Source organism: Maylandia zebra, linkage group LG11 (assembly GCF_041146795.1).
Source record: "Maylandia zebra isolate NMK-2024a linkage group LG11, Mzebra_GT3a, whole genome shotgun sequence".
In the NCBI taxonomy this organism is placed as follows: Eukaryota; Metazoa; Chordata; class Actinopteri; order Cichliformes; family Cichlidae; genus Maylandia; species Maylandia zebra.
Window position 1 is genome coordinate 14,668,755 of NC_135177.1, and position 72,089 is coordinate 14,740,843.

The 72,089-nt window shown below is 43.6% G+C and overlaps 2 protein-coding genes across 4 annotated transcripts; one reads left to right on the forward strand and one right to left on the reverse strand.

Moving 5' to 3' along the window:
- Positions 1-13,363: 13,363 nt before the first annotated feature.
- On the reverse strand, positions 13,364-20,329 carry LOC101465132 (prostaglandin reductase-3). 2 transcript variants are annotated; one of them, XM_004566807.3, is made up of 3 exons: positions 19,710-20,329; positions 16,514-17,232; positions 13,364-15,152 (listed from the first exon to the last, which is right to left on the reverse strand). In XM_004566807.3, exons 1-3 carry the CDS (start codon positions 19,991-19,993, stop codon positions 15,064-15,066), a joined length of 1,092 nt encoding a protein of 363 aa, XP_004566864.1. In that variant the 5' UTR covers positions 19,994-20,329; the 3' UTR covers positions 13,364-15,063. The 2 variants fall into 2 exon arrangements, with proteins under 2 accessions (XP_004566864.1, XP_004566863.1); XM_004566806.3 differs by lacking the exon at positions 13,364-15,152 and having other exon boundaries at positions 16,107-17,232; positions 19,710-20,326.
- LOC101465705 (teashirt homolog 1) lies at positions 19,382-55,107 on the forward strand. 2 transcript variants are annotated; one of them, XM_004566809.6, is made up of 3 exons: positions 19,382-19,544; positions 21,717-22,295; positions 50,195-55,107. In XM_004566809.6, exons 2-3 carry the CDS (start codon positions 22,256-22,258, stop codon positions 53,731-53,733), a joined length of 3,579 nt encoding a protein of 1,192 aa, XP_004566866.1. In that variant the 5' UTR covers positions 19,382-19,544; positions 21,717-22,255; the 3' UTR covers positions 53,734-55,107. The 2 variants fall into 2 exon arrangements, with proteins under 2 accessions (XP_004566866.1, XP_004566865.1); XM_004566808.4 differs by lacking the exon at positions 19,382-19,544 and adding an exon at positions 20,956-21,496.
- The last annotated feature ends 16,982 nt before the right edge of the window (positions 55,108-72,089 follow it).

A 72,089-nucleotide genomic window follows, 5' to 3' on the forward strand; every position in this document is an offset into this window, starting at 1 on the left:
TGCCCAAACAGCATTGGGGAGGAACAATCTGGCTCTAAACCATCCCTGGTCCTCAAAGGTCAACCATATTTTTATAATAGCAGCCCTATGGCCAACTCTAAATCTGTCCCTGGGAAAATGGAAGCCATCCAATGAGAAGGTGCAGGAGATAAAATCCGGTACGTGTGCGAGGCATTGTTACGACGCGCTCTTTACAGGTGGGCAGGGTAGAAATATGGGACTTGCGATTCCCTCTGTGTTTTATAGGCTACCTTTAAGTAAATTTCTGCTGTAAGTGTGAAAGCAATAGCAAACGTTAATCCCTTACCTGCACATATATGTATATGTACAGTGGGGCAAAAAAGTATTTAGTCAGCCACCGATTGTGCAAGTTCCCCCACCTAAAATGATGACAGAGGTCAGTAATTTGCACCAGAGGTACACTTCAACTGTGAGAGACAGAATGTGAAAAAAAAATCCATGAATCCACATGGTAGGATTTGTAAAGAATTTATTCGTAAATCAGGGTGGAAAATAAGTATTTGGTCAATAACAAAAATACAACTCAATACTTTGTAACATAACCTTTGTTGGCAATAACAGAGGTCAAACGTTTACTATAGGTCTTTACCAGGTTTGCACACACAGTAGCTGGTATTTTGGCCCATTCCTCCATGCAGATCTTCTCGAGAGCAGTGATGTTTTGGGGCTGTCGCCGAGCAACACAGACTTTCAACTCCCGCCACAGATTTTCTATGGGGTTGAGGTCTGGAGACTGGCTAGGCCACTCCAGGACTTTCAAATGCTTCTTACGGAGCCACTCCTTTGTTGCCCGGGCGGTGTGTTTTGGATCATTGTCATGTTGGAAGACCCAGCCTCGTTTCATCTTCAAAGTTCTCACTGATGGAAGGAGGTTTTGGCTCAAAATCTCACGATACATGGCCCCATTCATTCTGTCCTTAACACGGATCAGTCGTCCTGTCCCCTTGGCAGAAAAACAGCCCCATAGCATGATGTTTCCACCCCCATGCTTCACAGTAGGTATGGTGTTCTTGGGATGCAACTCAGTATTCTTCTTCCTCCAAACACGACGAGTTGAGTTTATACCAAAAAGTTCTACTTTGGTTTCATCTGACCACATGACATTCTCCCAATCCTCTGCTGTATCATCCATGTGCTCTCTGGCAAACTTCAGACGGGCCTGGACATGCACTGGCTTCAGCAGCGGAACACGTCTGGCACTGCGGGATTTGATTCCCTGCCGTTGTAGTGTGTTACTGATGGTGACCTTTGTTACTTTGGTCCCAGCTCTCTGCAGGTCATTCACCAGGTCCCCCCGTGTGGTTCTGGGATCTTTGCTCACCGTTCTCATGATCATTTTGACCCCACGGGATGAGATCTTGCGTGGAGCCCCAGATCGTGGGAGATTATCAGTGGTCTTGTATGTCTTCCATTTTCTGATGACTGCTCCCACAGTTGATTTTTTCACACCAAGCTGCTTGCCTATTGTAGATTCACTCTTCCCAGTCTGGTGCAGGTCTACAATACTTTTCCTGGTGTCCTTCGAAAGCTCTTTGGTCTTGGCCATGGCGGAGTTTGGAGTCTGACTGTTTGAGGCTGTGGACAGGTGTCTTTTATACAGATGATGAGTTCAAACAGGTGCCATTCATACAGGTAACGAGTGGGGGACAGAAAAGCTTCTTACAGAAGACGTTACAGGTCTGTGAGAGCCAGAGATTTTCCTAGTTTGAGGTGACCAAATACTTATTTTCCACCCTAATTTATGAATAAATTCTTTACAAATCCTACCATGTGAATTCATGGATTTTTTTTTCACATTCTGTCTCTCACAGTTGAAGTGTACCTCTGGTGCAAATTACTGACCTCTGTCATCATTTTAAGTGGGGGAACTTGCACAATCGGTGGCTGACTAAATACTTTTTTGCCCCACTGTACATATGGGCGACTTATTAATACCTGTTTTGATGATACGATGCTAAACGAACTACTACTGCAACCAAGTTTTTGGATTTAGCTAAAACTCTAAGATGGGAAAAAACAAAACATCTTTGCAAGCATCTGCACAGACAGCATGCTAACGCTAAGCTAGCCAACCCAGAGTAATGATAAAGCCGTGTGTATGCTGATCCCAGCTGAGCAGTAAGACCCTGAGCTTCACCAGGTATTCTCTTTGTGATGGTTTCAACTTTGTGTTGTCGACCTTAAACACTAAAAGATCGTCATTAGATAGGGATTCGTATTGGTGTGTGGGACTGTAGCATAAGATTTATTTTGTTTAGTGCATTTCATGTCATTTTACGGAAGACTAAGAAAGTAATGAAACAAATTACTTTCTCCAGAGACTAATAAAGTAATGTACCGCATTACTTTTAAGTAAAGTAACAAGTAATGTGTAATACGTTACTTTTCGCGAGTAACGACCCCAACACTGCTAACACAATATAAGACTTGTGGTTCCCTCTGTGTTTTTTAGGCTGGCTTTAAATTAAATTTCTGTTGTGAGTGTGAAAGCAGTAGCAAACGTTAGTCTCTTAACCGCACGTGAACGGCTAAGGACACAAATCTCTGTGTGCACATCGTGCAGTGAAACGTAAAAACTGCTTTCCATTTTTGCCCTCAAATGAAAAAAAGAAAAAAAAACATAAATAAAGGGACGGCTCAAATAACGAGAATAATAGGTTTTATTTAAAGTTGGCAACAAGCCTCGACAATATTCCCTGCGACACACACATGCATGAGGTGGGGGTGGGTGAGAAAGAGAGAGAATTACACAGAATACCATTCCATGAAAAAGCCAAACAAATAATTTTTGCAGTGCTGGAAGCATAGAGGATCCTGTTACAGTGAAAATATAGTTGAAAAACAAACAACAACACCAAAGCTGCAGGTTGGTGGTAGTGTTGGTAACTCCTATATCCTCTCAGCAGAATTAATAGATGTTATGCTATGCCAAAGTTAGGCTGAGGGACTGGAAGTATTCCTGTATTTAAGAAATAATAATTTGTTTTTAATATATTGAAATTTTAATGTAATTAATTTTATTGGGATACCATCCTCTCATGAGCCCACTTTACCCTTGATAATACCACCCAAAACTGCCCATTTGTCATATGAAGCTGCACTACTGAAATCAGTCTTACAGTTTTAAAGCTTGATGTGAAATGACTAAAAGTCATATCTCTTTGATTTTCTCTTATCTCTCCTCTGCCATGGAAGTGTAAAACGAAACCCCGGAGCTTCGTTTTGTCCTGTTTCTCTGTGTTTGTCATTTATAACAAGGTTGTGATCATAACTAACGGCGCGTGTAATATTTTTCTTTCAACCTTGTGATGCCAGACAATGTAAATCTGCTGTACATGTAAGGATCAGTAGCAGAGCTGCACTTCCTGGTGCCTATCAAAGGAACTTGATTTCCCCGTGGGATGCGGCAACGATGATGAGGGATAGTCGTCAAAAAAACGAGTCACCTGTCAGTCTTTATGTCTGCTTTTCTTCTTCTTACTGTTGATTTCAAAAGCTGATGTGAACACCAACCGGAAATACCAGGCAATGAATGATCAAGTTTGAAAGGAAAGCTCGCTACCAACAGTGTGCAAATTTGGGAAAGCAACACATCCACAAAACTCTTTCATCACATTTTCTTAAATTGCACAAAACAAGTGTAATCACTCACTAATCAGTAAATAGGTCATCACAGCGCATAATAAACATCAAAACAGAGATACATAATAGTTCCTCAGTTGTTGATACTTGACTTTTAAGATCACCTGACTTATCTGTTTTTATTCCCCAGGTTGAAAATATGTTGGGTGTTGATGTCCAGGCTATCGGGATCTCTGAAGAGTTTTCTGTGCGCCCATATGTGTGTGTGTGTGTGTGTGGGCTGTGATGAGACCCTGTCTCTGACACAATGTTGCTCTGTTAAGGTCAAGCCCTACAGAATGTCAGGGATGATGACACGCACTGAAAGGTTTCATCTAATCCCTCCATTTCCCCTCTTCTCCTGCGTCCCTCCAATCTGTCTACCCAGCTTCCATCTCCGGCCCCGCTCACTCACAAGACAAGACAGACATACACTGGCCTTCACCTACAGTCTGCATCAAAACTCTTCGTGGGTGTGTTTGTCTGCACGCGTGTGTGCGTGCATGTTTGTATGTGTGTGTGTTTAAATAGCGTCAAGCCATGCCATCCCACTAGTAAGGCCAAATCAGAAATGCCTGAGGCCACTGTCTCTGTGTCTGCATGGCTTGCCTGGTCTTTACAACCCGCTGTCAAACATCTTTGCTTCATTCCTCACCAGCAACACATTTACTTATCTTTTTTAGGTCTTCAGCTTATGCTTTAATATAGTGGGGGCCTGCAGTGGAATAACCGGCGGTGGCAAACAAATAAATGCACGAGAACTAAACTTACTTTCCACGTGAAACACTGAAGATTAAAATAATTACAGAAAATGTTTTGAAGTGAGAGTAGAAATTGAATTTATTCCACATTTAGAAGTCAGCAGAGGGTCGAGATCCTTTTTAATGCCAAATGTTTTGCATTTGGGGGCATTTATGTGATGCTCTCGCACAGATAACAGGTCAGTTCTGACCTCTGACGTGCTGCAAACATTACCGTAGTCCACACTGGTTTCTTTTGCAAAAGGCAGGCAGCACGAGTAATCCTCCGTTATTTCAATTATTCTCATATCTGATCCCTCCAGATGTGTTTGAAATACTAAACTTTAATTCCAATTCTATTCAACTTTACAAAGAGCTCCCTGTGACAGTCTTTAGTTTCATGTGAAAGCAAATCTAATTCTGTTATTTCTAAACAGTGTCAAATGAATTCAATTAAGCTGCCATGGAAAAGAATGTTATTTACACCTTATGAGATTACCTGGACTTAATTTCCTGGGGTTTTAAATAATTGACAAACAGCATGCGCGTACTTAACTAAGCCTCATATTATGCGCACAGTTGAACATGTCATCATTTAATCTTAATGCTTTTTACTTCAACATTTTCCCTCCCTTTTTTCTCTCTTTTTTTCCCTCCCGCTCGCTTGGCCGCACCATAGTTAACACTTATTAAATTAGCAGTCATCCAGTGATCAAACAACAACCCTTTTCCATCTAGGCGGCTGAATGACGGCTGAGGTCTCCTCGGCATCTGGTGAGACGCCTAGTTTAGTGGAGATAAGCACAGAAGCCGTGCTAATTATGATATTACAATTCCAGCAAACCGTTTTTCTGAAAGCGGCGCAGTTTGGATTTAACACTGGTAAGCAAAGAAACATTGTTGGATTCAAGATGCCTGGCTTCCCCTGCACCTTCTCAAACTGTCATTTATCCTCACATCTCTGCGGATTGGGTCTGGGAAAACGGAGGAATGGCGGAGATGGAGAGAGCCGAGGGAAGGGGGGGAATGAAGGATTATATAAAGAAGAAGCAGCACTTGACGGTAACTGGCTGAGATTAGCGCCTTAGGGGTACAGCAGTGGCTGTGATTTTGATACTGCGCCCCCAGCTAAACGCTGAAGGCCGCTTTGCCTAGAGGAGTCTGCCTTCACCCACAGGCAGTCAAAGATTGTTTTCTTACCAGCATCTCCTCCTCCTCCTCCTCCTCCTCCACTCCACAGACACCTGTCATCTCCGATGTCAAAACTCCACACAGAAAGAAAAAGACAACGCAAAGAATAAACAAAAGAAACATGTTTTTTTTAAAGGCACACTCTGCATACAGATCTGCGAGGGTGAGGCCCAGGCTTCACCTGCAGCAGCCCGAGCCGAACGTCATGAGGATCCTACCGGCTCCACGCGGTGAAGCCTAAATGACGGCATCATTCTTTGTCATCTGTAGGCGCGAGCTGGAAATTAATTTAGCACCAGAAAAACTTTGATGCTTGCACTTGAGTCTGAACTCACTCGACTTCGTGCTTTGCACTCTGCACAATAGCTGGCAAAGAACAATTCTAGGCAAGGCTTTACTTTCAAATCATGATCTATAACAACATCCTTTCATCTTTTCACAAGACTGCCACTCAAGAGGGCTACAAAATTGTTTATGGTTTAAAACTGGCCTAACATGTACCTAGAGCACAGTTTCCTGCACTATATAGATTAAATGTGAATGAATTTAGGACTTAAAGCTCAGTTCAGAGTTATAATTTATCCATATTTCTCATCTTTCACTCTAAAAGGATTTTCAACCAAACAAACAAATCTCTCTTTATAAACTGTCCGTTTGTGGACCAGCCGAGCTAATCATGAGGTCAACGTATTGTCATTTGGTTTGTGTGATAAATGCTGTAAAAGCGAGGGTAGCCAGACATCATCAGTGTAGACAGAACATTAAGATGCTCCAATTAGCCTGATGAGATAATCAGACTGAATTGCCATTTCATGAAGAAATCAGATATTTGGCAGCGAGCTAGAGGTCTGGGTCCAGGCTTCTGCGAAGCGTTTGAGTGGACTTTTGCGGGTATACTTCCTTTGTTTTCCCCTTCATATAGAGAGAGGGCGAGGAGAAAAAAAAGGGATAAAATCTAATTTGAACTCATGCTGGCTGAGGAAAATTATTTTTATCAAATCCACTGTGAATGACCTTTGCCACCTTGAGCAAACACGGCTGCCTGAGAAATAGTAAACTGATCCTGGTGTGAAGTGGCCCTTGTTGTCCGTGTAGTTAAGCAGAAGTATGAGATGACGTGACACTGGCAGCAGTGCCAGGCGGTGTTGTTGCAACCAATGGGGGGCAGAGGACACAACAGAGAGTAATGGCTGCTACAAGCCATCAGCCCTCACACAGATAAAAAAAAAACACAAACAAAAAAAAAAAACACCGCCACATTTCATCTGCCCTGTTTTTCTCCATTTTAATTCCTTCTGTTTGTTTGTTTGTCGACCTTGCCATGTCAGCTGACCTTCCTCTGTCCAGGACCCTGAAGAGAGAGGGGAAGGGGGAAAAAAAAGAAAGAGGAAACAATAAGCAAGACGCTGACATTTCTGTACAGAGAAGGAACAAACAGCTCATACAAAATGCCCCCCACTCCCCTCAGACAAATTTACTCAAAAATATGTGTGTGTCTTGAACGTCCGAGGGCTGTCCGGCTCTCAGCCACCATTGCCAAGGAAGTGTCACGGTGTCGTGACAACTTCAGCGACTGCAGTGCGATGGGTGACCCTCGGCCGGCAGAAGGGGGGCGCTGAATCCCCCGCCCACCCTGGATCCTGACAGATGTCATATACCTCCTCCATGGGCACCTTCTGTTTCCTGTTCACCTTTCTCCATCCTGCAGCGTTAGGGCTCCTGTCTCCACCTCGTCAAAGCACACACACGCGCACACACACAAACAGGGGGGAATCAGACAAAGAAGGAGACATAAACTTGACCGGGATGGATTTTTAAACGATGTTTCTGGATTGACAGCAGATGATTATGACAAGAAGCAGTTTCCATCTCAGTTCCAAGTTACATTCCCATCATCTGTTTGCCCCATCTATTTATGCTTTTTTTTTTAACCATTTGCTTTTTACTTTACGTTAAAAAAAAGGCAAATATGGATTCCACACTCCCTGGCATTCATATCGCCTTCTCAGAGGATGTTTCCTGTTATTTACCAAAGGCTTCTCTCTGAGAACAGTTGGTATTTTAGTCTTAGCACACCCCACTCAAAACCTGTTTGCACAGATTTTCCCCATCATCCTTCAGACCATAGTTTGACAGAAACACTTCAACAAAATGAGATTCTGCCTCGTTACATTGTCTTATACTGTTACATCAAAAGTGTCACCAGCCCACTCCACGAATAACAAGTCTAACAAACCAAAAAGCCTTATGATATTAGATTTCCATAAACCTTCTGCTGGCTGCCTCCTCGCGTGGATTGTGTATCATCCGCTCAAAAATGCTCTCCTAGATGGAAATGTGTGGACTAAATCTGATCATGGCGCTAGATAATGTTCACTTCTCACTGCTGAAACACAGACTTGAGGAGGAAACGGAGGGGATCCTGTGACTAACCCATCAATCACGGTGACGTTTCGCTCAAGTGATGGATATTCTAATTTCCCTTTTATATACAGGTGCGCAGGATGGATGGATGACGATTAATGGACGGGCAAGGCTGTTTCCACAAAACAAAGAAAAAGACGTAGCATGGCCCGCGGCGTCGCTATGGAGGACAGAGAGCTGCACTTCCCTCTGTTTTGAAGACGATACTTCACATTTGGGATTTGATGTCCCTGTAAACACGCAGAGACAAAGTATACATCCCGAGGTGACAAAGGTGTTGCTAACACAACAATTGCCTTCCCTCTACAGGGACCTACAACAGGTTCTGCAGTCAGTTCTGTGACAGCCCTCGACACCTTCGCCTCACCTCATTTTCACACAACCTGTTTCTCGCTTTCTGTCATTGCTATCACCTCCATAATTATTCCTTAACTTTCACTCCGCCTCAGACTGCTTAAGACTGTAATTTCTTGAAAAACATCTTCCTCCTTCAGCATCTCTTCCAGTGGGGGGCACTTATCTATCAAACTTTTCAAAGTGAAAATTGTGCTAAACGTCCTTTTGGTGAAGTCCTTTTGCATCGCCCTGAAAGTCTCATTCTTACTTTCCAAGCACAGTTTAAAAAAAAATAAACAATTCTTTTACTGTTAGGCTTTTAAGCTTGCACATCTTTCATATTGGACTTGCCGTTTATCTGTTTTCTTAGACCGCACCCACCATGCTGAAGGTGTTTCACTGCACTAATTGGCCAAAGTCATGACTGAAATAGAGTTAAACTAACCAGGAGACTAAAAAAAGAAAAGAAAGGAAAATACAAACTCTTAAAATTAAACTTTGCATAAAAAACAGCAGAACAGCATTTCAGATGTATTACAAATGTTAAAAACTGGTGTTTTCACTGCAATGAGACAAAATAATTTGCATTCATTTCTGCAGATCAACTATTTCACTGGGCTATTTTGCACCGACTTTGCTCATTTGATGGCTTTTTGTCGGACGTCAGCTGCGAAGCATTTCCCCGGTGGGTTCTAGTTTTTCCCTTCACAGCTGACATTGAACATGGGCATTCATAAACCATCCAGCACTTGAGACTTTTCCTAAGACTTAACAATCCAGCCTGAGATCTCTCTTCCAGCTCTGTCCTTCTAACCTCTAGCTCACTTTATCTCTCGCTCTCCATCCCTCCCTCCCTGTCCAAAGCTGTCCTCCCAGCCATCTGTCATGTGATGTTTATAGGCCCTTTTGCTTTTGTGTCCTGATGACCACTGTCACAGAGAGCTACCCATTACCGATGCGCCCTGATGAACGATGTTACCCAGACGCATCGCTGACACCCTTGTGTCCTTGGCCGCAGAGATGCTGCCTCACTAGCCAACTCGGGCCAGTAAAGAATGAGGACGGGGAGGGACCTGGGGGAGCTGAGCTGAGGACCTGTCCGTCATCACACCGACAGGGTGTTCATATTTCCCCTTGTTCCCACCGCCATCTTTTCTTTTCCTCTTTATCCAGCCAATAGAAATGTGGGGTTGGTCAGCCTGGTGACGATGTTGCCATTAATCCTGCGGTGGTGAATAGCGCCCTTGCCTTTCACCTGAATGTATATCTACATCTGAACAGACCCAGCGAGGGACCCTCACTCCCCTCCTGAGGCCACAAAAGATGCCCCGAAGGGTCAATGTAGGCAGAAAGACATGATGAATGTTACCGAGTGTGATTTTATCTGTCAAATAGAAACATTAGTGCCCGTTTTGATCTTTTATGCACTATGTTTAAAGGTGGCACAGTGTGTTAGAATAATGTTTTATTACACTGTTATGATGGTTATAAATTAAAACTGTTCCAATGTTTTTTTTTTAGTATTAAATCATCATTGTTAAAAATGTGTGCTTTTTTTTGAGTTGCTCTTGAACTTGACCACTAGCACACAATTATCATTTGTCAAAAGTTACCTTGGTTACCATGCTTGATCTAAAAGCTTTTGGTTGTCCAACTCGGTGCTCTTTATTTAGGCAAAAATGTTCAGTTCAGGCAAAGCTTTGTGTAAAATATTTGTGCACGTCTAGTTTATGATATAAACATTTTAGCGTGAATTATGTGAATTGAACCTCACAAAGCGCAGTAAATGGAAATCATCTAAATCAGTTCAGTGTTTCTGCCTTTTAAATGATTCTACCTGGTGTTTCGAGGCTTTTGGCAGGTACGTTGCTGGAATCCTCTGGGAGAACTTGCAACAGCTCTTATGTGGATTTAGGATGTCTCAAAGTCTCTTCATGTAACTACACAGAGACGATTTTGAGATAAGGGCTCAGTGTGTGGAGTTTGTGCCATGTTTTGCAGGAGGCTGTCATGGTTTGGGGTTTTCATTATGGGTCTGGATCTTGTTTTCATTTTGTTTTTGTGTATTTATAGTCCTGTCGTTTTTTCACTCTTTGTGCCCCGTCTTTGTGTCTCTCCATTTCTACCAGTTTCCTCCTGTGTTGGTGGGTGTTAACTCTTTGCCCCTTTTGCTGCATGCTGTAACACTTCAAATCATCACTCCGCCACCACCGTGCTGGACAGCTGCTATGAGGTGTTTGTGCTGATATGTTGCGTTTGGTTGTAAATTATGGCCAAACATCTCTTCTTTTGTCTCATTTGTCCAAAGGACGTTGTCTAACATATCTTGTGGGTTATTCATAACTAAGCTGTGCTACCATCTTCCTTTTTTTAGGGATACAAAAGCTTTCTCTTTCCTCAACCTTTCCAAACAAGCTGCACTTTTTCAGTCTTTTTCTAATTCCTCTAACATGAACTTTTGCATTTGCTGACCGAGGTCTTCAGTCAGAGGTGTTGCTCTTGGGTTTTTTGCACTTTCTCATTGTACAGTCTGACCTAGGGGTGAATTTGCTGGGAAGATTGGCAAGTGTCTCGAATGTTTTGCTCTTGTGAAAAATGTTTTTTACTGAAGAATGATGAACTTCAAAATGTTTGAAAATTCCCTTATAACCCTTCATGAACTGCTGGGCTGCAACAATTAGTTCTCTAACATCATTGCTGATGTATTTCTTCCTCGGTACTACGTTAACACACCTGAATGCTGCAGCAAACTACCAAAACCTCTACTCTTATGCAGGTACTCACACTTTCTAACAATCAGTTAATCAAGTATCAAGTATTTGATTATCACCACCAGGCTGCTACTTAAGTTTGCACTTTTTTTTTTTAACACACTGCTTCTGCCTTTTGGCTTACTTTGTGTTAAATAAAGAATTCTGCAATATAATTTTTTTGTAGTTAATCAAAGTTTGTATTTACCTCATTTTAAGACCTGCTAAGATTATTTTTATTATGTCGGATTCTTAAAACCTTTAAAGAGGGTTTCCTTTCTCTCTTGTGCTACCTGGACTGTAGCAAAAGCTTTATTCTCATCACTAAAGAGACTTCAAGGTGATTCTTGTGAGAGCTGTGGAATATATAATATTGGGTGATTTATAAGAATCTAAACCTCTCAGGTGCACTTATTTTTGTATGGTATTATACAGTATCTTTGACATAAAGTTATATGTTTATAGCTATTGAAACATAAACCAGCAGTTCCCAAATCAAAGATCAGAATCTCAGTGATTGTTGAAAAACTTCTAGTACAAAAAAGAAAGAATTCGTAGTTTTTTTTTTCTCGGCAGACTTTTGTTTGTTCATTTCATTCTAGGATATTTAAAAAAGTCACTTTTCAAAGATTTCAGAAATATTCAAATGAACAGGAACTCTTCGGCTGATATATGCCAAGTGTAACTTTTGGTCATTAGAAGACATTGTTCCGTATTAACAAGCCACAGTTAAAATGTCACCTCATTTATCATCTAAAACCCATAAGCTTATTTTTTTATTTATTTTTTCAGGGAGGGTTTGGCATGGAAACCACTGAATCATAGTGACCATACACAAAAAAGATTATCCTTATTAAATGCAGTTGTTTGGAACAGAGGTTAAATGGATAATATGGTACAAAATGGGGAATTCTTAGAGCGGGAAGAAGGCTGCAGATAATCCTTTCACAATAGTGTAACATAATGTGAACAATCTGTTGGACAAAATAAAAACCTCATTTAATCAGTGGGGCCTTCTCTCCTCTTGTGTCACTGCTCCTCCCTTGCTCTCCCTCTCTCTCTCTGAACGTCTTTATTGGCCGGTGAAGCTGCTGATGAATTCTTAAGCAGATCACACTGATAATTGTATTTCATAACTGTCAGTTGTGCGAAGGCTGCCAGTGTGCCCAGGAGCTATTTGTGTCTCACTATGTCCTCCACAAACCTTCCCCCTCTCCCTCCTCCACACTTTGTCCAGCCCCCCCAATCACCAGGGATGTGCTTACTGTCTCCGGCCCCGAATTACTCAATCAGGAGGACACATTTACGGATGACACCTTTATTACAATTAATCACGAGAACTTGATTAAGAAAGTTATTCCTGCCCTTCATTGAGACTTACACAAGTGGTTCTGCTGCATATTGTAATTTATGTCCCACTGAGCTCTCCCTCCGCTGATAGACAGAGAAGCCGACAGACTGCCAGCCATACTGAGACGCGTGTGGACGCTTGTGGGTCTGTGTGCGAGGCTAGGCGCGGATGCGTGCATGGCTACATATCCTGAGACACATGCGCACAGCCACAAACACATCCCCCCTGTCATGCTGTCATGCACAACTCACAGGTTTTGCAAAGAGTTAAAATAAATGACTTTAATTGGCTGTAGAGACGTGCTCGCTAAAGGAGACTTGAATATTCCATTTCCCTTTCCTCTTGTCTTTTCTTTTCACTCTCCCTCTCTTTAACACATACCCCCCCCACCACACACACCGACACACACACACACTTGAATGAAGCCATCTCTTTACCTTTACTCACAGTTCCTGGGTCTGCTGTGGCTAATTAGTTGAGTGGGGTTTTAGGTTTGGTAATTAGGCGGAGGTAGGAGTGATGGGGGCTCAGGGAGTTGGGGAGTTGAGAGGGCCTGACTGACTTGCAAAGAAAGAAACTGGACTGTCTAGATCCTGGCAGCACCGAGCAGCCAGCCAGTGTCCCTTAGGTGCCTGGAGGTAGACTACCATCCCACACTAAAGAGGGTGATGTCTTTGTTATGTGCCACATATTCCAGCAAGAAGAAACTGTGAAAAAAAAGAGGATTTAGCAGGGAAAAAAAGGAACAAGAGGGAGACCTTTGAGAATTTTCCTACCCTGAATGTCAGCGTACAACAATAAAATCCGGCACCGCGCTGTTGTCTTGGATGGCAAATTAAAGTGGACTTGAGCGCTACAAAAAAAGTTGTGATCACCGCTAATTAATGTAAAGGTGGAAAAAAGAAGCAACGACTGAACATTTTTATTTCAAACGTAGAGTACATTTAACTTTATTGAGCTCGTGGCCACCATGGTCACAAGTGACAATTACTCCATAATTGCTGCATCAAAGTAAAGCACAAATAGCGAGGAAATATAACATAAGCAGACTGAGTGCACAGTGTTATACACTAAAGACTATATTTGGTTCTCTTCCATTAGCTTAAAGAAGTCAACTTTTAAAAGTCACACCAGAGTAAATATGACTGTAGTAGCAAAAATAGCCCTCAGTGTGCTTAATTTTCATGGATTCAGCTTGTTATTTCTGAATGTTTTCTCCTTAAATGTTACATAGTAGCTGTTGTAGTAAATGTAAAATAAAACTACAATCTTATGCCATCTGAAATGCTACACAGTAGCTAGTACACAAGGTAAATTCCTGGGAATAGATGGCGATCCAATGGAGGCAACACATTCAACTTTTTCCAATGTTATAAATTCCTATGCAATCAGTTTGATAATACTTGCGATAATCAGTATATTACATTTGCATTGCATGCATTACAATGTCATCCGCATTCACATTAAAGGGAAAATGAAGTTTACCCTTCATTCCTTCCATGTACATCACCTATTTAAGTTTGTGTGTTAGTGTTTGTCCCTTCTGAGGAGCAGCAACAAAACTAAAATGAGAGAGACACTTAGCATGATTTCTAATTTCTTGATTTTTTTCTCCTTTCTTTCACCACCTCACAGCAGCCGGTGAATACTTTTCTAGAAGACCTTCACCATCTTTAATGTCTTGTTTACACTCTGCAGTTCCAGGTTGCTTCAATACGATGCCAGTTAGCAGCCTAGGACTGCAACACAATCCAATTAAATAAAGAGTGTTGTCTCTCCAGGTTCCTGTGTTCTCTAATTGGGGCTGTGACTGCTCACTAATCAGTGGAGGTACAGGTAGGCCCCGGAGGACGGCGAGACAGGGCCTCTCCTGTTAATTGAAGAGATGCTACACCCGGCCTCCTCCTTCTCCTCATAGTCCAACATGGATGCACAGGAGTACTGACGCATGCTAAATTCGTCTACGCACCCACGTGCATCATCACTCCTCTCACCTTTTGTGTGGCCGGCATGTAAGAGCTTGCTTTTCTTTTTTCATTTTAACTCCTGAGCAAGCAGTGGTGTTAAGAGGTGACTGGCAGTCATTTAAAGTGTGTTTGCTCTCTTGGTCACTTACGCCTATGCAATTCCCAGTACTTCCATTTCTGCTTTAATTATATCCATAAAAAATCTTTAAAAACATTTTTTTAAACTGTGCAATCAAAGTTGAACTTTCATGGGTAAAAAATTGTTTTTATTCTGACCCGAGAGGCTTTAGATCACAGATGTGGTGCTTTAAATACTGAATAAATGAGTGCAAAAACGTCACATCCGTGATTTAAGTAAATAATTTTTAACCTAAATTTGTAAGAGCAAGCTACACAAAAACATGGCAAGCATCGACTAGCGTGAGTCATCCAACTCCAACTGTAACAGAAACAATGATTAACATGCACACATATTTTTAAGCAGCTAAAAATAGTTGTTTTTTTAAAAAAAACCTAACAGCTACTCGGAAAATTGAAAATAACCGTGCACGTAAGACATTACGGGCCTGACTCAAAGCAACAAACATACCTACGGTGTCTCTTGCTGACACAGGCTGTGGCGTACGTGTGAGTGACTTTGAGAGGTGTTCTGACTTGCTCCACTACGGATTCAGAACCGCCTTGGCCTGGTGTGTTTCTGATTTCCTGCACCGTCTGGTGAAGGTAGCAGCTTTGCATGCTGGGGTCACACCTGTAACGTATTTCACACTGGGTTATATTTTGAGTAGCCACCTGGATGAGGAAATAACGTGTTCACGGTGCATGAAGACTACAGCCATCCCTGCCAGGTAGGAACAGGTGTTTGTTTAAAATGACACACAGTGCAGTAATCCAACACGGACTGTTATAAGCATCTCTTGTCCATTTCCTGCTTTTGGAGTGGTTTAACAGTACACTGCTGAAGTTGGGACTCTGAAAACTTTTTTTAAGCTCAATAAGGCTTTCAAAGTTGAAAGAAACACTAAAGTTTTATCTTTGGGTTTTATAAAAATGAGTGCAATGTGATTAAACTTTAAATGGTATTTTTTAAGACTTTGTTGTTTCAAAAAGCCAAATTAAATTCAAAAAAATGGAAATGGAAAAAAAAAAACGTGTCAAAGGGCATATCGCAGAGCATTCACTATGAGTGATTTTTTTTTTTTTTTTTACTCACAGTGGAAGAAAATAATGACATTTTCTAGCCCAACTCCTGGTTAGCTGGACTAATTTTTTTTTTATTATGTGCAGCTTCGGGGCATGTGAATGAAAAGATTGATTGTGTGAATGCCGTTTCTGTCAGCCACAAACAGGCAATGAAATGCCAAGCACACCTGGAGCAGCACTCACTTTTGACAAGCACATACCAATGTAAGGCCCTATTAGAAAAACAATGAAGTCTATCATAAAACATTTATGGTAGATAAAGTGCTCGAGAGCGCCAAAAGCAAGCGCATTATGGCAGCAGGTCTAACATGATTTCGGAGGTGGACGGAAGGTGTGGGGGAGGTGAAAAAAACCTTAGCTTTTGTTTCCGAGTTTCAATATGTGGTGACTTTTGATTAGCACACACTTATTTAAAACTTTAAATATTTTATATTAAATTCTGTGCTGAATATATTCACGACTGAGTGCATGTGCACATAAAAAAGCAAAAACAACCCCAAAGCACTTTCCAAAGTTGCTGTATGTTTATTCATGACATTATTTTTAGTTACTGGGCTGTATCATAAGTCATTTTACAAAAATAAAGAGCTTTTCCGTGGTTAAAAATCCTTCATTAAACTATACATATATATATATTACTGATTGAATCATTGTAATTTTAAGTATGATTTCTTAAGTGCATCTACAATCAGTTAAATCACAGCTTGCTATTACTAACAGACGGTGGTGCCACTTCCACCACGACTTTGCCCAGGTTTCTCCCTGCATACATGTAGTCCACTGCCCGGAAAACCGCATCCAAGCCTACAAATTTCCCCTCCTCTGCCAAATCACCGCAATCCACCTCACACACTAGCTTCCCTTTGGCAAACATCTGAATCATGCTACTCAGAGCCTCCCTGTAGTCACCTAAGAAGTGGGGCAAGAAGAAACCCCGAATGCTGGCCGACTTCTGGAGTAGCTTGACTGGTAGCGTTCCTCCTTTGAAAGGTGGGATCCCTGAAGCGCTCTGGTACCCTGAGATGAAGCCAATCACTATCAGCCGGCCTTTATTGGCCAGACTGTTTACTGCGAGCTCTAAGACGCTCCCTCCGACTGACTCATAGACCACGTCTATGCCTTGTGGATACTCTTTCCTCAGGGTCTTAGCCAAGTCTTCAGCGGTGTAGTTGATCGGCCTGTCGCAGCCGATGGATTTGAGGAAACCGGCTTTCTCGTTGGTCGAGCAGGTCCCAATGACATGGCAACCAGCCTGCTTGGCAAACTGCACAGCAAACTGTCCCGTTCCTCCTGCGGCCGCCGTGACCAGGACAGTCTCACCTTTAGCCAGGTCGCCCAGACGTTTTAAGGCTATATAAGCCGTGGCGCCGCTGACCAAAAGGGTGAGGAACTCTGGCTTCACCGCAGGAACAGGCACAGCTTCCTTGGCTGGGACCACCGTGTACTCGGCAAACGCGCCACTGCCGAAGTAGGCCACAGTATCCCCGACGGTGTAGCGGGAGCTCGCGCTAAGGCCAAGGCCGACAACCTCCCCAATGCCCTCAAAACCTGCATCAAAGGGAGGCTTCACCGAAGGGTCGTAACGGCCCGCTGAGTAATTAATGTCTGAGGCGTTGATTCCCACAAAACTGAAACACAAGAGAAAAATAATTGAGGATTAAAAGTTAGGGAAATAAACCTGCTACATCAGCATGTGCTGAGCAAAATGGATACATTAACATTGCATTTCAGTTAACGGGGTTTTATGCGGTTATTAGCGTAAGCACATATTTCCTGAAATCCTGTATGAAGGTCAACTTCCTTGTTGTGCAGACGGGCGCGCACAGGGCCAAAACACTTTGGTTTGTTTTGGCAATGAGTTATTTTTTCTCTTTTCCTTCTCTTTGCTCGGAAAGAAAAGTCCTGCACTGACAGGGAAAGGTTTGTATCACAAAACGCATTGCATGATGTCATGATTCATTGTCTTCAGAGACACCCACAACAAACTGCACTTTAAAAAAAAATAAAAATTCAGATAGCTGCTTCTTGCCTCAACATGAAGACGGTTGTTTTCATCTTACTTTTGTAACATGCTGGAAACAAATATGTGAGAAAGGAACGTATAAATAAATCATTTACTGTCTTTTAGAGCGGCACGCACGCTGTGCCTCATTACCGTGCATGTCACACGTGTACTTTGAGCTCCCAGATAATGCTTCTGTGGTTTATAGATGGGTGGCGACGATATAACAAAACGCCTTGGTTTGACTTCTTCACATCTATGGAATCAGTTTCCTCGCAGCGACGTATTATTTTATTATCAAAAAAGGTACAAACTGTTTGCATGTGCATAAACTAGCAAGGCGTCTGAGTTTAAATAACACTCCAAATTAGCAGGGGATCTGTAACAATAAAGTCTCAGTCTGTGCAAGCCTAAGCCCTGGAAAAACTTTTCAAACAGGTAACACAGGTTTGGCCAAAATGCTCTGTTAAATGATAGCAAGCCTAATAATTTGACACTGGTTCCACTGAAATTACAAAATAAGATACAGTGTATTGATAAACGCTATACTTGGGGATAAAAAATAAATCTCTTATTTATGTCTCTCAAGAATTAATGAAAGTCCAGAAAACTACAAAAACTCACATCTTGCAATTTTATACGACTTATCTTTTGCATGTGCGTGACCAAATTTTTGTGCACATGTGGCTCAGATAAGATGCTGAGGGACACCTGGACTCTTGGAAGTGAAGGGTTTTAGTACATGTAAAAAAAATGTCTGCACGCATTTATTTTTAAAATTTACTATATATATATATATATATATATATATGTGTGTGTGTGTGTGTGTGTATATGTGCGTGTGCATATATATATATATATATATATATACATATACACACACACACACGCACATATACACACACACACACACACACACATATATATATATATATATATATATATATATATATATATATATATATATAAAAACCTCAGTCTCTTCTTTTCACTGCAGCTATGATTTTTTTTTTTAAATAAAAACCGCTCACAATCTTCTGTATTTTATATTCCTTTAAAATTTCTCTTACACCGTGCAAAACGGGACAAAGTGTTCTCTGGTTTACTTTCCCCTGTCAGTTAAAACATTTTCCCATGACTGTGATGCATCACTGACACAGACGACACAGACGACCCAGACGGTCAAGGGTCTCGGTGCACCAAGCGACTGTCTTACAAGCTAATAAGATCCTAATGTTGTACGTTTTACACTCAGTCTCGGGGAGGACTGTATTTTATTGGCAGTAAATACAACAGTAAACCCCGAGGTGGACTGATGTAAAGCTGACTTAACATTAAAAACTACATAAGGCGCACACAGCCAGCAATGTTGTAGGAACCTGAAAGCAGAGTGAGGTGGAATCAGAAATTTATGCAGAAATTCAACTATTAAAAAAAAAAAGCATTAATGTATGTTTTTTGGCTTTAATTTCATTTATCTGTTACTGTAATAATGTCGACTCTGTTCACGCACAACAGAGCCCGTACAACAGACTCCTGGATCCACTCTGCCTTCTGCTGCTGTGAATGAAAGAAATGATGCTGCAATTCCAGCGCCGTGTAGCACTCCCATCGCCTTCTCCATCATCTCCATCTCTTGATGCCAGCCTGAGCCCCCCCATGACTTTCTGTTTGCAGGTTGGTGACGTAGAGAGACAGGACAGAGAGAGAGAGAGGGAGAGAGAGAGAGAGAGAGAGAGAGAGAGCAGGGGAGAGAGAGCGATAGAAGAGAGAGAGAGATGCCGAGATGGATTGATAGACAAATGCAGAGAGGGCGGAACTTGGAATTACAGTACAGCGCTTATTCCTCACGTATTTTTCCATCTTGTGGCGATGATGATGATGATGATGATGATAATGATGAGGGTGATCGCAGGTGCTGGACATGGGTGATTCGAGGTAAGCGGAGCCGTTTAATAACTTCTCAACAATCTCCTGACAGATCGGCATTTTAAAAAAAGAAAAAGAAAGAAAAGAAAGAAGACGCTTCGGGTCACCTAACGCTTTCCCGACCGACAGAAAAACAGAGTCCGTGTGTTCCCACCGTCACCAAAATTAACTTACCGATTTCTGACCAGCAAGTCCGCGTCTCCGGGTGTCGGAACGGCCACGGTTTGCGTAGAAACGGCCTCTCTGAAATTCGGGCTGAGCTTGGTGACTACCAGCTTTTTCATACTGCTCGCTATGGAGGATCCTTTAAAATCCATGAAGTGCGCCGAGTAGGACATATCTACGATGAACCGCCTCGCAGCCAGATGAACTCCTGAAAGTGTGTCGGTGCCTCTGCGCCCCCCGTAGATTAGCGGTAGTGCTCTCCTGCCGTTTCTCGCCAACAGCGCCCTGGACATGATTCCGAAATGTGACAAAGTTCACGACCAAACTTGACGCGTGCTCGTGCCTGTGATTAGGTCGATCAGGTGCCATTAGCCTGCACCACAAGCCTCCCCTCTGCACACGCACGGCGTGCAGGCCAGGCCCGGGCCAGGCTGAGCCGAGCCAAACGAGCTTTTAGACCAAAAATAAAAAAAACAGGGGGGGAGAAAAAAAGCGCGATGCGTCGTAGCGTGACTCTTACGCAAAGCAAACAAGCGGGGGATCGAGTTTAGGATTAAAACATTGCACTGGTGCAGCCCCAGCGTGGAGCACAGCAGCGCCTCAGACTTGTCGTCGGGAGTCCCTCCCCTTCCCGGACACAACACTCACTTCCTACTAAGGTGAAACAAATCAATCCTCGTCTCCCCACACAGGCTATCCTCAGCCGTTTCACTCCCACGAAAAGAACGCCAACCCATCGGATCTTTTCCCAACACCTACAAATAACAACAAAAATCACGGTCCGAGCGTGCACTACGACTGCGCTCCCGTTTGACTGGCGCCTTTCCCCCCTTTTCTTCCTAATACTAAATGTTTTGAGCGTCATAGGGAGATGTTTCTGCCCACACTACACCTGTAACCAAAAAGCTCCCACAGGCGATTTGTGAAAGTGTCTTGTTTTCATCTCATTCCATTATTTGTTTCTTTATTTATTTTGCCTGCTCCTTCCATGCAGCTGTGTTATCGTCTGTTGTCATCTGACTGTCATTTTTCTGGAAGGATCTATTCTTAACAGAGCTGCCGGAGCGCACTGGGGGACATTAAAGCGTCAGCGGAGCAAGAGTCGTGCCCTAACTCGTGCCGTGTCACTACCAGGCGATCTTAAGATGTCACCTGGGTTGCAAAAAGCTCAGACTTAAGTAGTGAGCCTTGTTGTTTTTGATAGTTTGCAAGAGGCATTGGGATAAGTTTGGTTTTGTTAGCTGATCTCGCAGTAAGTTTTGAGAGGATCATATCCTTTTGTCGGAGGTTTGGCTTCTTTTTTAAGCAAAGGGAGAAGGAGAGAGAGAGAGAGAGAGAGAGAGAGGGGGAAAACAAGACAATTAAAAAGATTGACAGGTAGGCTCCTCTGTCAGGGGTGACGCTTGTGGAGAGGGGAGGAGTAAAAATGTAGCAGGAAAAGCCACTCGATGCGTCTGTCTATCAGTTGAGACTGTCTGAAACAGCTTCTGGATCCGCCGCGTTCCCATTTTTTTCTTTTTTTTGAGAGACCGCGGATCAGTCCCTGGAGTTTTTGCCCCCCGTCTTGTTTTTTTTTTTGGGCTTTTTCAAGAGACAAATATTTTAGTCCATGTCGATCTGATCTGTTGTTGGCGAAGCTTGGATGCGCCTGCGTCTTGTTTCCCCTCTCTCTCAAGTGATATCCTCTCCACCGCATCAACCAACCCTCCAAAAAAAAAAAACCAAAAAAAAAAACCCGACTCTGTCCAACATGCGATCAGATGAGCGGTGAAAATCATTTCCACGACTCTTAAAACGTAAGTACAAGAGAAAGCCTACTCGTCTCCATTTATTTTATTTAATTATTTTCCCCCTTCTGTGGGAGAGAAAGAGGGCAGAAGGGGAGGGAGGAAAAAAGTCTCCGCCGGACTGGTGAGGCTGGATCCGGGCTGAGGTGGCGTGGTGGTGACGGGATTGACATTAACCCATCTAATGCCTGTCTATCTCTCTTCTCCTTTCCCATTCTCTCTCTTTCAGGTCTGTGGCAAAAGAACGGAAGGAAACACAAGGATACATTACTTATCAGAGGTGTGCACTCGGGACTTATTTGTTTGGTTACCGCCAGAAATCTCTTTCTTTTCTTTTTTCTTTTTAGTTTTGGTGTGCGTAAAAGGCGCAGCAAACTATCGTCCCCCTCCAAACAGCACTGGAGATTAGGGGGATTTTTTTTGTTTTTCCCCCAAAGGGAGTGAACCGAAAACTTGGGTTTTAAGGTGCTGTTTTTTTTTTTTTGCTTCTTTTCGTACTCTGCCACGAGAGAGATGAAGGAAGATGATTTTTAATGGAAGTGAAGGTGTCAGGAGCTGGCCGAATCCCTTCGTAATTTTTGAGCTCAGTCTCGCTGAAGCCGACCCAGCTATCACATCCAAAAAAGAGCAGCCGGTTTGAAGAGACATTCTCAGCTCAGAGATCAACAACACCCCTCCCCCGAAAAACGGGATGATTTTTCAAAACTGATAAGACTCCATTTGTTTGTAATTCCTGCATGAGAAGTACCGTGGAACGCGACGGTCACTATGCCGAGGAGAAAGCAGCAAGAGCCGCGGCGATCAGCAGGTATAACCCGCCCCTCCATTACGACCATTTCCCATCCCAGTAACCAACTAGTTTTTATTTCCAAGTGCCAATTGGAAGTCTCTCCTTCCACCTTTTTTTTCTTTAGCAGGACTGCATGCTGCGATTTATTACTATTATTATTATTATTTTACAACTTATGGTTTAAATCAATTTATTTGTGTTAATAACACAGCGCACAACTCACCCCTGGACACACTGTTGTGTTTAAAATGTATCTAATTGCGCAAATGACGCACGTATCTGCGCAATGCCACTTTGAGATTTTTTTTTAAATCCTCCGGTGCCAGGAAAGTTCTATTAAGAATGGTGAGATAAACTAAATGGCATGTTATGGGGATAAAAGGGAGTTTTTGAGGTTCAAGAGTGAGTAATGATGAATAATTGACTGGGAAAGAAAGGGGGGAGAAAAACGGGCGAGAGCTGGTTTTTCCTTTCTTTTTTATTTTATTAGAGGATTGCCACCCTTGATTTGATGCGTGATTGATCGTCTGTCATGTGGCAGTCTTTGATCTATTCATCCCTGATAAACATCAATAAATCCCTCCATGAAGACAAGCATGCTTCTGGTAGCCACTCAAATGCACAACCCTGCTTTTAACCAGGAACTGAAAAGCAAAGACAAAAAGGAAGAAAAAGAAAAAAGGATAAAGAAGAAAGTTGGGAATTGTGGTTGAAAAAATCACCTTATTTCTTCAAATGTGTATGCACAGAAAGCAGATGAAAGCACTGTGTGTATGTTCAATTGCAAGAAATTCCCCAACACTCTTTAAAAAGAACAGGTATTTGAATTCTCCTCCTCTTCCTATATATTCTTAGATGAAAATATGGAAGGTTCTGGCTGTCCTCGTCCGAAATATTCCTCCCTTATTCGCTGCAAGAATCAGCCCACAGCTGAGGTCCACTGCTGGATATGATTTTTATAATGTGACCAACTGATAAAACCAGGTGTTGGCAGAGGACCGACAAGGTTGACTTCTAGTGGTTTGGATGTGGACTCCCCCTTTTTCCTCTTGTCTCCCTGCAGCCTTTAAACAAATGTAAATGAGTGACAGGGGTTTCTACCTCTGTGCTAATGAGGCCGAGCCTTTGAAGTTAGGCATTAACAACTGGAGTGAACAAAAGACAGTTACAGAATTTTAAAGAGATTTTGAAATATGAGGTGCAAAGCGGGTCGAACAGGAGGGCCAGCCGACGAAGACTTTGAACTCAGCAGGTTTTATCATTTTAAACAGAGAGCTTGCGATGATGAAGATGATGGTGGTGGTGATGATGAGGATGAGGAGGAGGATGAGAAGGAGTGTAGGACGGATGAACATTCAACCGGTGCTCGCTGTTAACTTCGCCTTTTCTCGTTTGCCTTTGTGGCAACCTGTAATATGTTTTCTGGCCCACACCGCGAAGCAAGAATCGAGTTTTATATACCGAGTCTCGCTGTACCTTTCTGCATTTGTGTGTGTGAGACGGAGAGAACAGTCACCGCTGTTGCTTTGGCAAAATATCCCCCTGGAAAAGGTTGGCCACGATGGGAGCAGAGGGACTCCCGTTAGGTTTCTGCATGTAGATGGAGGCATGAAAAACATGACATCTCTGTGACCCCTCCCTTCCCCTCCTTTCTCCTGCCACACACACACCACACACACATACACACAAACCATTGATCCATTACAACGTCCACTGAGTGCCATGCACATCATGGGTTGTAATGGTCAATCACAGCTTGGCAAACGGGATGTTTTCCATTCTTTCACGAACACGATGGCCGGTCAGAGATAACGCCCTCCACTCCACGCTTCCAGAAGCGACTGACTAACACGCAATCACGCTGATACGCATGCACACACCGACTTACACACCAGGCTAGCCCGATGCTCCACTGGGAGCTCGTACTGACCTGTGGCTTCCTCTGTGTGCTACTGCTCAAAGAGGAAATAGCTCATAGTGGGACTAGGCATGGAAATCAGGAGTCAGACAATTAAAACAACAATAGCAGACTTGTGTGGACGGCCTATTTTTTTCATTCTCACTTTGTAAAGCTTGTGGAGACTTTTATTAGGTGCGTTATGTTTCGAGGCCGCACCATGCAAAGTTATATTTTGCAAATCAGAAACAGCAAAAGATTTTCTTAACAGTTTCGTTTCTTTGAGTTACATAATCAGATGTGCACATTTCCCTGTTAATTTTCATACACAGTGCACTTCTTAGGCAGCTTCTTGGCAAAGAATTTTCGGGTTGCTTGAGCTTCTCATGTTAAAACTTTTCTTTGATCAGGTTGTTAATCGATTGCTTTATTTTGCAGTAAATTTTACAATTTCCGCAATTTTTTTTTAAACAATAAATTTTGTGTTTTGTTTTGCTTTTAAGAAAATTATCACAGGATTTCTTAGGATCATTTTGAAGTATCTGCATGTGTGTGTGTGTGTGTGTGTGTGTGTGTGTGTGTGACACTGCTGTTTAGATGACAAAAAACCCCATTAATGACATATTCCACCGATGGAATGAAAACGCAGCACTCGTTGTCATGCTTCCTGTTGCTTTATAATTTTCATCAGGAAATTCACACGCAGGAATTCCAGAACATGGAAACCAAGATGTGAAGAAACTTTGCAAACCTGAATCAGCAAGTTTGTGAAACTATATATATACACACACACCCTGGTGTTCTTGTTTGTGCAAAGATGGATGTTGTGCATTACTACGTGCACCTCGTACAGTCGATGCCTTGATTTAAAGGTAAAGAGGCCAGGAGGAAAAACCAAAAAAAGTAAAGGACAGAAAGCAGTGACGCCGCCTTTCATGGTAGGCAGGCTTGCATAGTCTTACATGAGGAAGACGAGGGAAAAGAGACGACGAGATAGTCGCTCTTGTTCCGTTGCATGATGGTTAATTATAAGAGAAACGGTGTGTGTGTGTATAGAGTGGGGAAGGGGTGGTGGTGGTGGGGGTAAGGTTGCATCCCGTTGGCTTCATTAGAGAGAGCCCTAATTATCTGTGGAGCTGATGGATTTGTGACAGGCCCTAACGATTAATGCTGACAAATTCAGTAAGGTGTCAAGTCCACAGCTGCCTTGATGTAATCAAGTTGATATTATACAGTCCCCATAGCCCCTAGTGCAGCACCAACTCAATTTGCCTGTGCAGGTGACAAATGGACTTTGCTACCTGACTAATCACATCAGGAGACAATGCCAGTTAATGACCTCAGTAAGGCCCCCCCCCCCCACCCATACACACACACACATACGCCCCCATCCTCAACACCTCCTATAACCTTGCAATAAGCGAGCCAGACCAGCCACACCACATTGCAGCCTATCCCTCTGTTCTCTGCTAATTTTCTGCTTGTCCCATTGTTTTTATTTTCATTAGAATTCTTTCGGTTACGCCGAAAATCGTTTTCGGGTTGTTTTTAAAAAAATTACATTGCATTTTTCGTGAAGTTTCCTCTTATTTTCTGCTGTAATTTTCTCAGTGGAAATTTCTCAACTCTTGCGAGAGCTTTATTTATTTTTGTATTAATGACACGGCTGAGGCCTGTTCTAACCGCCTGATGCATCAGCGCTCCAGAGTAATCCCGGGAACCATTTTTAAAAATCTCGACGTTCTGTTGAAGTTTTCACACTTTTGCATGTGTTGCGGCCCCACCAGCTCCACCACCCCCACCCTTGCCAGTAAATCACTGCCACTTCATAGAACGGCCTCCTCGTACTTTGGCTGAACGTTCTCCCAGCTCGGTGTTGTAGCCGCCCGCCTCGCTGAAGGCCTCCAGTTTATTCCGAGCTGGAGAATCACAGTGCCCGGGGATTAATGATTTTGCATGCCCGGGGTAGCTAAGATTACACAGCGACCTTTGTGCTCTTACTTGACGATGCTGTTATGTGATATTCTCCCCTCGAAATAATCAGCACGCTGAGATTTATGTGGCACCCCCCTCCACACACACACACACACACACACACACACACACACACACACACACACACACACACACACACACAGACATCAACTCACCCTTCTGTCTGCACCGGTGTCCTGAGGAATACTGCACTGCATAGGCTCTAGGTGTGTGTGTGTGTGTGTGTGTGTGTGTGTGTGTGTGTGTGTGTGTGTGTGTGTGTGTGCATTTTATTGAAAAAACTCAGTGTTGCCAGATTTGAATACCCCCCCCCCCCCCCCTCCGAGAATTAGAACAGTCTTGTTTTGATGAAAAGTTGATTTTTTTCAAGAAAGGAACTAGTGTCTCGCTTGAAAGTTGGAAGGCTTAACTTCCGATGGCTCAAAGGCTGCACAGCTTCTGAGAAATGAGAAGTTTATGTTAGATTTGGATGAAAAAAGGAGGAAAAAAAAAAAGAAGTGTGTGCATGTTTGTGTGAGTGTGTAAGAGGAGGAAAGGGAGAGAGATGAGGTGAGAGTGTGTGTGTGTGTGAGCTTGTAGCTTAGCACTGACCGGTGTTAGTTTTCCTGGAATGAATAACTCCAACGAGTGTAACGGTAACCACGCCATGTTAGTCATCCTTTTTAGCGTGGCCTGCCCCTCTGCCCCCCCCCCCCCAACCCCCCACATCACTGCAAGAGCAGGAAAACAAGCTCCAAGAGCAGCGCCATGTTTCTCATATCTCAACTGTTATATCTCTGCACTATTCCCAGTCAAAAAGGAGGGATATCAGACAGAGCGGGAACACTTATCGATCCACCGCAGCCTTGTTTCATCTCAGCCCCAACACACACACACACACACCTCGCATGTACTGTATGTTTTCTGGCCATTCTATTTAGCCCGGTGTGTGCGGACTCAGCTAGAGGTTACACTAATTGGAGCGGTGGCGTCGTTAGCAGGTGGCATCGATCGACTTCGTCAATAGCCACTTTTGCTCCTGCGCCACCCTCCCAAACTAGCAGTTAAATTTACATCTGGGATTTGAGCCAGTCAGAGGTCAAACTTGCTCAGCTCGCTCTTCTAATGCCTCGAGTCACCACGAGTGCCCCTGGTGTTTGTGTGTGTGTCTGTGTGTGGTATTAGTTTCTTACATGGTTTAGTTTCATTTATCATCCTTGTAATTCTTTTGCATGAATGTGCAAATATTAGTTGTGTAAACATTACCAAAACGGTTTCAAGATCAACAGGTTTGTTGAATGTTTTTTTTAAAAAAAATATGGATTATCAGGAATAACTAATTACAAGATAGATGATATTAGCAAACTTGTAACCATGTAGCTTTTGTGGTTCATATGGATAAAAGATAGATTTCACGCCATACCGCTAATGCCCCTCGTTGTCTTTTTTCTCTTTTTGATTCTTTTCGGGGCATTCACAGCAAAAACCTGCCCTCGGGGCACGCCGCTACCATCACTAGCAGTGTGTTGCCCTCGCTGCACTTTAAACACACACATGCACACCGTCAACCATAAACACAGACAGTCAGGCAGACGCGCGCACGTACACACACAAAAACGCACGTACACACCTACACCTAATGCTTAAGTGCAGCCAGCATGTCTCTGTGGGAGGTCATAATGGAGGTGGCTTAGCATGATGGGAAATCATATCATTAAAGAAGCCAGATGTGCTTTGTTGCCTGCCTTGCAGCACATAAAAACAGCAGCAAGTCATGGGATCCAAAAAAGAAGGAGGAAAAAAACCCGCTAGTCTGAGAAAATCAAGTCTGAAACAGATAGAAAGCAGCCCTCTGGGACTGGGCTGACAAGCAGTCTTATTCCTGACTGCCATAGAAAAACAATTTCCCCCCAAATAAAGAATTTTTGTTCTCATTTTTCAATGTTGCAGCAGCATAACAAACTCGTTTTCTTAACTTTCATGAAATTTCAGAAAGGACTCAAAGCTTTGATAAATGACTTGCTGTCGCCGTTATCAGCTCTCTGTTAAGTGTGCTTAATTACTATGTAATATTTGTGTTGTGCTGAGTAATTACAGTTTGTTAAGGGTCCACAGTAGGGATGTAAGACCTCCGAGCTCATTAATGAAAAAAAAAAAACTGTTGATATTTTGTGTGTGTGTTTTTTATTTATTTATTTTTTGCTTTCCTCTGGCACATAATTTGAGACATGAGGAGGATAAGAGGGGAAACGTTCAAGAGAAGTAGTCATGCAACATTTACAGCACAAAAATTGACATCTTAAATTTTCTTAAGTAAAGTATTACATTTGCCGAGGGTAAATTTGCTCTCTTGATCAGTGCTGTGCCTCCTCGAGAGGCTATGGGAAAGTCTGCTAGAGCCAAATTTAACATGTTACTACTATCAATAAAAGATGAGCAATTACAGAATATTTTGTTTAATAAGTATTTGAATTCCTCGGCGCAGGAAAAAAACAAACAAAAAAAAAACATGTAGCTTACCCACTCATTACATCAGTTAGCAGGGGGAGTGAGAGGCAGCTCTTTGATGCCAACAAACAAACAAGACAAACGAGATGGGCCCACTACAGAAGAGCAAGAGCCCCATCCAGGGACACCCAACCCCTGTACACTCCTCCCTCTCCTCCCTCTCTTCTTCTCTATCTCCCTCTACCTCTCTCGCTCTCTCTCTTTGACTCTTTCACATATCTCCCCTCTCATTTTGCAGCACTCTGTCTCCCTTTATTTCTTGCTCTTTTACCCTCTCCAGCATGTTTCTCATCTCAACCCCGTCCCACCCACCCCTTTCCCTTCTGGATAAATACTCTTCTTTTTTCTTCTTCTTCTTCTTCTTCTTCTTCTTCTTCTTCTTCTTCTTCTTCTTCTTCTTCTTCTGCCAATCAAAAAGCAAAGAGAAAAAAGGAATTCTGGTGTTGGGGCTAAACAAAACCAAAAAAACAAAAAGGAAGCTGGCTGAAAAAATATATATTTTTCTTTTTTTTTAACTCCTCATTTTTCCCGTTGGTTGTACCTCGGCGGACAAACTTAGGTGGAGATTGTCAGGGTCGAATGACACGCTTAAAAGGAGGCAGCTGGGGGAGTGAAAGAGTTGAAAAGCGCGGTTTTTTTTTGTCTTTTAACAAATACTAAATTATCTCAGCATGGCTTAAATCCATACAGCAATGTAATGATTAAGTGTGGGGTTTTTTCCCCCCCTCTGTTATGGAGTGTGGGGGGGGGGGGGGGGGGGGGGGGGGGGTGGATGTGTGATGGTGTGATGACAGCGGTGGGCACCGATGTTTAGCCAAGCAGCAGCACCAAAGAAGATTGGCCGTGTGGGTGAAGCTCAAGAGAGGTGGATATTTAGGATAGGGAAGGGAGATGAAATCTGTGCGTGTGTGTTTGTGTATTTGCTGCATGGGGTGGAGTGGTGGGTGGTGGGTGGGGTGTAGCTTTTAGGATGGGCATTAAAGCTGACAGATGAACGGGACGATGGACAAATTCTCCCACAACAGCTGTGACTGCCGCCATTATCCTGACAGGTGTCAATTAAGAATTACTGCCTGGCCGGCCGAATTGCCCCTCCCGACTCACGCACATGTCCCTCCATCCCTACAACATTCCCCTCCAACGCTCTCCTCCGCTCCCCACCCCTTGTCCAGCTGTCGGTGTGTGAGAGAAATAACACTTTACCCTTGTCAGGGTTGTCACAGGCCCTGCAGCCCCTATTCTCTCCCCCTTTGAAACAGCAGCCAGCGGCAGGCACTCATTGATCAATAGCTCGCTGTATTAGCAATCACGGTGAAGCGAGTGTTGGGCGGATGGGTGGAAGGTCCGGTATTTTCCCCATTTTAACCTCGATCTGTAGGCCGGTTCGCACTCTGGTAGTTGAATAATACCAGAACGATGCAAAGACGGTAGGCGAAAGCAAAACTCTAGATCAAGCTCGCTATGCAGTTTGTTCCACAGGTTTAAAAAAAAGCATCTTCGTTTCATCCCTGGTGTGCGTCATACATACACAGTGTATGTTAAGTTCACCTTCTGCAAAACAGCAGCAGCTGCAGACTAACCTAACCGCTGGTTCTTCTTCCCTCCGTGTTCCTCGCGCTCTTGGCTAGCACGGGCCCATTTTTTATTCCACATTGTAAACTGGGGAGCTGAGGTCAGCGAGTGAGAAAATGAACAGTTGCCATTGCCCATCTTGAGGGCTTCCTTCCAGTAAACCCGCTGGCTGACAAACACATTTGAGTCGACAGGCTTCTAGCATTAAGGTGGAAAAAAAACAAACAACCCCCCCCCCCCCCAAAAAAACCCCTCAAATTTAAGTGGCGTGTGTTCCACATTTGCCATATTTTCTCAATTTTTAAGGGTTTAAATCAGTGCAGCGGCATGTAGGTCATTTCCCTCGGTAATTGGTAAAGTTTAATCGAAAGCATTATGTGCACAGGCTTCAGGCAGCCAAGTGGTGACTGCGCACAGTAAGTAGCAGAGCAGGAAACGCAAAGTTCAGTTTTACATTTGCCATTATTTCTAATTACATATCACCTAATTTACCGTTACATGCATATATATGAAGTTATTATACGCCTATGCGTAACACTGTTGACACTGCGTAGTTTACTGCTCGGCTTCTGTAATGTGCAGTTTTCAGCACCGGTGCAGAATAAACATGGGAAACTTCAGTCGGTTAAAGGAGGGAAGCAAAAACAGCAACGCGCAAGAAGCAACATGAGAGCGAGTGGCGAAGGCTCCCCAGGAATACGCAGATGGATTTGCATGTTCACTTGGGAGTTACAGTTTTGGATTTCCTCCCTAGAAATAATTTGCCACAGAAAATAACCGAGGAAGATAATATCAGTGTTATTTTGCTACTCCTAGCTGTATTTGCATATCTCTTGTTTTAAATAAGGCAACCCCCTCGGAGTGAAACTCGGTTTGTTTTTTTTGTTTTGTTTTTCCTAAGCTTCATTCAGCATCACCTCTATTTCCTCCCCTCATCCTCACAGATCTAACACCTCTCCCTCTCTCTCTCTTCTTTCTCTGTTTATTTCACTCTTTCTTTCAGGCCTACCTCCTCTCTGCTGTCTCACACTGGCACTAGACTGCTCTGAGCGATTATCAAACCTGAGAATATTTTTCCATCCCCATGCAAATCACCCCACCATGCTCTCTCTTATCGTTCCTGCTTTGCCCCCGCTACCTCCTCCCCGCCCCGGCCCCAGCCACCCCCAAACAGCTGTGTGTAATCAAAGTAAACGGCAGCTAAAGCTAAAAGGGAAACGCTCTTTGTGGAGATGGATGGAGGGATTAAATATTAACCGGATGCGGCTGACTTAAGGCAAGTGTTTTACATAGCTGCTCCCGCCATGGATGCCGCACATTGATCCCTTCGCCCTGGTGCTTTTACTTGTTTGGCTGCCTGCCGTTAATTTTTCACCATCATCTTGCTGGCCGGGCCTTTAGAATGGGAACGGGGGTGGGGAGGAAGCCAACAAATGGTTCAGCCATCTATACCCCCCCCGACACACACACACACATACACAGTCCAACCCCCCCCCCCCCCCCCCCCCCCCCCCCTTGCTGTGTGCTTTTAACAGGGGCAGGTGAGATGGATGATAGCAATTTGAAATTTTGTTTGTGCGTGTGATCATGGAGATTGTTTTCAGTATTACCATGGTGTAACAATTCCAGTGATTAATTGAGGTGAATGCTTGGCTCAGATTAGAAAGATCAGGGAAACTGGAGGGTTTTTTTATTTTTGCCCCCCCCCCCCGTCCTTGCTCCTGACTTGTCAATGTCGTGTTTATCAACTGTCCTCAGAGTCCAAAGTTGCTAGCTTTTTATACGCGCTTGCAACAACACGCTCTCCCGGATTCTTGCCTCCACACACACACTGCCCCTCTTGTCATATCCCTTACTTCATTTCCTCGTGCCTCTTTCTTCCTGTCCTCCAGCTGTGATTAAAAGACAAAATCAAACCACTCAGGCCAAACTTTGTCCAAAGAGGAGACTAAACAAAAACAAAATGGCTTACAGTGGCTGCACTATTCCAGGGGTAGGGATTTTCTTCCAGGGGCAACAGCGCGGTGTTTTCATGTGTTTGTTGTCTGCATGTGTATAGCAATATCCTGTGGGGGTCACAGAGGCGGCCTGTTAACGTGGAGGGGGGGGGGGGGGGGGGGGGTTATACCAGTGGACCTTCATCCCACCCCTCCTGCACTGGTGCTGTTGACAGCATCATGAAGGCCTTCTGGCATTTATAAATGTGTGTCCGTGCTCCAGCTTAGCGGCCCCCCCAACTCCTCTCCAAACACTTCTGCTGCACACACTCCCACCCCAGCCAGAGTGCACATCCGACCGGGTCGCAGGCAGGTCGTGACCCCCAGGTGGCCACGGTCCGAACGAAGCAGGTTCTTATTTGCTCTCTTTTCTCTCTTTTCGGCTGGCTTCATATTCTATTTAAGTTCAAAGAGATATGAACCTTTTTATGCAGGATATCAGTGTTTCGCTGCCGGGAGGTACAGATAGCTGGTATTTAAAATGCTGCATGGTATTAATTTGACGATTTTCATGCCACCGAAAAAAAAATGTAAATAATTTTGTGGTTCAACCAGAATTACACATTATTAAAATGCTCTAAGCCAATAAGCCAATATTAATAGCAACGATAATAATAAGAACGCTAAAAATATTGTTGCCCTGTTGTGTAATCCAATCAGAACGCTACATTAAGTTAAATCCGGCTACCTTTCATGACACCATTGTGTTTGATTTCTCCAATAAGCACATGATGATGAAATTGGTACACAGTGTTAGACCTGCCTTATGGGTCATCCTCTAATATGTGGCAAGGAAATCTATTAAATATGTCTGACTCTACTCTTTATTCCCCTCCTTTGTCTATTGGATCCTCACGAACGTCTTCCTTTTCATGCTGTTTTCTTTTTCTTTCTCCTCTCCCTGTCTTTCGGTGTTTCAGGCTCTTTTGCTCTCCTTTAGTCAAAGTAGCCCTAGTCCCCATAGCAACACATAGTGAACTCTTACTCATTAGTGTGTGTTGCAGCCCAATGAATGGCCTGGATCCTGCTCCTCATTCCTGTGATTTCGTACTAACACAACCATCACCTCATCGTGATTTGTATTTTCTTTTTTTGTACCTGACTGCAAGGAGTAAATGCTAGTGAAGACATTTGGATGATTTCAAGTCAGTAGTGGGTGGTTGGGTGTGTGTGTGAGAAAGAGAGAAAGCACATGAAGATTGAGAAGCGACACTGGGAAATGTCCCTCCGCCACGCCTGACTCGCGCGGGGAGGAGGAGTGTAAAGAGAGAGAGAGAGAGAGAGAAACTGGAAGGGGGGAGAGTGAGGAAGAGGAAGACTGGGATATGATTAGAGAGCGTGTGAGTAAGGGAGTGTGTATGCAAGAGGGGGGAAAAAGCGAAAGAGAGATTGGTCTTTATGCTGGCTCACCCATTGCGTGGGCGGTGCATGGAGTAGAGAGGTCAATAGGATGCCGTGATAGGCTAATCTGCCAGGAAGGGAGGGCTAGGGCAGGCCTCACGGGAGCAGCTCATTGGCTAGACTCATTTGCCCTGTGAAATAAAATCTCATCATGTCTTTGTTTTCTTTTTCTTTTTTTTTCTCTCCACCATTTCAAGATTGATAGTGCGAGCATTTGCTCTGAAAAGTCTTTTGGCGTGTGTGAATATTTATCTGTTTGCATATAAACTGTATGCATCTGTATAACGCTGCGTGTGTGTGTGTGTGTGTGGCAGACCTCTCTCAGTTCATCCCAGTTCCTGTGGGAGTGTGCGTGCATGCGCAACATTTCCAGAGCTGTGTGTGCTCGTACTCCCAGTCAGACACATGGATGACAGATGACCCAGTGGGAGACACCAGCCATCCTGCCCAACCGGAATCTTGCTACCCCCCCCCCCCCCCCACCCCCCACCCCCTTGCCTATTAAAAAGTGCGCACTTTGTTTACTTCCTCGGCTTTTAGCCATAAATCCTGGATCTACCTCCAATGTGGCGTTGCCCTCTTTTCCTCAGGTTACGGCTTTGAACACGATCATAATAGCTGCGTCACCGCTTGTGTGTATCTGTGTGTGTGTGTGTGTGTGTGTGTGTGTGTGTGTGTGTCTGCGTGAGAACAAACCAGCCGCAACCTGGCTGCATGCATGCCTGTCTGTCGCTGCCTATGTGTGTGTGTTGGGGGGTGGCGGTGGGGGCTTACTGGACCAGAGGAAACCTAAATCCTCATATAAAAGGGCCATGCACTCAGGCTGGGCTGAGGAAAGGAGGGAGGGAGACAGAAGGAAAGAGAGAGAGAGAGCGAGGGAGAGAGAAGGGGAAAAAAGTTGATTTCCTTTTTCAGCAGAGCCATACATCACAGGGCCTCCCAGCTGCAGTGTCACAAGCTGACAGAATGACATGTGTCATTTATCAAAGGGGCCAGGCGGGGGCCTTGGGAAACGTGCACCACAAAGCCTGAGAGAGTTCATTCCAACGCTCAACCCACCCTCCTTCCCTTCCTCCCTCCCTCCCTTCCTCCCTCATCTCTACTCCTTCAGCCCGCCCCCGCTGTTCACTCTCCTCCTCGTTTTCTCTTCTCCCTGCCTCCCCTCCCGACCACCTCCACCCTCCTTACTCACTTTGCCTGGTTCCAAAAAAACGGGCCCTGTAATGTTTCTGTCTTCCCTCTACTCTCACACAGCCGCTTTGTGTGTTTGTGTGCGTGTGCGTGTGTGTGTGTGTTTGTGTGTGTATACAATTGTGTGTTTGTGTATGCAGGGCTGACCCATTGAGTGCAGGCGCTGGCTATATCTTCAAAGCCAACTTTTGAAAAAAAAAATCTGAAAGAATAATTAAAATATTCAATAAGTTGGGAGGGTATTCAGAAACACTTACAAGCGGTTTGACAACATCTACCGATATTTTTATACATTCATTCACAAATTTCTCACTAAATGATGCTATTAATATTTACCTTTGTTTTTCTGACGTGTTTAAAACCCGCCTTATCTTTCTGAATGTCATTATTGCACCCTCCGTACGGAATAGCTGGTTCCCCCGTGTCATTCTTTTGCTGTCGTTTTTAAATTGTCGATGCAGTCTGGAAACATTTATATGCACAAACACACTCCATACTTGCTACTGAAGAGTTGTTTGACAGAGAGATTACAGCTTTTCTGGCTGTTCGGGACTCAGTCGGAGGTCCGCGGGGGTCACGGCACTGAACGCACTGGGCCTGTTTAAGGGCACATTACTCTGCAGAACAGCTCGTACATAGGAAAGCCCGTTGTAGCTGATGTGTCGGTTACTACAGCAAACAGTGTCGGTCCAGTTGTGGCATGCCTTTCTACTACTACTTTCTTCCGTTAATGTCTTACCTCACTGCATGCACTCCTTTTTCTTGCTTCCTCTCATCAATCATCATCTCACCTTTCATCCCAAACCTTCATCCACCCCCATCATAACCTCAGCTAGGGTTAACTCCATTGCAGCCACTTCCCGAATCAATGAACTATCTTACCTGGGTGCCCTTCCCTTCCTCCAATCAGGTTATATTATGTATTTAGAGAGGCCAGAGCCTGATTATCATCATCATCTGTTTAGATGCCTTAGAGCAGGCCTTGTTTTCGTGTGTTTTTATGTGGTATATTAAACTTTTTCTTTGAAGAGAAGAAATATGGTAAAATCAACATTAAATCATCGAATAAGTAAAAGTTTTTTTTCTTTGGTTAGTAAGTGACAGGATATTTTTAAGGCATGCTAAGGTGTCCGGATAAATACAGTTTTGATGTATCTTGTCAGCACGTGTCTACTTTGAAAGCCGTGCCTGTGCGCTTACTTTCGCTTTCCAACAACCAGACTAAACAGGGTATATGGCGCTCACTGTGCAGACTCCAGCCAGGTCCTGGCAGATCATATAGCCTGAAAAAGAGCTGAACAACTCTCTGGCTGGAATTCTCTTTTTAATAATTAAAAATCCAACTCTGGGTCTTACAACTTGGTGAGCAAAGCGGCGAGAGTGAATGAGAGGGGAAAAAGATGGGGCGGGGAGGGAGGAAGAAGACGTGGGGGAGCCCTCCTGACGGTGTAATGTTTCCTTACTTTGTCTGCTGGGGTTAAAAGACGTGGTACATCATTAAGAAGAATATTGAGTGGCAGTGTCACCGACAGATGACCCTTCTAACAGGTCATGGATAGTTCACTCTTAAAAGCCCCCCAGCCCGCTAAATACTTCCCCTCCCCCCGCCTCTGTATCCTCAGCCATAGGTGTGAGTTCAGGGCTGAGAATTTGCACTCACACAGTGGCCGTTTTAATTTCTTTGTTTTCCCTTTTTTTTTTTTTAGTGCAAAGAGCGCAGTCAAGTTTAGCTACTGTATGATAAAACAATCATTTCAGGCAGCATACGCTACACCACCATAGCTTTTTTGGCACCCATGGATGACTCAGCTCATACTAAAGCAGCATATGCATTCATCGACACCAGAACTTCATCACTATCCTTGTGAGGTCATTACATTGGTGAATACACTCGGTCTCTTCTCAGCTCTTCTGTTTTGCTTCTTCCTCTTTGTCTTTTCGCCCCTTTTTTTTCATCCCTCTCTGTGCATTTCTTGTCTGTCTGAGTTTGAGTGTGCGTCAGGGCGGTGGGGTGGGTGGGGGGGAACTGGGGAGACAGCCCCTTTTCATTTGTCTTCATAAGCCTCATTTATTTTTGTAGCCAGATGTGAACTGACACACATCACTCAGTGCAGCCCTCCCAACCTGACTCCCCTTCTTTCTTCCATCAGCACCCTCGAGCCCCACCCACCCTCCTTCTGGGAGGTCAGGCAAGCACCCAACCACCTCCTACAACCCCCCCCCCCCCCCCCCCCCCCCCCACCCTCTCATCTGCATCCCCCACCCCACCCCCACCCCTAAATCCATTCAGCATTGCACAAGATGAATGTGTCTTTAAAGCAGAGATTGATTGTGGATATCAGAGTTATGGCGCCATTCATCACAGCAGATATTATTCAGACGAGCAGGATTGAACAAGGAGGTGGGACTCTTGAGCCCACGGGTGAGTTCTTGGGGGAAGATGGGCTTTAAACTTAGAGGGAGTTTAATAGATTTTAGATGAGTATGTGTGTGTGTATGTGTGTCATTTTGTGTGTTTGGAAATGAATGGGTGTGTTTATTCTCATGTACTTGCTTTTACCTTCATAAGTCTGCCACACTTGGGAACGCTGGCATGTGTTTGCGTCTGGCTTTTTCTCATCTCTATTCTCGTCAGTGTGCGTGCGTGTGTGTGTGTAGCTGTCTGCATTGATCTCCACTGATGTGATCCTCCTTCAGAGTCTGTTCTCATCAGACTCTGATTTACGGCTTCATTAGGATCCTTGCGCTACCTCCCCTTCTTTTTGTCTCCCTCCTTTCGCCAGGTCACTCTTAGAGACACACACAAATACACTCGGCCACAGTCAACACACACTCTGTGGAGGGAAAGCTGCAGCTAAAGGACTTTTCATCGCAACACTTTGTATAGTTGGTTTCTGTTCTGTTTGTCATCTTTATGAATAATCTCTCATTATTCATCAAGGCTTAGCACCTCATTGTGCCTTGAGAGTTGAAGTGCTGTGGCGGTTTTGGAGGTGCTTCCCTACCCCCAGGCAGCCCCACTCTGCTGAAAAGAGCCCTCATTGTGTGTGTCGTCTTTTATGGCGCTGTCTGAAAGAGAGGGATGCACTCCAGTCGGCATTCAAATGCACGCGGTAAAGCAGCCAGTAGAGCAGGACAAACACCACAGGTTGTAAACGCATTGAAAAGAAGTGTGTGTGTGTGCGTGTGTGTGTGTGTCTTCGAGTCTGTAAGGGTGTGTGCGTGCATGAGGATGTGTTAACGTGAATGTGAGCGTGTGTGAGTCTGGGCAGGCTCTTGACTGAAAGGTTTTCACTCTCTTTACCTCCACTTTTTCTCTCCTGATACAGTTTGCCACTTACTTTTACTCCATTTTTTCTGCCCACCTGTCTTCTGTAGAAATGACTTTCTTCTTCCTCCATGAAGAAAAGAACCTCAAAGTTTCTACTTCTCGTGTTTTCACCCCTCCCCACCTCCCTACCGAACTATTATCAGGAGTCAAGTCATGCAGAAATGTAAAAAAAATAAGAAGGTAATCACACTTTGTGCTGGTGCTTTTGTCGTCAGTCCGTGATGGAAATGGGTCTAAATATGAGATTAGAACCTGCCGGTGACTGATGCTATTAGGCAGATATGCCATAGACTTTACTATCTCCCATGAAGGATTAGCGCAAATTATACTGGGAGACAGGCTTGATTTCTCCTCTGCCTGGGTGGATGTGGGCATTTGAGGCACTCTAAGTTGACAGCGTCTGTCTCTGCTTAGTTCTCTGAGACAGGTTGTGTGACAGCTGATGCCAGGCAAGGGCTTAAAAAGTGTGTATGTGTGGGTGTCTATTTGTGTGTTGGCCGATGTTTGGTCTGTATGTGTGTGTGTGTGTGTGTGAGTGCGTGAGAGTAGGAGAGTTATAAACTGACAGGCGAGTGTGTTTGAATGTGATTGCACGTCAATGACTTCTTTTTTTTCAGAAAACAGGTTCTCTTTGAGTAGGGTGACAATTGGGATAGGCTAATTTTAAGCCTGGTGGCTTCCTCTTTAATTCTACACACACTCTTATCTGGCATTATATTAAATAATTAAACTGTCTGTTAGATTGTCCAGGTGAAGCTGCTGTTTTTGTAGATTTAAAGGAAGAAACGTGGGTCAGACACCAGACCAAGTGCTAGTTTCAGTGTTTAAATCCACCTTTAGGGAAGCTGATTAAAAACAGAAGCTCGATAAATATTTCTATCTTTACTTTCATTCAGAATGGTGTGTCGTGACAGAAAGCTAGTTGACTCCTTCACGTTGTACGTATCTCAAATTGTATGAACAATCTTTAACTGCAGGATATAACAAAAAGAAAGTGGTCAAGCACTTTGTTGAGCTCTTAGGAATGTTTTACTGAACATGCAAATGCTCCCCATTTTAGCCCGTCTGTCTCCTCTTGGTGATCTGATTTAGGAGGGTGACATGTCCTTTAATGTTGGGCAGTAAACTGGAGGGTTGGATTTATAGCCTGAAGCCTTGTTTTTCCTCTGGCTGTCTCTGCCTGTTGGCTCCCATGACGACAATTCAAGTTTCTGTTACTGCATTTAAGGTGGTTTCAAAGGTGCAACCGTTCATTTCTACCTTAAATCCTGCGTCTGCGTATGTCAGGAAATTGCCCGACACAAGAGAAGCTTCACAAATGACTTTCTGTCAAATATTACCTGATTCTGAACAATTACAGCAAGCTGAGGTCATTTTGGGGTTAAACTTAAACACAAAATGTTCTTGTTGCTCTTGATCATTGAGAATAACTCATTTTAAATTCAATCAGTGCAACACATAAATGCAGCAAAGTAGCAATTCAACAGTTGGACCCAAAAAAAGCTGTCTCTACTGCAATCATTCACATCCTCGTCCTCAGATTTCTGCTCCGTCTCCCAACTCATCAGATTTCTCTCTTCTCTATCCTCCTGTTTAGCTTGTGTGGTGTGATGCAGAGTGGTGCTCTGCTGTGTCAGCAGGACTGAAACAGGTCAAAATCTGCCTCCGATTGGTGTCGAGTTAGACCATTATGTACTGTAAAGCTTGTAAGGGAGTCCTCTTTTAATATAACGTGACTAACATACCTAAAATTTACTCCTGTGAGTTTCTGAACAGTCTGCCTCTGAAATGTACTTTAGAATCATGTGAAAATGTTGGTGTTTCTAAAAACAAAAGCATTTTTATTTTGCAAAGGAAACTTTTTTTTGCATTAAAAGTCATGTCAGCGCCAGCTTTGCTATAAGAAGCCATTATTGGTCTCCTCTACAGGCGGATGTTCCAAATCAGTCTCATCCTCACGGCACAGTTTGAGTGATCAGTCCGAGGCCTAGTTTGCTGCTGCCAGCATGGGACACGATGTTCTATTCTTTATTTATTTCCACGGCCCATGCATTTTTCCCATATAAAGACAGTCTATGTCCGACCGTGTCAACGTGTGATGGATTGCATAGTCCTCTTCTCTAAGGAAGAGAAGGGGGGGAATGTTGGAAAGAAGGGAGGAAAAGAAGGAGGGAAAGAAGGAGTGAGAGAAGGAGGAAACGGAGTGGTGCGGTGCAGCAGTGAAGGACATGGCAGCTTAGTGCTGGCCAAAAAGACTGTGCTGAACACCTGCTCCTGTCTCCAACGCCCCTTCAACCTCCTCATTACCTGTCAATCTATCACAAGGCAGCCAGATCAAATGTCTGCAGCAGCCAGGACTCGCACAGGGAGGGAGTCGGGGAATGAGGGAAGGAGGGGAGAATAGCAAGGAAAGAAAGAAGGGAGAGAGAGAAGGACAGATTGCATGTCTGGGAGAGCTGAAAATGATGGGGAAGTAAATGGAGCAGCTGCGTGTGCATATCGAAGATCTGTTGATAATTTGGAGTAAACTTTGTTCTTCTGGAGGTAGTTTGTCATGTTGCTATATTTAGAATTCATGGAATACAGACTGCATGTCAGTAGTTGGATGTGACATTATGCAAATCTGCTTTATCATTGTCGGTAGAGGGTTTTAAAAAAAATAGGAATGATTCTCAAATCAGACATTCGCTTCCAAATAAAAGAAAAAAAGAGCATGTTTGGAGAACTTTTTGGCATCCGTCTGGTCAATATCTTAAATCAAACACTTCTCAAACAAATCAAAGGCAATCATGTTGTCAGAGTTTCTAAGCAGCAGCCTGCTGTTTCCATTCCTAACTGTGCTCTAGAGCACTGCGCAGACTCACTGTACAGCACCCTCTGGCCTTTGATAGGCACCTTTGTGCAAAAAGATGGGAACCCGTGACAGACAAGCTCCTCTATAGGAAGGTGGGGCCTGTGGTTTCAGATTACAGCCACAGCGCTGACACTGTGTGACTGTGTTTGTGTGCTGCACACACACACGTTTATGTATACGGTGAGCACCTTTGCATGTGTGTAGGAGAGCATGTTGTCTGAATTAAATGTATACGTGTGTGTGTGTGTTTGTGTGTGTGTGCTTTAAAAAGCAGATGAATTTGAGCTCATCAATGTGCATTAGTGCACACATGACCAGCCCCAAGCCCTCGAGTTCTGATCCCTCTCAATCCCCGCTCTTTCCCTCTCTCTTACATTTTCAGTCTTTCTTAAGCTCCCTTGCCCCTCTCTCTCCTTTAGTGTGTGAGCTGTGGTGATTTACGGTAATTATCCATCGTTGGGTCATCTATCAGGCTGGCTGTTGCTAGGAGATGGAAGCAGCTGCTGCTGGCTGTTGTCTTGTCAGGGACAGTGCATGTGTGTGTGCGTGCGTGTGTGTGTGTTTGTACATACTTGCGTTTGTGTGTGTTTCCTGGGATCTGGGTAAGGACGTGTAGGTACTTCTGTGTGTGTTTACTGGCAGTGTGTGTGTTTGTTCAGGTAAAATGGGCCATCCTGATGTAGGGATTTAAAAGCGCAGGTGTTGCAAAAGAAAGACGGAAGCAATGAAGTCAATGGATGGAGAGAAGGATTATAAGAAGGAGTGAGGGTGGGGTCAGAGGTTGAAAGAGTCCAGGTGGAAACTTAGTGCGTGTGCATGTTTGGGGAGGGTGGGCAGCTTAAAAGGCACAGGTGTGTATGTGTGTGTGTGTGTGTGTGTGTGATAGACAGGGGAACTGAATGATAAATTTTTCTAGGCAGATGGAAGTTAGAAGAAGTCGGGCCTTGGGGAGTAGTTTTAGTGGCTGTGAAAATTGCAAGATTGTGTGTGTGTGGCTTGTGAATAAAGTGCATTTTCTATTGGCAGGTGATCATCCACAGATGGGTGCCGGTTCAGATCCCCACCGAGGGTCCTATTTCTCTTTATTTTGTCCTTGTAATCCACCTTAACCCATTGTGTTGACACCGTTTCAGGTTTCATGTTCTGTGCGCGCCATTCATGCTGAAGCTGAGGGAACCAATCCTCACACGCAGGGAAAGGTCAAACTGCAAATAGTGTAGTCTTAACAGTAGGCTTTCAATAGACATATGAGAGGGAGTTTTCAAAAGTACTATCCCCACAGGTAAAGTGGGACATGTTTCTCTTTCACAGAGACTGCAAAAAAAGCAGCACTTAAAAAAATTTACTGCCAGTTGTAATAATAATTCAGGATGCAGTGTTCCACATTTAGAGGCGCCAGTGGCCTATAGTTATCCGTTGTGTCCCACCAATTTTGCACAGTGTTGTATTGAACAATTTTCCTCTCTTTCTGCAAATAAGTAAATATTCACATTCTAATATAAGTGAGCTATTCAAATATGTATTAGTTACTCTTGCGCACAGAAAATACCATAAATGTATCATGCATACTGAGGCCACATCGCACTGCAGCCTAAAAAGGCTGCTGATGAAGCTGTCTTCACTACCTCTTAGCCTCCTCGTACTTTCACTAAAGTTTCATTTGCTTTAACCTGTTGGCAGGTCTGAAAGAGGCAGCTGGATACAAGCCACACATCCATATGAGCCACGGTAACTGTAAATACAGCCTCCACTCTCAGCTCTCCATACCAGCCTAATTAGTGCCAGTTAGCATTTGTCATTGCATTTAGGGGTGAAGATTAGGAACACCTCTCAATTAATCTGCAATCAGCCTGTTTGTTAATTAGCTAACCTGTTCTAAGTGGCCTTCAGGGCTCTTGTGTAATTAGCTAAGCTGCTGAGAAACAGGTCTGTGTGTTGACATTGACCTAAAGCTTACACACGTGTGCACAATACACACACAAACACACACATTTGTATATGATGTATGCTGTTGAAGACCGTAAAGGTGTCTCCAGTCATACTCAAGAAACTTGGCTTCCCCGTAAACTACATATAAACACGAGCGTACCATCTGCATCTTCTGTGTGTTCATGGGAAAAAGAGGCTTAAAAAAGGCACAAATGCAAACACACACACACACACCCAAAACACCCACTCCATTACTCAGTTTATTAGTAGTCGCAAGTGTACTGTGCTCATCCAGACATACATATTTGCACGTCGTCATGCTTGCAGCAATGCGCTGATTGTTTCTTCCTTCACTCTGAGACAAAACTGCATCCCTCAAAAATATTCTTAGAAAAGGCAGGAGGGAGGAAAAAAAATACATACTGTACTCCCCGAGCACGTACACTCTTTTTAACATTTCATCCTTTTCAAGTGCAACAACATTCTCACCAAAATGAACAGCTTCTCCATTGCTGTGTCGAACCTTTTTTTTTTTTTCCCTCGCTCACTTCAAAGCCATTTGTTTACCCTGCTGCCTCCTGACATTGTCTGTGGTAATTAAAGGAGCGCACTGAAATTTATGGTTTAATTATACAGGCCTTGTTATGCAGAGAGGACCAGGATGGGCTGATATGCTCAATAAAAATAAATAAATTCCATACGGGTTTATTGAACACGCTTTTGCAAGGGGCCGGGGGGGGGGGGGGGGCATCATTCCAGCGGCTCAGGTGTGTGTGTGTGTTCTTCTGTATGCAAATGTGTGTATGTTTATTTATGTATTGCCTCGCAGGGTTGCTGCTCAGCGTGCATTGTGAGTGGGTGAGAATGAAATGTAAAAAAAAAAAAAAATAGCCAGATGAATTGCAATCGATTGGCGCTGGTTCACTGTATTGATCCCTGAGCATGTTAAAGCCTGCTGTACTCCATGAAGAACACTCAGTCAGTCAGTGTGGGCTCACCCCCGTGCACCCCCACCCTCTCCCCTTCCTCATCCACCCCTTTGTGAACGAATGCATGGCTGTACCGTATGCGCACTAAATCACATTGTTTTGTTACTGTGTGTATACGTACAAAGCAGATATGATGGCAACCGCAGCCCCACCTCGCATATAGGCGAGAGTGTACGTGCGTGTGTGTGTTTTGGTGTTAAGCATGCACCGTAATGGAGAGTGATCTTGGCTGTGGCCCACAAGCAAGCTTCTCTGAACTGATCTTTGAGTTGGGTATAAATAGCGCTGGCTCTATAAATAAAACAGCAGCACCTTTCGCACTCACTCTCTCTCATTTGCGCACACATTCAGCCCCTCTACTTAGACATTACACCTGCCCAGGCACTTACATGGCACTCGTGTGCATAAACACTCCAACACGAGCTGCCCATTAATCCATATATCATTCTTTTTAAGGTCGTATAGAAGGAAATCTGCGGGACATATTTACACGAGAGTGTGACTTGTAGCAGGTTAGCGCCTCTTCAGCCCCACATTTATAGGACAGTAATCTCATCAGGTGAACAGAATTTAGGCAACTAAGTGGACGCTTTGTATGCATTTTTATTCTTTCAAAACACACTGAACCTGAGCTCCTTTCTCTCAAAGACCAAAAGGAAACTCTTACAACTTCCAGCTAGCATATGCTTTGCTTTCAGTAGCTGTCGGCCAAGAACTTAAACGGACAGACTGGCAAATAAAGGTCCAGCATTGATATGTATACACTCAGCTCACTCAACACACAGCACCATCTAAAGCATCACTGCAGTGAGTTTAAATAATGCTACTAGCTCACCGTAACGCAACACGACTTGAGGTATTTGCCGGTGCAAAATGATCGCTAAGAAGGCCAGTGAATATCTGCCAATAAAACTGGATTTCAACACCAGTACCGTGCGCACGACGCTTAATCACTTTTACACCACTTTCTGTGTCAGTCCATTATGTTGCTATGTGTCTGAAGAACAACATGTCCCATCCGCTGCTGTCTGCTGAGCTCAACTCAAGCTAGAAGTGTTTTGAAATGGGGTGCAAAGAGGGAGGGGGGGGAGAGAGATAAATTGGTACAGCGAGCTGGAATGCTGCAGCAGTTATTTAAGGCCCTGTAGGTGCTGCCTAGGCCATATGCTCCCATTATTCCGCTTGGGAGGGGCCCATGTGGGCGTGTGAGCAAAGCCGGAGAGGGGAGGAGGAAGAGGAGGAGGGTGGGAGAAAAAGAGAAAGAAGGGCTAATGGATGAGAGTTAAAGGAGAAAGGTAGCTGAGGAATTATTTTAAGGAGAGAACCCCTATCAAGCGCGGGAGGAATTTTTAAGAACGGGATACCGTGGAGAAGCCTGAGATGAGATGAGAACGAATTAGCTTCTAAAGTAAATGATCGCCTTCACCCTCAATATCCGGCTCTTTCACCGTCGCCTTTGCATAATTCATCTCGTCAAATTTTGAGGTGTGACAGAATATAATTCATGAACTTTTGGGGTCGATAACTTCTCTCAGGCATCTCTATCATTTTCACATCACCAAGCTGAACTTAATAAGATTCTGTATGACACACCTCCTCACTGGTGTTTATTTTGTTACTTTCTACACCTCGTTGAAAGTGAACTATTTGAAAGTGAATAGATGACTATAGGTCCTCAATCCATCCAGGTGTATTAATATTTATCTATTAAGCAAACAAGGCCTTACCCCTCTCGCTTTCTCTCTCCCTTGTCCCTCGCTATTTCTTGTTCTTCCTATCTGTTCAGTATCTTGTCAAACTGAGGCCTGTGTTCCTGATCAGGGCATTGCTCTCATGTTAGCCGCTTCACAGGAAGCACATCCCAGCATTCCCTCTGACACGCTGGCAGCAGCATTACCATAATTGGCTTTTCTACATGACGGGACAGAGGAAATAATAATGTCATTTTATTTACAGCCCTCTTGTCCCGGTCCGAGAGCTATCACCCTCCCTCTTTCTCCAGCTCTGCACCACGCACTGACATACACCCCTCCTTCTCCTCTTCTGTCTCATCTTCTCCTCTCCCTGCGCAGGACGTGAGTCTCGTTCTGCCACGGCGTGTAGGTCAAGCGATGGCTTTTTGATCAGCTCCTGTCCAAAGCCATCAGGCTTGGGAGGCACGTAATGGAGAGCGGGGTGACAAACAGAATCTGGGGAAGGAATAAGACTGCCAGTTTCCTATTAGGGGCCGGCCTAAACGGCCTCTGCCCCCCACCTCACCGCCGCCTTCTACACCCTCCTCGCACCATTCTGCGCCGCGAACCCCACTCCTGCACTGCCTAAATCACATGAGTGAAGGGCCCCATGATTGGACATTAGTGCCGCAAATGACTGCCGTGATTGCCCCCTCTTCCCAAACTCACATCAAATAAATAAAGAAATGTGTGTAAATAAATAGAAGGAGGGATTGCTGGTGAAACGGAGGTGGTGGCGAGGGGAGGCTGACTGGTTTCATCCCCTTCTTGCCCCCCCCCCGCCTCTCTCTCGCTCGTTTCATCGCCTTTCTGCCTTTCTTATCTGGTTTGTTTGGCTTTGACAGCGGCCAAATGGTGAAGCTCTGCGAGCCTGACAGAGAGTTTTATTGATTTAACAACCAGCAGACTCGCAGCAAAGAAAAAGGAGAAAGCAAAAAAAAAGGAAAAAATGGGTAGGGCGGAGAAAGATACAAAGTTTTGAAAAGGAGTGATATGTTTCTGCTCTGCTCCTCGCCAAAAAAGCTGACGTATCCCGCTGGTTGTATTTCATTTGCTATCATTTACAAAAGTCATGCACACACACACACACACACACACAAAAAGTTACGCTGCGTGTAGACGGAGAAAATGTTTAAGAGATGATCTGTACATAGGTCCATCGCTCTGTCTCGCTGTGAGGCCCAGTGTTGTGTTGAGGCAGCAGGCAGGGCGTTCACCGCAGACTTTTCATCAGAAAACATGATATCAAACATAACAGGGCACTGCACAGACTCGTTTCTGGTGTGGTCCCTGAGTGCTCGCGTTAAACGCACAAACTTGATCACGGATTGCGATAGCAAACATCTGTAATGGCGCACGGCGCTCTGCAATCTTTACATATTAGGCAGAAGTTAGAATCAAGGGTGCTTCATGGGTGCATTAGTTGGGTAGTCCTTCAGGAACTATCTCATTTAAATATGAATAATAATAAATGAGGCAGATGGGAACAAAACACATACTTGAGCTCTTTTAAAGCTCTTATCTCTAATCAAATAAGGGTCTGTGTTCCAAAGTGTATTTGGTAACCAGAGACATGAAAACCTTTGATAATGCATGCATTACAGCTCTATTAAGTGTGTATGTCAATCTATTTGTGCATTATGCATTTTTCAAAGAGCTCTTTACAACACTTAAAGGGGCTTCTACAAACCCATTTTGCTACTTTACAAATTTTATAAGCCTTTTTGTTAGCGCTACATTAACCCTCTGAGCAGGTACCAGGAGATCAGAGACACTGGGTGGATAAGTCTTGCTTCCTTTCCCCGTGTTGTTGCTGTTGTTGTTGTTGCTGGTGATCTGGCGTGGCTGGTGGCGGGCTTGATTGCTGCTGCTTGTGACAGTGAGTCTGCAGTCCTATCCTGGCCGCACTGCCGCCTGTCTCCTTGATGGCGGCACGTCCCCGAGCAAAAGTGACAGGCGCTTTGGCGCCCGTGCAGATGGCCCTGCTCACAGCCATCACCCACTCGGCAAACCAAACCGCCAGGGACGGCACGCCAGCCCTTCCCGGGCCCGCCCCTTGCTGCTGGTGTTGCTCTGCATATGTGCATCCAGGAGAAGAGAAGGGGCTTAATCTGGCCGCCAGTCACAATCGCACTTCTTCAAGTTGCGGGTGATTGAGTTGATGCGTAGCTTCTAATATTTGTTGGGTTTTAGCATCCTGTCAGAATTCATGCAGCATCTCAAAACAGATGGAGAGATCATTTATTTCAGACTCAAGTTTCATCACGAACGTTGTACGTTTATGGCTTGCGAAGCCGTCCACTTGCTGCCTGTGATTTTTACAGATGTCTGTCTCTGCCAGTCTTTTGTCTGTGGGCTTTTGATATCTCCCTCTTTGTTGTTTCCATGACAACATGGCAGGACAGGAATTGATTGACAGGGATCGTCAAAGGGTTCCCTGGCGACCTGCTCATCGTTCGAAGCCCCTCCCTGCTGCAGTCTGTGTTTTGTCACTCACCCAGGGATATTTCTGATCTGCTGCTTCTCATTCCTGCTGTCTGTGTATCTGCGTGTCTACTTATTGAACACTGCCAGCTATTGGGGTTTAGTTGTTTTTTTTGGCTGCAGCTGATGTGAGTGATTCACATAGGTAATTCCTACTGTATGCTTGCGCCGTTCCTGTGTGCTTGAGAAGAATGGATAGCCGTTCTGCAGGATGCTTTGTATATTAAAAAGGCTGATATGTATTGATAGCCTCCTCTTTTGGAAGCGGGTTAGTGAGAGGGAAGGCACTGTAGCAGAAGACACTCTGCAGATGTGTTGTAGAGAGTACAGCACATAATGCTAATCTGCTGTGTTAGGGATTTTCAGGAGTTTTAGAAACTGTCTCGGTCTCAGTCTGTCAGTGGGATTGAAGCGCAGCCAGGTTCTCCTGTAGTGCTCTCATTTCACAGAAATCCTGTCAGGCGTTAGGGGAGTATGTTGCTCATTTGGAGAAGGGTGTATCAGTAGCACACAGCGAACTCAGACTTATAGGCAATATTATGGTCGGTGGGTTCAGGTTCGCGCTGTAAGAGCAAATGTGTACGAGTGGGGGGGGAAAAATGCATAAAGTACACACATGGGCACGGAAGGTGAGCATGCGTGCGGAGTCGCAATCGCAAACAGGCACTTACGGAGGCACTCACACGTACGCACATGCACATCATCACATACTCACAGTTGATGGTGCAGCTGCTCACCTCCTCCCCGCCGCCACCCACCACCCTCCACCCTCCACCCATCTCCTCTCAGGCAGCAGTAAATGGTGCCAGTGTATATATATCAGGTATTATGTCCACTTAGATTATGATATGACAGGTTAGCGTGCCGTTTGAAGTTGACAGCACATCTGTTTCATCGGGAGAGACTGATACTGGCATGTAGGACACACATCTCACCATGCAGGAAGGAGATAAAGGAAGAAGCTAGGGGGCCGTCTCTCCTGTCTCCCTGCCTCACTCACCCTCTTCTTTCTCCCTTTTTTCCCCTCTCATTCCGCCTCTCCCCACCTAACAAACCCACCGCCTCCTGCTCACTTTTTCTTTCTCTCCCACGTCTTCTACTCATTCACTTATTCTCCCCCTAACCATCTCCTGTCTGCGCAGCTTGCTAATGCTTACTGTGCCTTTCTTTGCATGCACACACACACACTCACAAAAATGCACGCCTCCAAATGCACGTAGTCTGTCTTTCAATCTCGTTTGTTTTTACGTTTTTTTTTCTCCTTGAAACCTGTTACATCTTAGTTCTGTTTCCGCTTGGCTTTTTTTCTTTAATCGAGTGTTTGCCTTCCTGTTTTAATTTGTCTTTTTAAGACATTGTCCGTGTTGTTGTGGATCATCGAACAGCTGGAGTGCAAATATATAAACTGGTTGCATTTGTATCGCTCTCAAACCAGAGAGCATTGTTTTTCCAGTTCCTGCATAGTAGCACAGTGACCGTCAGCTAATTGGAGTGGGTTAGGAAAACTGTGATATCTCCAAAGTGGTAATTTTTTTCTTCTGTCCCTCTCCAGTCGAATAACTTGAATGGGAGAGGAGCTAGGCTTCATGGACTAGATGAGTGAGATGCAGTACAGGCTTGGAAAAGTGAGAAAGAAAGAGAAGGGAGGGAGCTGAACATGTAAGCATGCAGCTGGCTAACAAGGCCAAACAGCCAGTCATTTCCTGGGGAACATGAGGCATGTGTGGAGGAATAGATAGTTGGGAAGGAAAAGGACAACTGTCAGAAGCTCAGTGATTTATTTTTCCCTTGGAGGTTTTTTTCACCACCGGCTTTCAGAGACACATGTGTGCAAAGTACACACAAAGTCATGCATGCATGCAGACATATACGCACACTCACATTGGGTGAGAATAAAAGCCTGCATTTCCCACCATTGAGCATTCATTCCATGTTATTTTGACAGTGGTCCTGTTAGTGTGCTGTAAATCTTTAATTTCACTGAGCTGACCTCTTTTCTTCTCCCCCCCCCCCCTCCATTTTTATCTCCCCTCTCTTGCTGTCTCTCTGTACTCCAGCGTACATGCCCGAGGACGAGCTTAAGGCAGCTGCTCACGATGAGGAAGAGCACCTGCAAGATGACGGCCTCTCATTAGACGGCCAGGACACTGAGTTCCTCTGCAACGAGGAAGAAGAAGACGTGGATGGGGGCCGACCACCTAGCTACAGAGACTCCCCACTCAGCAATGGCACTAACCCTGACGCTGGATATGGGTCTCCGCTTAGTGATGCTAGCGACCGACTTGCAGACTTCAAGAGCACCTCTTCCAGGGATGGTCAGGAGAGGGAGGGCTCAGCTTTTCCCTTCCGTCCCAACAACGGCCTCTCTTTCCAGGACAGCCTGGCACAGATGAAGGCCGTCTATGCAAACCTCATCTCAGATGCCTCTTGGTCTAGCATCACAATGGACATCATGAAATCTAAGCCTGCTGCAGCTGGCAGTGTCAACAGTGCCCTCACTAGTCCAGAGCCTGCCTCTACTGCCTCTGTGGCCACAACTACAACCATAAATAAGAGCAGTGGGGTCAACATGGCTAGCAGTCACCATAACGGCAAGACCTCCAGCACCACTGTCAACCACACAGGGAGCGCAAGTGGCAGTACAAATGGCACAGCAGCTAGCTCTGTTAGCAGCCACAGTGCAACCAGCAGCAGTGGGAGCAGCAGTGCTGCTGCCAGTAATGGTAGTGGTGTAGCCTATGACTGGCATCAGGCAGCACTTGCCAAAACACTTCAGCAGACCCCCTATCACCTTTTACCAGAGCCTAGCCTCTTCAGCACAGTGCAGCTCTACCGACAGAACAACAAGCTGTATGGCTCTGTTTTTACTGGTGCGAGCAAGTTCCGCTGCAAAGACTGCAGTGCTGCCTATGACACACTGGTGGGTTTGACGGTCCACATGAATGAGACGGGCCACTATCGAGATGACAACAAAGACAAAGAGGAAGATCAGGGAAAGCGCTGGTCCAAACCACGTAAGCGTTCCTTGATGGAAATGGAGGGGAAAGAGGACGCCCAGAAAGTTCTGAAATGCATGTACTGTGGCCACTCATTTGAATCTCTACAAGATCTCAGCGTTCATATGATCAAGACCAAGCATTACCAGAAAGTGCCTCTCAAAGAACCAGTGCCAGCCTTGGCCACTAAACTGGTGCCCACTTCAGCTAAAAAACGTGCTATCCAAGATGCTATAGTCTCTCCATGCTCCCCAGACTCTATCCATGCTGGTAGTGGTGGTGGCAGTGTCTCTCTTGGGGATGTTGGCAAAGACACAAAAGCTGCAGCTAACCCCTATGTTACGCCAAACAACCGCTATGGCTACCAGAATGGTGCCAGCTACACATGGCAGTTTGAAGCTCGCAAAGCACAGATTCTAAAATGCATGGAGTGCGGGAGCTCCCATGATACATTGCAGCAGCTGACTGCCCACATGATGGTTACAGGTCACTTTTTGAAGGTCACAAATTCTGCTTCCAAAAAGGGCAAGCAGCTAGTCTTTGATCCAGTGGTGGAAGAAAAGATTCAGTCTATCCCATTACCGCCAACCACCACCAGACTCCCTGTTCCCAGTACGGTTAAGTCCCAGCCAGTGTCTCCTGCACTATCCTCTGGCTCAGAGGAAAAGAGGGAAGCGGGTGAGGATGAAAAAGTCGAAGGAGGCGAGCAAGTGGAGAAAAAAATCAAGGAAGAGAAAGACGACTCAGGTGAGAAATCTGAGACTGACACCACCTCGTATAAATACCTTAGAGAAGAAGACCTGGAGGAGACCCCTAAAGAGGGTTTAGATATTCTCAAATCCCTTGAGAACACAGTATCTAGTGCTATCAGCAAGGCTCAGACAGGCACGCCCACCTGGGGTGGCTACCCTAGCATTCATGCGGCCTACCAGCTGCAGGGTGCCGTGAAAAGCTCAGCTACTGTTCTACCCCCGACTGTCCAGAGTGTTCAGATGCAGCCAATGTTTAACAGTGGTCTACGAAGTCTTGTGAGCGACCCCAACTCAGTCATCCACTCACCTCGGAGCCCTTCCTCTCCTACTCCCCTAAGGAGCAATGTCACCGCCATGGAGGAGCTCGTGGAGAAAGTGACAGGAAAAGCTGCCACTGTGAAGAAAGAAAAGGAGGAGAAGATGGTGAGCCTGGAACGATGCCGACAACCATCGCTGGGAAAATCCCCTTCCCCTGCACTGAGAGAACAGCGAGAGCATTTGGCATCTCCAAATGACTTTTCTGTAGGTAAACCATCTGGTATGAGAAGTAGCAGCCCGGGCAGTGTAGATTCAGAGCTTATCTGCAAGAAGGAGCCCAAAGAGAGCCTAGTAGATAGCCACAGCAACCATTCAAAGAATGGTTCTGAGACGTGCCAATCCCCAGTAACTAACGGAAACAGTCTTGGCATCATCACCGATCACTCACCTGAAAGTCCTTTCATCAACCCTCTTAGCGCACTCCAGTCAATCATGAACACACACCTGGGGAAAGCCTCAAAACCAGTATGTCCCGCAGCAGATCCACTGTCTATGCTTTACAAAATCAGCAACAGCATGATGGAAAAGCCAGCTTTCAACCCAACTCCTCAGGGCAAGCCAGCTGAGCCCGTCAACCACTACCAGCTGTATGAAAATAATGACCAACCCATAGACCTGAGTAAAAATAAGTCTGCCACTAATAGCAACAACAACAACAACAACAAAAGCAGCAGTGCACTTTTGACCAACAGTAGCGTAAATGGTAACAAACCCCTTATTTCCCTCCCTGACACAGTCTCCTCACCCCTGAGAGAGAACGCTCTGATGGACATTTCAGACATGGTAAAGAACCTCACCGGGAGACTTACGCCCAAATCTTCAACTCCCTCCTCCATCTCAGAGAAGTCGGACGCTGACGGCAGCGCGTTTGAGGATGCCCTCGAGGACCTCTCCCCAGTGCAGAAGAGGAAAGGGAGACAGTCAAACTGGAATCCCCAGCATCTCCTCATTCTGCAGGCACAGTTTGCGTCTAGCCTGAGGGAGACCCCAGAGGGCCGCTACGCCATGACCGACCTGGGCCCTCAGGAAAGGGTCCACATCTGTAAATTCACGGGCCTCTCCATGACTACCATATCCCACTGGCTGGCTAATGTCAAGTACCAGCTGAGACGAACTGGGGGCACCAAGTTTCTCAAGAACATGGACTCGTGCCAGCCCGTGTTCCTCTGTGGTGACTGTGCCTCTCAGTTCAGGACTCCCTCCTCCTACATCAGCCACCTGGAGTCTCACCTGGGCTTCAGCTTGAAGGACCTGTCCAAACTGTCAGCTGAGCACCTACGGGAGCAGCAGGCTGCCTCGAAGGTGATCACAGACAAAATGATATTCGGCAGCCCCCTGTCAGCCTTGACCACGCCAGAGGACGACACAGGCTCCGTGTACCAGTGCAGACTTTGCAATCGGACATTCGTCAGCAAACACGCAGTCAAACTGCACCTCAGCAAGACCCATGGCAAGTCTCCAGAGGACCACCTGGTGTTTGTCACCGCTTTGGAGAAACTGGAGAAGCTAGACAAAATGGAGAAGGTTTAAACAATGTCTCGAGCTGAGAGTAAAGACTGACAGCTGTGGAACTGACTCGATTTTCATTGCACTAAAAATGACGTTGTTCACAGTTACTGCACTGGGCCGAACTGAGCCGCCAGAAAAATAAAAATAAAAATCAAGTCTTATTATTATTAATTTTTTTTTTGTGATAACTGCCTGACTGGACCATGTCTTTTCATGTCAATTTGTTTTTGTTTTGCCAAGCTTTTTTACACTTATTTTGTAATATATTTATATGCTATTTGTCTGATCTGTGCATGTATTTTAGTGAATCAAGGTTAAACACGATATTTTAATCTTTTCATGGCAAAAATACAACTACTGCTTCAACGGTAAAAGTGGCGAGTGGACAGAATTGGTGGAAAAGATAACTGTATATTACTTGATATGAAGAAGGTGGAAAATTCAATGTATACACCAAAAGAATGAAAGAATACCCCGAAAGACTGAAGTAGCACCTTAGACAGTTGAATTTGTAAAGAGAACATGTTTTGAAATATCTTGCATTTGTCAAAATCAGATTTTAAAAGATCAAGGATTATCACCCCACCCCCACCCCGCCCCTCTTTCCTTCTTGGGTTTCTGTCACGGCAATGTTTTTGATGATGAATGGCCTGCTCATAAATCTGTCAGTGTAAAAAAGAGGGAAAAAAAAGATCACATGAACATTTGGAAAAAGTGAAATGCTGCTTCTGGTTCTGAGTTAATCAGTGGAAATGAACGGCCATCGGTATGCAAGTTTGCTGCAGAAACTTTTTCCTTGTTGTGAAGTATCACCTCATAGCAATTTTCCAGGTGTATGGTTTGTTACAACTTTTCTCTTTCTAAACTGTGTCGCTTTATTCAGCTGTAAAGAGAACAGTCCGTCACGTGTAAATGATTACCAGTGAAATGTCAGTACTCCATGAGACATATCTTACCATTTGAAAAACGGCTCAAAATTGTTTGTATCTTAAGGTGTGTGCATTCTTGAACTTTTATATTGTCATTTTTATATACAAAAAGAAAAAGCTAAAAAATAAAAACAGATGGTGTACATAGATATATGCTGTAGAGCTACGAAATGACCTTTTTTTTTAAGAAAAATACAAATTTAGCTTCTTTGGCTTGGTTTACAGAAATGATTTTAATTATTACTTGCATCCAACTTGATGCATGAAATGGTGTGGAAAATAAATAAGCGATGCACAATGACTATACATTTCAATGTTTTATCGACAATATTGTAAAGAAAGAAAAAAAACCACGACTTTTTAGCACCGATTAGTTTGTTTCATTTTTCTTTTCTCTCTCTCTCTCTCTCTCTCTCTCTCTCTCTCTGAATTGTAAAATAAACCCCAAAGCAGTTGTTAACAGTCAGATTTTTGTGGTTGTGTGTTCTTTTGTCATGGCGGTGCACCAAACTCAAAATGTAAAAACTCGGCTTTGTAGAATTTGCTCTCGAGCAAAGTCAAGTGTGTACACCCATGTCAAATCCTGACCCAGTGTAACAGGATTTCCTCTAGGGGCTATTCTTAGCAAACTGGAGGTGAGATTCGAAACGTCTCGCTGCTGGTACATATTCTGTGTTCTGTAACAGGCCTGCTTTTATGTTTTTCCCAAATTGTTAGACAAAATAAAAGTCACTGGTGTCATACTTACAACTGATGACTGAGCCGCATCATACCACCAATGATTATAATGATGAAGATGACGGGGATGATAAGCCTGTAAGGGTGCCTATTGTACAGTAAGAAACCCATGCTAGGCTTGTGACTGGCCTTCGGAGGGACGTTCTGAAAGAATCAGTGTTGTATTAATGACGGCAGTGTATTTTTTGCGTGTCTTCTTGGAGCAAAATCAGATGGCTGTCTGTTCTGCTTAAGTTAAAAAAAAAAAGGGGGCAATAGGGAGCCTATAATCAAAACTGAATAATACATTTTATGTGATTCTTGAGATGCTATGGGTGAATCTGCGGCCTGTGTCACATTAATCACAACCAAATTGAATACATGTGTGCAATAAATGCTACTATTTTAGCACATGTACACATTTTTTGGTTGATTTGTCCAACTGTATTTTTTTTTGATGAAGTGTCACTTATCACTGAATACAGGCTTTTTTGTGTGTGTTTTTTAAATTGTTAGTCACATATAGTGGAAGTTGTTGCAGTTTCTCGTTCCACTTTACTGATCATTTTCAGATATTTCGTAATTACTGTTTTGGACAAATCACACAGCTTCTGTGTCATCAGTTTTGTGTTTTAGTTTTGTTTTGTTTTTGTATGTGTGTGTGTGCGCGCAGTTGACTTTTGTTATGTTTCACATCCAGCTTTATTAAATTTATAGAACTGCCTCAGTATTCAGCCGGTGTGAAAGCTGAAAGGAGATTTATTAGGGGCCACGACCTCTGTGTGACCCCCAGCCAAAGGTATCAACAAGCTTTGGGGTTTTCTTCTCCGGGCAGTCCCGCAGGTGAAGCGTCTGCATCAGGAATCCGATCTCTCATTTCGCCCTCATGTCTCAGGTTTCTGATAGAGTACTTACAGTACCAGCCTTTGTATGGATGAAGCCATGCTGCAGTGTTATGACTTCCATTCCTCACACTCACAACATGTCTTGTGTCAGCTGAGTCAGTCACACATACTCAGTCTCCCAGCTATATTAGCACGAGTGTCTTTGTGCAATTACACACCTCCTCAATCTGACTGCACCTCGCTGTGTTGATACATGGATTCAGTGACAAAGGAAACACAGGCAGAGGGCAGATTAGCCCTGGCTGAAGATGCAGCTTTCTCAGAGAGGGGACTGCTAGAGTTGGGTTATAAAACAAACAAGGCAGATAAACAAGCAACATTTGGAGGAGATAGTGTTCCCTGCACACCAGAAATAAAAAACACCTTGTAGGTTTAATACCCCACAGCTAAACCTGTAATTTTGCTGCACCGTCAGATAGCTCCTGAGCCGATAGAGACTCTTTCTTGCTTTGTTAGAGATCAGTGCACTGTTTCCTGTGCGTATTCTATGTAAATTACATGCGATAATCGCCACGCACAGCACAATGCTGGTTCCCGCGGTGCAAACGGAAACCGAGGGTAGATAAACGCAGGCTGGGCAGATTTGCATAGCCTTTGTGTTTTGGGCGCTCCTGAACGTGAGCCCTGAGGATTGGTAGGGATTTCCTCAAGGTTTTGTATAAGTAAATGCCTGCTTCCTCCCAGGGCTTGGACCATTATGTACAGCAGACAGGGGTGGGTGTAGACAGAGGGCGCAAACAGAATAACAAAATTACCTGGGCTGGTGGGAACATGGGGAGGGAGTATTAACCTACACACACACACACACACACACACACACACACACACACACACACACACACACACACACACACACACACATATATATATATATATATGTATGTGTGTGTGTGTGTGTGTGTGTGTGTATATATATATATATATATATATATATATATATATATATATATACAGAATGTATATATGGGATAGCATGGGAATGTGTACTCAGCTTTACACTCTTATCCAGTACATTGCATAAAGCACACTGTTATCTGTTAAAGGCAGTCATAGAGAGGTGTCACACTAGGGTTAGGGCTCACAGAGAAATGAAGCTGAATGAGACAGGGTTTGTTGATCTAAGCGCTCGTGCCGTTTGATCTCTTCTCAGAGGTTCACCTCTAAAGTTCCGAGGTGTGTTATTACTTCAATATGTGCGCATGCTCAGCGGAAACAACACCTGTGGTTTTCCCTGACAAGTCCTTTTGAACAGCTTCGCATGTTCCTGGTCGTCGTTCCAGGTTTTGTGTGTGATAGCGACGCGGAGTTCATCGTCAACCACGAAACAAAGACAAAGCTCCCGCTGAGGATCCCGGCGTACGTCTGCAGTGTGCAAAACCTCTAACTTTTTGCACACAACTCTGACGTATGGTTTAATACCCTTCCAAAATACCTCAAACCAAACAAACAATGTCTGACAGAGAATCAGCAAACAAAGCAACAACGACTGAGAGCCTTTGTACGGGATCAGAAACTAAAGTCGGAGAAATCTGTTCGGATCCTGATAAGAGGCTTCATTGTGGAAATTGCATTCGGGAAGAAGTTATCAGTATTCACGTTTAGCTGAGGATACCTGCCTCCGTCTATTTTTATGTTCATCTAAGTCACTTCGTGGACTTGATTCATTTTTGTTGCTAGGCTTCTCATTGTAAAATGTGAGGCAACTGTTACACAGATTTAAGAACCTTAAGTCATATTTTTGTCAGTCAGCTCTTGGAGCAACTTTCACTTTGTATTTTGAGACACTTTGAAATGTCTATTATTATTATTACTGTTTAACTTTTCACCTGTAACCTTCCTCATATCGTTCATAGCTCACTAATAAGATTGTAAATGTATTAAAATGTGTTGATTTTATTCATTAAAGCTCACATGCTACACTGCTGCTCATGTGCAATACCCCAGCTGGTTTGAGTAGCAGTGTATCTGTGCACACATTTTTTTTTCTTTGATGGACATGCAGCAGTCTTTCATCAAGGTGGGTTTATTTTGCGGTGGGAGGGTTGATGTGACAGAGTTGTCTTTAGAGAATGATGTTGTTTGACAGTAGCAGGCTAACGGATGTAGGAGATCATCTCAGTCTGCCAAGCCTTTAGTTATGATTTGGTGGTGGATGAGATCTGCAGGTGTGTGTCGCCAGGCCCTTCATCCATCACAAGCCCGGACAAAACACAAAGCATGGGCGGGGGTGGTGGTGAAATGTTTCCTCCAGCTTGGTGGATGAAGGATGTGGTTTTACAAAACAAGATACGATACCTATCCATTCTGTTCTCACTGTGTCAATTTTTTCCTGCCTTTTTTGGTCAGGAGCGGGTCTGTTTTGTTGTAAGTCTCTGCCGTTTTCAGTTTCATTAAGGTGTACGTTAAAAGGCATGTATCTTTCCATAAAATATGCATTTGAATTGTTAATCCCTAGGATATAAACATGCCCTGTGCCCGGTACGTGTTTTTCTATGCACACCTTCTCCATGTAGCAGCTAATAACTATCTGTGTTTGGCTGTTCACCTGGGGACTTGTCTATAGCTGTGATAATAATCTATATATGAAAGATTAATGACATATTTCCCCTCATCCATTGTGTGTATGTATGATTTAATCACTGACCTCTCAGGGTTTTTCTTTTCTTTTTTTTAGCACGAGAACTACCATGTTCCTGTCGTTTCCTATTTCAAATCAAAGAGGTCAACATAGAAAATGTCTCAAAACCAATTTGTGTTTCAAAAAGACCCTTGAGAAACAGTGGCTTGTGCTGTGCTTGATATGCACAAAGACACTTATCCCTTATCTATCTTTTCAGAGAGGAAAGAGAGGGAGATGGAGGGTGAAGTGCTCCAGGAATCAGTGCTGCCTCCATGAGATATGATGCTGCTTGATTTTGATCATTGACATTTGCTTTTTCATGCATCCTGAAAAACAAGGCCTTCCTTCCATTAAGGAATTATTCAAATGACCTTCAACAGTGCATGTTTTCCTACAGTTTTGTTGTGGGAATATGAGAACACATACTGACATCTCAATTACTTATGCAAGGCTCAGAGTGGGCCCAGTGGATGCAATCACCGTGTGTGCAATCCTCAGTCACTCCGAATCACAGAAGCTCCTGGACAGACACACATAATTCAGACAAGTCAGACAGGATTTGCATACAAAGACCACAAAAAAAGGGCATAAATAAAAAATGCACCAAGAGAAGGTAGAGATTTGAGAGGAGGGGAGAGGATGAGGACGGGGGTGGGGAGGAAGGGGAGACCGGTAAATTGTTTTAAAAAGGTCTTGCATGTCATGCTGTGTATATCAAAGGATGTACAGAACTGATACCAACACTTGGCATTTGGTTTAGTGCTGCACACCACTTAATAACAACAAAGGACAAAACCCTCTGTGTCGATTATGATTTTTATTGTTTATTTATTATTGTTTATTGTGTCAGTTTATGATGGTTGACTATTTTATAATATTTCTCGATATCCGTGGACTCTACACGAAACCAAACACATTAAACACTTACTTTCACTGCTTTTTAACCAAAAATCCACATTGATAAAACACTGGACCAAAACATTTTTTTTTTTAAACTTCCACCCTCACAGAGGTGACACACTGTCTCATCGCTGGTGATGAGTGGGTGGTGGGGGTGGGTGCTGGTGGTAGGGGAGTGGTTGAAGGGGTAGAAGGTGGTTGGGGGCAGGCGGAGGGGTGGGGTGCATCGGAGGCTAACCCGGCATCCCGTCATTAGCGTTGTGCAGCGGAGACGCAGGGGCACCCTGACACATGTCACGGACAGCCAGCCGAGAGCCCACGTATGAGGCTGACACGCTGCGCATAATTTATCCCGTGACACGATCTGCATGTCGAGTTGTTGATCTGTTGTGTTTGGTTTGGACATGGGCGCTCTGGCAGGAAAGACAGAAGGGGGGTGTGGGGGTGAGGGTGCGGGGGTTTATTATGCAGGTGGGGTGTGGGGGAGTGGGGCACGAGGAGAAGAGCGAGGGCGAAGAGGTGGCAGAGTGTATGCGTGTGTTTGTGTGTTAGTGTGCTTGCTTGTGAGGGGCGGTGGAAGGCGGCCTCTCGTTGTAGCACACACTGAAGGGGGCGACACATTTGTCATGTCCACTGAGAAGCAACATATACATAAACAAGTGCATTCAAATTCACTAATGCAGACACCCCGACTATCTCTTTCTTTCTTTGTCGCACACAAACACACACAAGCACATTCGCACTTTAGTGATATGAATGTTGAGTCACAGTGAAATCACAGCCATAATCTCGTCCCTTAAGACATCTGCTCGTGAGTGAAAATGACTAATATTGTAGAAATGACCCCGTGTCACACCGTTGGATGTGATTGTTTTCCGGGCTTCAGCTGCAGCGTGTTGTTAAAGCACGGATGACACCACATCTCATCAGCCTCACATAATTTTTGCTTCACTGACTCAATAAAGCATTTCAGGGTGAACATGTAGGTGTGTTTGTATTTTCCTTTAAAGCCGAGCAGTGCAATGAAAGAAAAGTTTAATTAATCTCATTTCAAATTCTGCAGCAAATACGGCTTCATTATGATTTACCTCGAATATGTAGACTTAATGTGTTGCATGTACATCAACACTGCAAGGAGATATCCATGAGATAGTGGTTAATTACATGTGTATATGTCTACGTGTGTGTGTGTGTGTTCTATATATGCTTTCCTCCTAGCCTGGCTCGTTTACATGAATTATGCATATGACCAGACTCGTTAGAGGAGCCCCTCCCTTATCACACTCCTAATCCCTGCTGTTGCTGCGGTAACCAGATTAGACATGACCGTGAGATACAGTAGGCCCTCGAGGCCTCTTTCTGGACAGGCCTCATCCCAGGCAGGCATGAATGAGGGTTGAGACATGTTATAGGCCTGCAGGTCACCTGTCCAGTGGTATTACCAGACTGAAGCTGGTGGTTAATGGGATATATTCACTTCAGTTAGGTTAAGACAGTTGCCATGTAACCCACAGGCTATCTTCCAGCGGGAGACGAGAATTGGAGTGTTTAAATTCCTTCACCATGTAAGGAAACAATCTCGGTAATCTTTACTTGTCAGTGTAACCAAATGATGGTTGAGATTTAAAAATTCAAGCCGTAAATTTTCTTTTTGTGTCTTTGCATACATGTGTGTCAGCTGTGGGTTATTAAAAAAAAACACACAACAGTTTTAACCAGTGCTCTCTGCTTAAGCCGAGCTAGCTCGTTTCCAAACCTTCCTCACACTGTGGTTGCCATGGAGAGATACTACAGAAAGAAAAAAAAAGTTTTCATTGGGTGTTAAAAAAAAGACGACTTTGTCAAATGTATCCCAATGACCAATATAAAGACCTCATCTGGTAATAAAGTTGAAGGCCATTTCCTCCACAGGACAATAAAAAATAATCTTTCACCATGTACGTGAACTCATATGCAAAAGAAACTTACACTCTTCTAATCACACTAAATTTAAATATTTGGGGGTCAAAGACAAAGAGCTTGAAAAATATCGAAGTTGTAAATGTGGCCCTGTCTGACTGTAGTATACATGATCATTATATGACCATTTGCATTACAAATCGGCTTTCAGTCCTAAAAAATACTCTTTTCTTAAACCCCCACACAAAAAACAGTTAAAATGGAATAATTACACACACACACACACACACACACACACACACACACACACACACACACACACACACACACACACACACACACACACACACACACACACACACAAATATGTATATGACTAGCAGTGAAGGAAAAGCAGAGATATCCATACTGTTAATCAGGAGGTTGTTCTATTGGAGTGGATGGAATTTGGAAAATTAGCCGTAGGCTTTTTATAGGCCACAAACTGGGCAATGTGTACAAAGCTGCTGTTGTTCCTCGAGCAGATAAATGCGGTGCCAACGGAATAAAAGTTTGCTTGTGCTGAATACAAAAACACAGTAAGACAGCTCGATATCCATTTAATGCAAGATCTTTATTGCACAGGACAAGATATATATACTGAGACAGGACAGGACACAGAAGATCCAACCTCTCCTGCCCTGATGGTGGTTTCTCCCCTGACCACAACTTGTCAATATGTTTTTGTTAATATTGCTTCAAAGAAAGTGTGACCACAGAAATATTTCCAGTGTGGCATGGGATTTTTTTCAGTCTGGAAACCCTGCAATGAACACTTTTTATATAGATTTTTAATGGAGATTTTTTTGTGTCCTGTAAAAGACTAAATCATGTTTCCAAGACTTGTATAAACTGATCACTTCCCAGAGGATTTGAAGCTCAGGGGCATGTGTTGCACATTCTTCCCCTTTCTTTAAAGGACTACAATGTGTTTGCTTGGAAGCAGTTTCCCCTGCAAACCCCACACCCAGCTCAATAGCTGCTCCCATGTGATCCCCCATTAACATTATTGGTTCAAGTTTTTGTAGCCAGAGGTTGCCAGCAGGGTTTTTTTTTTTTTTTGGGGGGGGGGTTGCAAAGATGAAAGAAGGGAGAAACAAGAGAGGCGTATCTGTTGCTGTGTGTGAGTTTTTGCTTGGCATAAATACTGTGGTTGTTCCATCTGATTCCATGTGTCAACCATAAATGAGTACTAGTTTATGAGTAAAATTTCAATCCGAGCGAGCACAACACTGTCGTGTAAAGCACTGATCAATTGCTGTTAATGTGCAGGGTTTTTTTTTATTAATGATTACCACTATTTGCTGAGGTTATGTCATGTGAACCCCCTTGACTGCACTAGGTAATTTTGTGGAGGACCACCTAAGAGTTTCTAGTGGCCTGGAGCCCTAAATAAGACGAGCCCTGACCACTTTGGTATCAGTTTGAAGGAACAAAAGTAAAATTAAGGGAAAAAGAAACAGACTGGCATTGTAGGCAGCTTGCATGTAATCGTACTGTTGTTATTTCAAGCCTTTTAATTTCACAGCACCAGTTGGAGTTGTCCATCTGTTTATTAAAGGTTAACTGCCTCCACACTTACGAAGCGCACGTTTCTCATGCTCCTCAGAGTGTACAACATGCGGTGGCTTGTCTCTGACGCATCTGAAAAGTTTGTCTTCTTTGCTGATAAAAGAATAAATGACAATCTTTGTCACAGTTAATCTGGCATAAATAACTCAGGGAGGCGACTCTAAATTCAACCCGAAAATACACAGACACTGAAGCAGGTGAATACACTTTATGTATATATAAATACATAACTTTTATATTTTGAGTTTACTGTTAATATGAAAACAATGATCAGGACAGACAATCAGCAAACACTAAGTCCTTGTGAGCTACTACTCACTTCTTTCCCCATGAAGAAGTCTCCAGGTGAGATGGGCAGACAGTCTAGTTAATAGTCACACATAACCTTAGTGCTACTAAGATAGGAAGCTGGAATTCCTGGGTGTTGACTTAATGGACAGCCTGTCATTTCATTTTCATTTCATCGAGATAATTTACTTCAGCCATTGTGTGTGCGTGGACTGTATGTGCAATGAACTGGACTAGTTTCAAAGTATGCCAAGGCCAACCTCACTGGGAGCTTTTGTTCCTAGATCTTAAAGAGGAAATATTTCCATTATGAATCCTACTTTGGTTTAACTTTTCATATATAAATAAGGTAATAACTAGGAAAGAAAGAGGCTTTTTGGAGCATTTCCAAAGCAGCCTTAGACAGAAACAATCATGTGATCTGTCTCCTTGAAATTTCGCCCCTGATGACTTAAGGCAAGTTATTACAAAAGCCCTTCCCCTTATCAAAAATCTAACCAGAAAATGAAATGACTCCTTTCACAGGAAACTTTTTGATGTTGTCAGATTGGATAATTTTTTTTTTCTGCTTCCTTTTACAAAACCAGTACAAAGTAAAACCAGAGCTGTTATAAGGGACATGGTACTCAAAGAATCCCAGATAGAAATCTGTGGGGTTGTTTTGTGAGATGGATGTTGTAATAGCCAATCATCTGCTTACAAAAGCTGAACCAGGAAACATACAAGCCAGTCTTGTAGATTTGACACTGATGCACAGCCATATCTGATCATTTTCGCAGTGTAAGTACTCAATTACTGACTTTCTGTATATGAACTAGCACGGTATTTGTTGGGATGAGCCAGAGATCGTGCTACGAAACACTATGCTTCTGTAGTAGTCTTTGCCTCTCTCTGCTCGATTCTACCTCCCCTCACATCCAACTGGCCATGGCAGATGGACAGCCCTCCCTGAGCCTGGTTCTGACGGATGTTTTTTTCTGTTAAAAAGGAAGTTTTTCCTTCCTACCGTCACAAAATCCTTGCTCATAGGTCTCATGTGATTGTTGGGATTTCGTTCTAATATATTAGGGTCTTTACTTTCCGACACACACCTAACACACCTTACCACAAGAAAAACTCCAAGGGTTGCAAACCTTCACCAAGGCCATTCACTCTCTGGGCAGTATTTACTTTTAAGGGAATAGTATTGTAGTTTGCATGTATTCAATTTATTTTCTTTGTAATTTCTAAAAGCTTTTTAAGTTTGCTGTTCATTAACCCTTTAAGACCTACCATAGAACCAAGTCCGCCAGAGCTTATATTATATTTTTACATGTTGTGGTGCCATTTTTGGGAGCATTTCAAGTTGCTATACATCAATACAACCATTACAGCCTAAATTTTAATAATATGTGTGTATTAAGTGCATAGTAATTACATAAATTGCAAAAAAGTGCAATAAACTACAAAAAAATTGAAAATCGTTTTTGTTTTTTTAACATATATTTCTAGTTAGAGAAATTTAAGAGGCTTATCCCTCAAAACTGTAAATACAAAAAAGTTGCACAAAATAGTTTCCCACCACAGGGAATTTATTTTGACTGTCTTCATAGTTTTATTTTTGAAATACACCAATTTTTATTCACTGCAGGAAAAACGAAAATAAATATTATAGTGCAAATTTGCAAAAAAGCAGCACATGCATCAAAATAAACTATTTCCAGCAGTGCAATATTAGTCCTAAGCATCCCAGAAACGACACAGAAAGTCATAAAGTCAAACATAACTTTTAAAAACACCAGTATAGGCTCATGAGGCCCTGATGGTAAAAAACGACATTTCCGCAAAAATGACGTCACTTCCGGTTTCGGGCAGGTCATAGCGGACATGCAATAGTTCGCGCTGACGTCTATTCCAACGTAGGAAGTGTTCCAAACAGCTGATCGGATCGGCAAAGCGTGTTTCTGGAATATTATGTTTTTGTTCCTGCAAGCGCTTTTTATGCAATTTTTGCAAAGCTATATGTGGAAGGAAACTGTGACCTAGGACAAGCTGATGGCATAAGATGTAAGTACAACTCCTCTGGTTTCATATGCAAAAAAAATTGTTGCGCTAGCTCACCTGGTTGCAGTACTACCGGGATTTAAAAGTAGTTTCGCAAAACGGAGCGTGCCCGCTCTGACCGGTTTTAAAAGGTTAAAAATCAGATAAGGGTAGCATGACAGATGTTTACTTTGAGTATACAAATGTTATGTAGAAGTAGATAATAATAGATTATATTCTATATATTATATCATTATATAATATTATACTACAGTGTTTCTAACTAACTAGGCAGCTTGTTCTCTTTTTGTTGACATTACTTTTTTTTTAAAGACATAACACATTTGGGATCAACTTGAAGGGCAGCTGTGAAAAGTAAAAGGTCACAGGTCGGATGTGACATAACATCTGGATGTAAATGTATAATTTACTTATATTATTCCCTATATATATCTGTATGTAGACAATAAACAATGACAGTAAGAAAAATAGTTTTAAACAGCTCTGTAGAGTATTATTATTATCACTTTGACCTTTAAATCAATATACTGACCTTGAAGGAGGGGTCAGAGGTCAAATGTGACGTGCCATTTTAAATCTTTGTATGGTACTTTCTATATGCTGATAATGCACACCACAATCATGGTTTCTAAGTTCTAAGGTTTTTTTCCCCTTCAATTTTCAAATAATAAATCATTGATTTGGCCCTGAAAACTTTGGTGGATAAAGGCCAAATTTTAATGGATTATTAACATGACCCCACTTTACACCCCAACAAAATTTTTCCAGTCAAACCTTTTTGACTTATTGTGTTTACAGACAGAAAAATGACACACATGCACGCAAATGCTACCAAAAACATAACCTCCTTGGTGCAGGCAATCAAAGAATTTAACATTTTTCATTAGATTTGGCTGCTAATTCTATACATGAGTTTTTATGTCCCAGTCATAAAAGAAATGAAAGCAATGGCTTTCTTACAATTCATTTAGAAAAAAAGGTTTGGTCTTGCTAAACCGAAGTAACTGCTTGGAGGCTTTAACAAGATGGCTAGCAAATGGCAAGTGAACTTGACAAACCTGCAACAATCGAAATTACTCAAGCATGTTAAATGTGACTGATAGTTAGCCATGTTTTCACTGCTTCAATGTGCAACCATACAAAAAAAAGTTTAAAAGGAGCTGGTTGCCATGGTGACTTTTTTGCCCTACAGATTCTCTGAATTCTGCTTCCTGTTCCTGAACCGTGGGTGGAAGTGACACCATGTGACTGCAGCTACTATCACAGTGTCTCAACGGCTAGCCCCACCCAGCCTCCGACATCCAGCACCGAGTACTCCCCCTCTACCTCGCCACCCTGCTTCTCCTTTGTTAAGCCAAGCTCGGAGTGCCATAGACACAGATGAAGGCGTGGAGAAATCACATGCCAAAAAGGCCCCCCTGCCACTCTCACTCTTGCACAGCGACAATGATAGGCTGTCATCACACAGCGATCAGCACTGTCACCCACAACATTGCAGTGCACAAACACACACACAAGTATACAAGTGCATGCAAGCACACACACACGCACGCACACATGCATATACACAGGCGTATACACTCACACACACACATACACAGGACCCATGGCTGTGAAAATCCGCACCAGCCTCGACAACACTGACAACCAAGTCACTGCTGTCACTTCAGTTATTTTTACACTGGAGCCTGACAACACATCAAAAATCCCTCTCGCTATGGGAACAACATGAGACCACTGCATCAAGCCCATTAGACGCCACGTGTCACATCAAATATCTAATTATCTGCTATTCAATATTCCCAATTAAGTTAGAAATGTTCACTATGCACATTCACACGATAATTTACCACAGTGTTGTGTATGCAAACTGAGATGATAAGGCTGGTCTAGCTGCAAAAAAAGAGCAGAAAGAAGAAGAAGAAAAAAACAAAAAAACAAAAAAATTGCTGCTCTGCTGTCCCAGTGACAGTGAGGAGGCTGAGGTGGATCCTGGAGAGAGTGATCGCTTGCTGTGGTTCAATCCTGGTTTGTGCAGATATAATCTGACCACAAACAAAGAGGAAAAAAGACACAGAGAAAGGCCCAGTCATTCCACTAGATTTTCTGTCCAGTTTGGTGGAGCAAGAGTTAACTTTTCTGGCCCTGGCTGCTGTCAGCAAGCAGAAGGCAGCCATGTGATGAGTCTGATTGGCGGCCGATGGCGGTGAGATCAGTGGCAGGGCTGTGCGATGGATGCCATCTTGGCCGGCTTGTGATGTGCAGTTTGTCGCCCGGGCTTCACTAGGAAGGAAAGCCTTGAAAATACTGCTGGCTGTCACTCAAAGAAAAATGTGGTGTTGTTTTGCAAAAAAAAAAAAAAAAAAAAACTCTTTCCAAATACTCCTTTGTTTTCTATCACTTCCTTTCACAGTGCCCGCAAGAATATTAATTTTATAGTAGTAATTAAAAAATGTATGCAAGTAGCTTGCAAGTAGCTTTAATGAATACCCCCCCCCCCCCCCCCCCCCTCACACACACACACACACACCCCTTACCACCCAGTACCTGAGTTATCTGAAATTATTAAGGTAATCTAAATTAAATAATATGGATACCATGGAATAGTATAAAACTGATGCTTAAAGTACCTGTTTTAAAAATCATAAAAATCCAGATATCTTCAATGGATTCTATAAAACAATGTGTTCAAAGTACTTTGTTTGAATCACAAATTAAACACACTTTTTCATGTTCTAAATGGAGGCTGATTTGACTGCATGGAAGAGGCAAATATCCAAGCAAATCACCAGTCAACTGGTCCCCCACAACTCATCCACCCCGACTCCCTCACCCCATTATTTCCCATTAGCCCCTTGTATGCCATGACAGAGAGGGATTAATCACATTGTAAAATATTGCACTTCCCAGCATCTTCCTATTTAAATTTAGTGACAAAACAGGCAAATTAAGCCTTTGCCCTATGCAGCCTTGTACTCCCCCTTCTCTCCTCCAAACATGCATTCCCCCCTTGTAAGTTTGTAGCCTGAAGCGAGGATCGGCACCACAGACAGTCGGAGGAGAACGGTGATGGGGTCAGCTTTGCCTGCAGGCACTGGGGGTCCTTTGGAGAAGCAGGCGCCTCGAATTTCAACCCTCAACCAACATCTACAAGAACTGAGTTCCCGGCTGCGTCTGCTGACCAGGAAGTAATGCAATAACACGAGCAAACCAAAGCAGACAAATGAGAACGGGCTCAACATCTGGCAATCTGAAAGAGGTTACTGTGCCATTAACCTAACATGGTATGTGAATGGAAATTTTTGACATTTGAAAAAAAATATATTTGGTAACACTTGAGGTGGTGCAATGAGTTGAGCAGCTTTGATTGGTTGCTATGACCCAACTGCTGCACATTGCTGCCAGTGACCAAAACACAGCAGAACAAATGTTCCAGTCTCTCTATCTGTTGCACTTGTAAAATATTAACAAATTCATTTGTATAGTAACATTCAACAACCATGTCAACAAGGTTTTTTTTCTTCCCTATTCTAAGCAAGCAACAGCCTGATATAGTTTCACTGCAGTATTTCAGCTGTGTTAGTTCTCTTACTGTGTTGTTAACACCTGACGGGTTATTCTGCTTTGTTTTGCCGAAACCAATTCCTAGCAAGTGACATTTTCATACTACTCACTGTAATTCAGTACAAGAGTTGTATGAGTGTTAGGAGATACATCAATATTCCTCTCACTGCATTTCGATAGTTGTGGGGTAGTTCCTTAGATAAGATGATGTTCCCATTCAAAATCCGATGTACACAGCTCTGACTGCTTAAGTGTGTCTTCAGTGAGTGAAACAGTTGAAAAGGGTATCAGGCCCATTTCAACTGCTGAGTCTGATTTCTGAGGCCGGTTGTACCAACTGGTTTAGACAGACAAATACACAGGAGTATACACTTATATATCTCAAGTCTGTCTTTGTTAAGACTAGTCTTTACATTGAGCCTAACAATGAACATCTGGTTGGACCATCCAAATCTAAGTGCGGTCATAACTATAAGAGATGAACGTTCATGGTAGTGCACTCATGACTAATGCTGTTGCCTTTCAGCATGCATTCTCTAGGTAATTTTTCCTTTTCTGATTCATTGTAACTAAGGAGAATCAAAACAGAAGAAATCTAATAGAATGTGGAGTCAAACACCAACTGCCAAGCATTACAACAATGAATAGATAATCAATCTATTTTGGACCAGTGCAGTGACTCCTTTGGAAAAGCAGGCAAGATGCTGTACAAAGCAAGAAGGCCGTCTCTTAAAAGATAAGCTTGTTCAGTCAATACAGAAAATAACTGTGAGCAAGAAAGGCTAAAATTGTTCATGTCATTATCAGTTGTAGTGCCTACAAAGGCCTTCAGAACACATGTTCAGAAAACGATTAGGAAACGTAGTTTTATATAAACTACATGCAAATTATTACTTTTAGAAAAAAGAACCAATATGTGGCTAAGATATCATGGAGCTGATCAAATCAGTGCAAATAGTGTAATCAATGAAATGTATTGTGGGGTTTATTGTTGCTGGCTATACAAACTAGACGAAGGGCATATCTTTATGACTTTGGCCCTTTTTGGGGTTTTTTGGTTGTATTTTTTATTAAACTAATACAAGGTCCTTATCAGACGCTTTCTCCCTGGGGAATGTCACCCTTTTCGGAGTACGTTTCCACGTAAGAGAGATTTCCCTGACACAAAGGCATCTCTCGTCTATCTGCAAAGCTTCTTGAAGTGTTTATCCACCAGAACTGACAGAGAGCTGACTTTAATTAGCACCATCTCCCTTTTTACTCCCCCCCCCCCCGACTTCCACCCACCATCCCCACTCTCCACTCCTCTCGCCGACTCTCGTCAGATTGCATAACTTCCAACTGAACCATATATTAGGTTTTATTCACTGATGTTTTTGAAGGACCAGTTCATAGAGAGAAGGAGCGCGAGTCGGCTGCTCTCCTCATTTATGGCACATAATTAAAACTAAATGACAATTCCACTCTGCTATTTAATTAACCACTTTAGATAAGGCAAACACACATGCAGTATGGTACAGGAAAGCACACACACATCACAAACACTCACAAATGAGCTCACGCACACACACACAAACACACACACGCACGCAGACATGTCCTAGCTAAATCCAGAAGGCAGTCCAGACACGCACAAGCCATTGCACAGAAGCAGGTCACCCCCCAACCTCCCACCCCAAGATTATTAAACCCCATAATATTTCAATCTGGGGCTTTAGTGACTTTGATAACATTCGAAAGAGAAAGCTGCCCCTCCCTAGACTCTCTTTTTGGGGGGAGGGGGTGTCAGTCAAGTTGACACCCTGTAAATACTCTTTCAAGCTCGCTTTTCAGCTATTCCCCCCTCTGTCCAATCATTTGCGAGTTTTCTCAGTGTTAATGATGAAGGGTTTAATTCATCATAACAGTATTCGCACAACCTCTAATTAGCAGCAACACTCGTACAACAATGCCAGCGTTATCTCCTCATGCAAATGAGCTCTCAGTCTGTTGCGTTTGCTAATTTTATGAAACGGCAGGGCGATAACTACGCAGGCTGTGCTAATCTTCCCTGCGTTTAACCCTGGTTTTCTTTTTAATCCGCCATCCATAACAAACAAACAACAAACAATAATCCTATTATCGGCTTGATGATTCCTCTTCTTTTGACGTTTTTTTTTATTTAACTCTAATTTAATCTAAATTATGAGCAGAGAAAAACACTGACAGGCACGCACTTTGTCTATACGTTCCGATTTTTACTCCAGATGAGCTTATTGAGTTTATCAATACAATCCCCCTGACAGAGGCCTTGTGATATCATCCATATAATATTATGTCACTAAAAATGAATGCTTAATTATTTGCCATGTTGTGCCTCAAACATTTGTGGAGCCTGGAGTATAATGAATAAAATTCAATTAGTACCAGGCTGAGATATATTAAGGCATGTACAGTGCACACTCTTTTTTTTGATATTCCGAATTAAATTCATGATGTTCATGTATGTAATCAAAGTTAGGTAATATGCAGCCCAGGCAGTGTCATATTATGTGGATGAAGTGTGTCGGTGTGTGGTGGGTAGGGGTCTGGCTTGTTATGACCCTGGGTTCACTAACCTTGTCCATATTGACAGCTCCTGCTATTTGGGGCCATAACTGTGAGGGATCCCTGTGGTTAGATTACTGAGAGATGAATGCTCTGCCTGTATGTGAACATGCAAGTCTGTGTGCATGTGTCTGTGAGACTGCTTTTGCTTTTACTGATTACCCATTTTACCTGCTGGCACTCTGAGAGAAAATATCAGATATTGTCTCGATTGGCTCAGTGACACAGAAATAATACAATCAACACCCATAGTAGTTTATACACTAATACGGCCATTGAAATATGCTTAAATTCACAGTATGATTAGTTAGGCAT

What these genes read in the sequence shown, in the direction of transcription:
- LOC101465132 (XM_004566806.3), bottom strand. Translation starts at nt 19,993, where the DNA reads ATGTCCAGGGCGCTGTTGGCGAGAAACGGCAGGAGAGCACTACCGCTA. An exon ending in GACTTGCTGGTCAGAAATCG is followed by an intron (nt 17,233 to 19,709) that starts GTAAGTTAATTT and finishes CTTGTGTTTCAG; the next exon opens with TTTTGTGGGAATCAACGCCT.
- LOC101465705 (XM_004566809.6), top strand. Translation starts at nt 22,256, where the DNA reads ATGCCGAGGAGAAAGCAGCAAGAGCCGCGGCGATCAGCAG. An exon ending in AGAGCCGCGGCGATCAGCAG is followed by an intron (nt 22,296 to 50,194) that starts GTATAACCCGCC and finishes TCTGTACTCCAG; the next exon opens with CGTACATGCCCGAGGACGAG.